We start from the raw sequence: 69,211 nt of genomic DNA, 5'->3' as shown, positions 1-69,211 counted from the left end.
CAGTTTGCTGTGGGGGACAGTGTCAAAGGCCTTGCTGAAGTCCAGATAGACCACATCCACAGGCCTCCCCACATCCACCAAGCGGGTCACCTGATCATAGAAGGAGATCAGGTTAGAAAGGCAGGATCTGCCCTTCCTAAACCCATGCTGGCTGGACCTGAGATCTTTGCCATCCCTCAGGTGCGCAGTTATTGGCCCCAAGAGAACCTGCTCCATCAGTTTCCCTGGCACTGAGGTCAGGCTGACGGGTCTGTAGTTCCCAGGTTCCTCCATCCAACCCTTCTTGTGGATGGGGACCACGTTGGCCATTTTCCAGTCTCCTGGAACCTCTCCGGTGAGCCAGGACTGCTGGAAAATGATGGAGAGTGGCTTGGCCAGCTCAGCTGCCAGCTCTCTCAGCACCCTGGGATGGATCCCATCTGGTCCCATGGACTTGTGGGTGTCCAGATGGCTCAGCAGGTCCTGAACTAATTCCTCATGAATTTCCAGGGGAACACACCGCTCCCCGACCCCATCCCCCAGTTTAAGAGGCCATTTGCCTCCTCCTCCTCTCTCCTTACTGTTGAAAACTGAGGCAAAGAAGGCATTCAGGACCTCTGCCTTTGCTTCATCATCAGTTATAGTGTTCCCCTCCTGGTCCAGTAAGGAGTGGAGGGTCTTCTTGCCCTTCCTTTTAGCATTGATAAATTTATAAAAGTGTTTTTTGTTAAATTTCACGGAAGTGGCCAGCCTAAGTTCTAGCTGAGCCTTAGCCTCTCTAATTTTTCTCCTACATAGTCTGGCTACCTCCTTAAACACATCAGGAGAAGCCTTCCCCTCCTTCCAGAGGCGATACACCCTCTTTTTCTCCCCCACTTCCTTCAGGAGCTCTTTGCTCATCCAGGCTGGTCGCCTCCCCCTGCGGCTCATCTTTCGGCATGTGGGAACTGCCAGTTCCTGTGCCTTCAAGAGCTCCTGTTTAAAGTAAGTCCAACCATCCTGGACCCCTTTGTTCTCAAGAACTGCTGCCCAGGGGACATTGGAAATAAGTTCCTTGAGCAAATTGAAGTTTGCCCTCCTAAAGTCCAAGGTGTAGGTTTTGTTGAGGTGCCTCCCTACCTCCCTGTATATTGAAAACTCCACTAACTCGTGGTCACTACACCCTAGGCAGCCTCCCACTATCACATCTCCTACCAGCCCTTCTCTGTTGGAGAGCAGCAGGTCAAGCTGAGCTTGACCCCTAGTAGGCTCGTTTAACAGTTGGGTCATGAAGCTGTCCTCCATGCACTCCAGAAATCTCCTGGACTGCCTCCTCTCTGCTGAATTAAGTTCCCAGCAGATATCTGGCAGGTTAAAGTCACCCACAAGGACAAGATCTGAAGATCTTGAGACAGCCTCCAACTGTTTGTAAAATATCTCATCTGTTCCCTCATCCTGGTTGGGTGGTCTGTAACAGACTCCAACCAGGATGTCAGATTTATTAGTCCTACCTCTGATTTTAATCCACAGGGTCTCTACCCCTTCATCCCTCACTTCTAGCTCAATGGCATGGAGTGACTCTCTAATATACAGGGCCACCCCTCCTCCTCTTCTCCCTTGCCTATCCCTCCTGAAAAGGTTATATCCCTCCAGTATAACAGCCCAGTCATGTCTGTCGTCCCACCAAGTTTCTGAAATGGCAACTACATCGTAGTCCCCCTGGTGGACCAGGACTTCCAATTCCTCCTGTTTGTTACCCAAGCTGCGTGCATTGGTGTAGATACACTTCAGCTGGGCTCTCGATTCAATTGTCCTTAGTTTCCTTCCATCTCTCTCCTTCTCAGAGAGAGTAATTTCCTCACCCACCCCCTTCAGACCTAGTTTAAAGCCCGCCTAATGAGCCCTGCCAACTCCAGTGCCAGGACTCTCCTGCCCTTCCTAGATAACTGCACCCCATCACAAGCCAGCAGGTCCGGCGCAGTAAAAGTTCCCCCATGATCAAAAAACCCAAAACGCCGCCGCTCACACCATCCCTTCAGCCATTTGTTGATATCGTAGGTTCTGCTATTCCTCTCTGTGAACTCCCTTGCCACAGAGGGAACTGAGCAGAACACCACCTGCGCTCCCGCCCCATCTATCAATTTCCCCAGGGCTTTAAATTCCTTTTTAATTGCCCTGGTCCCCTTCTTTTCAATTTCATCGCTGCCAGCCTGTATTACCAACAAGGGGTAATAATCAGAGGGCTGGATTAGGTTTGGGAGTCTCCTGGTGATGTCCCTAACCCGGGCACCAGGAAGGGAGCAGACCTCCCTGTGAGACGGGTCGGGACGACAAATGGGTCCCTCTGTCCCCCTCAAGATGGAGTCCCCGACAACTACAACTCTTCTCTTTTTCTTGTTTTTTGTGGAGCTAGTCACCACAGTTGGTGGTGACTGCTCCACCCTAGGCAATGTCTCAGTGGGGTGATCCTCATCGCTCTCACCCTCTGTACCCTCTGCATGCAGCGCCTCATACTTGTTGCGCAAGGGCAGAGGAGGAGAAGGAGAGGGCCGGGGATGATTTCCCTTACTTCCCCTGACAGGGATCTGCACCCACAGTCCTCTCCCATTTCCTCCCAGTCCTCTATCAGTCCCACCCAGCCCCCTCCCAATCCTTCCCAGACCATCCCACTGGCTCCCAGTATATCCCAGGCCCCTCCCACGCCACTCCAACCACCTTTCACACACTCCCCCTACCTGCCCAGTCCCCTCCCAGTCACTCACAATCCTTTCCAAATCCCCTCCCTGTCCCATCCCAGCACCTCCCAGTCCAATTCCCCTCCCTGACACCTCTCAGGCCCCCTCCCATTCCTCTCCCAGTTCAGCTCAGTCCTTCCCAGATCCCTTCCCAGCCCATCCTACTCCCTCCCACTCCATCCCACTCCCTTCCCGTTCCTCTGAATCCCACCCACTCACTCCCAACCCCTTCCCAGTCCCTCACTATCCCATTACACTCCTTTCCCACTACATCCCACTGCCCTCCCAGTCCTTTTCAGTCTTCTCCCAGTCCCAATCCAGTCCTTTCCAGCTCCATCCCAGTCCCCTCCCGCTCTGTCAGTCCCTCCTAGTCCCTTTCTATTGCCATTCCACTCACTCACAATCCATTCCAGATCCATTCCCAATCTCTCCCACTCCATCCCCCTATCTCCCACTATATCCCAGTCCCCTCCACTAACTCCCGAGCCCCTATCACTCTCTCCCAGGCCCTCCACATCCCCTCCCAGTCCCTCCACTCCATCCCTCATCCTTTCCCACTTCCCTCCCACTACCTCTCAGTCCCTCCAAGTCTTCTCCCACGCCTCACCAGTCCCTCCCAATCCCATCCCACTTCCATCAGTCCCTCCCATTCCCCTCCCTGTCCCATCCCAAGACCTCCCAGGCCCATTCCTCTCCCTCACACCTCTCAGGCCCCTTCCCAGTCTCACCCAATCCCTCCCAGACCCACTCACTCCTTCCCAGATCCCTTACCATTCCATCCCACCCCCTCCCAATCCCCTCCCAGTCTCTCACAATCCCATTCCAGTCCTACCCAATCCCTCCTGGTCTCCTTCCAGTTCTCCTCAGTCCTTTCCAGGCCTCTCCCAATCCAAATCCAGTCCTTACCAGCCCCTTCCCACTCCCCTTCCCATCCCTCCCAATCCCCTCTCAGTCTCACCCAGCCCCCTTCCAATCCTTCCCAGTCCATCCCACTAGCTCCCAGTACATCCCAGTCCCCTCCCAGGCCACCCCAAAGACCTTTCACACCCTCCCACTACCTTCCCAGTCCCCTCCCAGTCACTCACAATTCATTCCAGATCCCTTCCCATTCCCTCTCAATGCCCTCCCAGGCCACTCTCCTCCCTGACACCGCTCAGGCCCCTTCCCACTCCATCCCAATGCCCTCCCAGTCTCCTCCAAGTCCTTCCCAGTTCCTCTCAATCCCTCCCAGTCCCTTCCTGGCCTCTCCCAGTTCCCTCACAGTCCTCTCCCAGTCCAGTACTTACTAGGTCCATCTCAGTCCCCTCCCAGTCTCTCTCAGTCCCGCCCAGTCCCTTCCCAGTCCAACTCCAGTCCTGTCCCAGTCCTCTATCATTCCCACCCAGCCCCATCCCAATCCTTCCCAGTCCATCCCACTAGCTCCCACAATATCCCAGTCCCCTTCCAGTCACCTCCCACTCCCTCCTAATCCCCTCCCTGTCCCCAGTCCCCTCCCAGTCACTCACAATTCATTCCAGATCCCTTTCCCTTCCCTCCCAATCCCCTTCCACTCCCTCCCATTCCATTTCATTCCTCTCCCACTTCCCAGCAGTCCCTCCCATTCCCCTCCCTGTCCCATCCCAGCAACTCCCAGTCCCATTCCCCTCCCTGACACCTCTCAGGCTCCCTCCCATTCCTCTCCCAGTTCAGCTCAGTCCTTCCCAGATCCCTTCCCAGTCCATCTCACTCCCTCCCACTGATCCCACTCCTTCCCCGTGCCTCTGAATCCCACCCACTCCCTCCCAGTCCCATCCCACTCTCTCACAATCCCATTCCACTCCTTCCCCAGTACATCCCACTCCGCACCCAGTTCTTTTCAGTCCCTTCCAATCCTCTCCCATTTCCCTCCCAGTCCTCTCCCAGTCCCAATCCAATCTTTCCAGGTCCATCCCAGTCCCCTACCAGTCACCTCCCACTCCCTCCTAATCCCCTCCCTGTCCCCAGTCCTCTCCCAGTCACACACAATCCATTCCAGATCCCTCTCCATTCCCTCACAATCCACTCCCAATCTATTCCACTATCTCCCAGTATATCCCAGTCCCCTCCACTAACTCCCATGCCCCTCTCCCTCTCTCCCAGGCCCTCCACATCCCCTCCCAGGCCATCCCAGTCCCTCACAATCCCTCCACTCCATCCCTCATCCTTTCCCTCTTCCCTCTCAGTCTCCTCCCACTCCTCCCCAGTCCCTCCCAATCCCATCCCACTTCCCAGCTCTCCCTCCCATTCCCCTCCCTGCCTCTCCCACTCACTCACAATCACCCTAGTCTGGAAGGGGACTGGGGCATACTGGGAGACTCTGGGAAGGACTGGGAAGGACTGGATTGGGACTGGGACGGTCTGGGAGAGGACTGGGAAGGAATGGGACAGGACTGCGAGGGACTGAGGACTGGGAGGGGACTGGGATGAGTCCTTTCCCAGTCCAACTCCAGTCCCTCACAGTCCTCTCCCATTTCCTCCCAGTCCTCTATCAGTCCCACCCAGCCCCCTCCCAATCCTTCCCAGACCATCCCACTGGCTCCCAGTATATCCCAGGCCCCTCCCACGCCACTCCAACTACCTTTCACACACTCCCCCTACCTGCCCAGTCCCCTCCCAGTCACTCACAATCCTTTCCAAATCCCCTCCCTGTCCCATCCCAGCACCTCCCAGTCCAACTCCCCTCCCTCACACCTCTCAGGCCCCTTCCCAGTCCTCGCCCAGTTCAGCTCAGTCCTTCCCAGATCCCTTCCCACTCCCTCCCCGTTCCTCTGAATCCCACCCACTCACTCCCAATCCCTTCCCAGTCTCTCACAATCCCATTCCAGTCCTACCCAATCCCTCCTGGTCTCCTTCCAGTCTTCCTCAGTCCTTTCCAGGCCTCTCCCAATCCAAATCCAGTCCTTACCAGCCCCTTCCCACTCCCCTTCCCATCCCTTCCCCTTCCCTCCCAATCCCCTCCCAGTCTCTCTCTGTCCCTCCCAGTCTGATCCCATTTCCTCCCAATCCCCTCCCAGTCTCACCCAGCCCCCTTCCAATCCTTCCCAGTCCATCCCACTCGCTCCCAGTACATCCCAGTCCCCTCCCAATGCCTTCCAGGCCACCCCAAAGACCTTTCACACCCTCCCACTACCTTCCCAGTCCCCTCCCAGTCACTCACAATCCATTCCAGATCCCTTCCCATTCCCTCCCAATGCCCTCCCAGGTCACTCCTCCCTGACACCTCTCAGGCCCCTTCCCACTCCATCCCAATGCCCTCCCAGTCTCCTCCAAGTCCTTCCCAGTTCCTCTCAATCCCTCCCACTCCCCCTCCCAGTTCCTTCCTGTCCTCTCCCAGTTCCCTCATAGTCCTCTCCCAGTCCCAATCCAGTCCTTATCAGATCCATCTCAGTCCCCTCCCAGTCTCTCTCAGTCCCTCCGGGTCCCGTCCCAGTCCAACTCCAGTCCCGTCCCAGTCCTCTATCACTCCCACCCAGCCCCATCCCAATCCTTCCCAGTCCATCCCACTAGCTCCCACAATATCCCAGTCCCCTTCCAGTCACCTCCCACTCCCTCCTAATCCCCTCCCTGTCCCCAGTCCCCTCCCAGTCACTCACAATTCATTCCAGATCCCTTTCCCTTCCCTCCCAATCCCCTTCCACTCCCTCCCATTCCATTTCATTCCCCTCCCACTTCCCAGTAGTCCCTCCCATTCCCCTCCCTGTCCCATCCCAGCAACTCCCAGTCCAATTCCCCTCCCTGACACCTCTCAGGCCCCCTCCCATTCCTCTCCCAGTTCAGCTCAGTCCTTCCCAGATCCCTTCCCAGTCCATCTCACTCACTCCCACTCATCACCCTCCTTCCCCGTGCCTCTGAATCCCACCCACTCCCTCCCAAACCCCTCCCAGTCCCATCCCACGCTCTCACAATCCCATTCCACTTCTTTCCCAGTACATCCCACTCCGCACCCAGTTCTTTTCAGTCCCTTCCAATCCTCTCCCATTTCCCTCCCAGTCCTCTCCCAGTCCCAATCCAATCTTTCCAGGTCCATCCCAGTCCCCTACCAGTCACCTCCCACTCCCTCCTAATCCCCTCCCTGTCCCCAGTCCTCTCCCAGTCACAATCCATTCCAGATCCCTCTCCATTCCCTCACAATCCACTCCCAATCTATTCCACTATCTCCCAGTATATCCCAGTCCCCTCCACTAACTCCCATGCCCCTCTCCCTCTCTCCCAGGCCCTCCACATCCCCTCCCAGGCCATCCCAGTCCCTCACAATCCCTCCACTCCATCCCTCATCCTTTCCCACTTCCCTCTCAGTCTCCTCCCACTCCTCCCCAGTCCCTCCCAATCCCATCCCACTTCCCAGCTCTCCCTCCCATTCCCCTCCCTGCCTCTCCCACTCACTCACAATCACCCTAGTCTGGAAGGGGACTGGGGCATACTGGGAGACTCTGGGAAGGACTGGGAAGGACTGGATTGGGACTGGGACGGTCTGGGAGAGGACTGGGAAGGAATGGGACAGGACTGCGAGGGACTGAGGACTGGGAGGGGACTGGGATGAGTCCTTTCCCAGTCCAACTCCAGTCCCTCACAGTCCTCTCCCATTTCCTCCCAGTCCTCTATCAGTCCCACCCAGCCCCCTCCCAATCCTTCCCAGACCATCCCACTGGCTCCCAGTATATCCCAGGCCCCTCCCACGCCACTCCAACTACCTTTCACACACTCCCCCTACCTGCCCAGTCCCCTCCCAGTCACTCACAATCCTTTCCAAATCCCCTCCCTGTCCCATCCCAGCACCTCCCAGTCCAATTCCCCTCCCTCACACCTCTCAGGCCCCTTCCCAGTCCTCGCCCAGTTCAGCTCAGTCCTTCCCAGATCCCTTCCCACTCCCTCCCCGTTCCTCTGAATCCCACCCACTCACTCCCAATCCCTTCCCAGTCTCTCACAATCCCATTCCAGTCCTACCCAATCCCTCCTGGTCTCCTTCCAGTCTTCCTCAGTCCTTTCCAGGCCTCTCCCAATCCAAATCCAGTCCTTACCAGCCCCTTCCCACTCCCCTTCCCATCCCTTCCAATCCCCTCCCAGTCTCTCTCTGTCCCTCCCAGTCTGATCCCATTTCCTCCCAATCCCCTCCCAGTCTCACCCAGCCCCCTTCCAATCCTTCCCAATCCATCCCACTCGCTCCCAGTACATCCCAGTCCCCTCCCAATGCCTTCCAGGCCACCCCAAAGACCTTTCACACCCTCCCACTACCTTCCCAGTCCCCTCCCAGTCACTCACAATCCATTCCAGATCCCTTCCCATTCCCTCCCAATGCCCTCCCAGGTCACTCCTCCCTGACACCTCTCAGGCCCCTTCCCACTCCATCCCACTCCCACTCCATCCCAATGCCCTCCCAGTCTCCTCCAAGTCCTTCCCATTTCCTCTCAATCCCTCCCACTCCCCCTCCCAGTCCCTTCCTGTCCTCTCCCAGTTCCCTCACAGTCCTCTCCCAGTCCCAATCCAGTCCTTATCAGATCCATCTCAGTCCCTCCGGGTCCCGTCCCAGTCCAACTCCAGTCCCGTCCCAGTCCTCTATCACTCCCACCCAGCCCCATCCCAATCCTTCCCAGTCCATCCCACTAGCTCCCACAATATCCCAGTCCCCTTCAAGTCACCTCCCACTCCCTCCTAATCCCCTTCCAGTCCCCTCCCAGTCACTCACAATTCATTCCAGATCCCTTTCCCTTCCCTCCCAATCCCCTTCCACTCCCTCCCATTCCATCTCATTCCTCTCCCACTTCCCAGCAGTCCCTCCCATTCCCCTCCCTGTCCCATCCCAGCAACTCCCAGTCCCATTCCCCTCCCTGACACCTCTCAGGCCCCTTCCCATTCCTCTCCCAGTTCAGCTCAGTCCTTCCCAGATCCCTTCCCAGTCCATCTCACTCATCCCACTCCTTCCCCGTGCCTCTGAATCCCACCCACTCCCTCCCAGTCCCATCCCACTCTCTCACAATCCCATTCCACTCCTTTCCCAGTACATCCCACTGCAAACCCAGTCCTTTTCAGTCCCTTCCAATCCACTCCCATTTCCCTCCCAGTCCCAATCCAGTCCTTTCCAGGTCCATCCAAGTCCCCTCTCAGTCTCTCCCAGTCCCTAGTGCTACCAGTCACCTCCCACTCCCTACTAATCCCCTCCCTGTCCCCAGTCCTCTCCCAGTCACTCACAATCCATTCCAGATCCCTCTCCATTCCCTCCCAATCCTCACCCACTCCATTCCACTATCTCCCAGTATATCCCAGTCCCCTCCACTAACTCCCAAGCCCCTATCCCTCTCTCCCTCCACATCCCCTCCCAGGCCATCCCAGTCCCTCCCAATCCCTCCACTCCCTCCCTGATCCCTTCCCGCTCCATCCCATTCCCTCCCAGTCCATCCCAATGCCCTCCCAGCCTCCTCCCAATCCCTCCCAGTCTCTCCCAATCCCCACACAGTCACAACCAGTTCCCTCCCAGTCCCTGACAATCCCTCACAGTCTGCACCCTGTGCCCCATCCCTGCCCGTCACACCCAGTTCCATCCCAGTCCCTCCCAGTTCCTCCCAGTCAGGCTCCCTGGGAGGGGCTGGGAGGGAAATGAGAAGGATTGGGATAGAATTTGGAGGGCCTGGGAAGTTGTGGGATGGAAATGGGAGGGGACTGGGCGGGGGACTGGGAAGGAAGTGGGAGGCATTGGGAGGGAGTAGGAGAGAACTGTTAGGGACTGGGAGCGAGTTGGGAGGGAACTGGGAGGTACTGGAAAGGGATTTGGAGGGACTGGGAGGGGAGGGCTGGGGACTGGAACAGAAGTGGTAGGGACTGGGACAGACTGGGAGGGGACATGAAGGTGTGTTGGAGGTACTGGATGGAATTGGGAAGCACTGGGATGGGACTGGGCAGGAACTGCGAGGAAACTGGGAGGGTGTGGGAGGGAACCGGCAAAGACTGGGAGGGACTGGAGGGGACTGGGAAGAACTGGATGGGGAGTGGGAGGGACTGGAACAGAAGTGGGAGGGGAATGGAAGGGACTGGGAGGGAACTGGACCCCAACTGGGCCCAAACTGGGACACACTCAACCCAAACTGCAGGGGAGTGGTCGCAAACTGGGGGGGTCTGGTCCCAAACTGGGGCACACTGGAACAAAACTGGGGGGGACTGGTCCCGAACTGGGACGCACTGTTCCTAAACTGGGGGGAACTGGTCCCAAACTGGGACGCACTGTTCCCAAACTGGGGGGGCTGGTCCCGAACTGGGACACACTGTTCCCAAACTGGGAGGGACTGGTCCCGAACAGGGATGCACTGTTCCCAAACTGGGGGGACTGGTCCCAAACTGGGACACACTGGAACAAAACTGGGGGGGGGCTGGTCCCAAACTGGGACACACTGTTCCCAAACTGGGGGGGGCTGGGCCCGAACTGGGACGCACTGTTCCCAAACTGGGGGGACTGGTCCCGAACTGGGACGCACTGTTCCCAAACTGGGGGGGCTGGTCCCGAACTGGGACGCACTGTTCCCAAACTGGGGGGGCTGGTCCCGAACTGGGACGCACTGTTGCCAAACTGGGGGGGCTGGTCCCGAACTGGGACGCACTGTTGCCAAACTGGGAGGGACTGGTCCCAAACTGGGATGCACTGTTCCCAAACTGGGGGACTGGTCCCAATCTGGGACGCACTGTTCCCAAACTGGGGGGACTGGTCCCGAACTGGGACACACTGTTCCCAAACTGGGAGGGACTGGTCCCAAACTGGGACGCAGTGCTCCCAAACTGGGGGGGCTGGTCCCGAACTGGGATGCACTGTTCCCAAACTGGGGGGGCTGGTCCCGAACTGGGACGCACTGTTCCCAAACTGGGGGGCTGGCCCAGCGCAGCCAATGGGAGCGCTGCTGCCCGAGCCCCACTGGCCAATCAGAGCGTGGCCTGGCCCTCCTGCTCTGTCAGCGCCGGGAGGGAGGGAGGGGGGAGGGAGACCAAACGGCGGCAGGGGCACAGAGGAGGCTCCCAGCGCCCCCAGAGCAGCTCCCAGCGCCTCCAGGTAAGATTCCCAGTCCCATCAACCCCCCTCCCAGTCCCTCCCAATTCCTCTGCAGTGCCTTCCAGTTCCCTCCCAGACCTCTCCCAGCCCCTCTCTAATCCCATCCCAGTCCCTGCCCAATCCTGCTCCAGTCTCTTCCAGACCACCTCCCAGTCCCTCCCAGTCTGTCCCAGTTCTTCCTGGGAGCACTTTCAGTTCCCATCCAGGCCCCTTCCAAGTCCTCCCATTCCAGTCCTTTCCCAGTACAACCCAGTCCTCACCCAGTCCCAATCCAGTCCTTACCAGGTCCATCCCAGTCTCCTTTCAGTCTCTCTCTGTCCCTTCCAGTCCCTTCCAACTACCTTTCAGACCCTCCCAGTTCCTTTTCATTCCCTTCCCAGTCCCTTCTAAGTCCCCTCCCAGTCACTCACAATCCATTCCAGATCCCTTCCCATTCCCTCCAAGTCCCCTCCCACTCCATCTCAGTCAATCCCATTCCCCTCCCTGTCCCATCCCAGCACCTCCCAGGCCCATTCCCCTCCCTGACACCTCTCAGGCCCCTGCCCAGTCCCACCCAATCCCTCCCAGTCCCCTCCCCAGTTCCGCTTAATCCTTCCCAGTCCATCCCACTCCCTGCCACTCCATCCCAATGCCCTCCCGGTCCTTCCCAGTCTCCCACAGTTCCTCTGAATCCCACCCACTCCCTCCCAAACCCCTCCCAGTCCCATCTCTGTCTCTCACAACCTCATTCCACTCCTTTCCCACTACATCTCACTCCCACTCCTCTCCGATTGCCTCCCAGTCCCCTCCCACTCACAAACCATTCCAGATCCCTTCCCATTCCCTCCCAATGCCCTCCTACTCCAGCCCAGTGCATCCCATTCCTCTCCCAGTTCCCAAGAGTCCCTCCCATTACCCTCCCTGTCCCATTCCCCTGTCACCTCTCAGTCTCCTTCCCAGTCCCAACCACTCTCTCTCACTCCCCTCCCAGTCCCATCCCAGTCTCTCATAATCCAATTCCACTCCTTTCCCAGTACATCCCACTCCCCTCCCAGTCCTTCTCTGTCCCTTCCAGTCCTCTCCCACTGCACCCCGAGTCCTAATCCAGTACTTACCAGGTCCATCCCAGTCCCATTCCAGTCCCAGTCCTCTCCCATTTCCTCTCAATCCACTCCCAGTCCCACCCGGCCTCACCCAATCCTTCCCAGTCCATCCCACTAGCTCCCAGTACATCCCAGTCCTCTTACAGTCACCTCCCAATCCTCTCCCAGTCCCCTGTCCCCTCCCAGTCTCTCACAATCCCATTCCTCTCCTCTCCCAGTACAGCCCACTCCCCTCCCTGTCCCTTCCAATCCTCTCCCATTTCCCTCCCAGTCCCAATCCAGTCCTTTCCACGTCCATCCCAGTCCCCTCTCAGTCTCTCCCAGTCCCTAGTGCCATTCCAGTCCTCTCCCAGTCACTCACAATCCATTCCAGATCCCTCTCCATTCCCTCCCAATCCTCTCCCACTCAATTCCACCATCTTCCAGTATATCCCAGTCCCCTCCACTAACTCCCAAGCCCCTATCCCTCTCTCCCTCCACATCCCCTCCCAGTCCCTCCACTCCATCCCTGATCCCTTCCCACTCCATCCCATTCCCTCCCAGTCTGTCCCAATGCCCTCCCAGTCTCCTCCCAATCCCTCCCAGTCTATCCCAGTCTCTCCCAATCCCCACACAGTCACATTCAATTCCCCTCCCTGACACCTCTCAGGCCCCTTCCCAGTCCTCTTCCAATTCAGCTCAATCCTTCCCAGATCCCTTCCCAGCCCATCCTACTCCATCGCACTCCCTCCCCATTCCTCTGAATCCCACCCACTCACTCCCAATCCCTTCTCAGTCCCTCACTATCCCATTACACTCCTTTCCCACTACATCCCACTGCCCTCCCAGTCCTTTTCAGTCCTCTCCCAGTCCCAATCCAGTCCTTTCCAGCTCCATCCCAGTTCCCTCCCACTCCCTCCTAGTCCCTTTCCATTGCCATTCCACTCACTCACAACCCATTCCAGACCCATTCCAAATCTCTCCCACTCCATCCCACTATCTCCCACTATATCCCAGTCCCCTCCACTAACTCCCGAGCCCCTATCACTCTCTCCCAGGCCCTCCACATCCCCTCCCAGGCCATCCCAGTCTCTCCACTCCATCCCTCATCCTTTCCCACTACCTCTCAGTCCCTCCAAGTCTCCTCCCACGCCTCGCCAGTCCCTCCCAATCCCATCCCACTTCCATCAGTCCCTCCCATTCCCCTCCTGTCCCATCCCAGGGCCTCCCAGGCCCATTCCTCTCCCTCACACCTCTCAGGCCCCTTCCCAGTCTCACCCAATCCCTCCCAGACCCACTCACTCCTTCCCAGATCCCTTCCCAGTCCATCCCACTCCCTCCCAGTCTCTCACAATCCCATTCCAGTCCTACCCAATCCCTCCTGATCTCCTTCCAGTCCTCCTCAGTCCTTTCCAGGCCTCTCCCAATCCAAATCCAGTCCTTACCAGCCCCTTCCCACTCCCCTTCCCATCCCTTCCCCTTCCCTCCCAATCCCCTCCCAGTCTCTCTCTGTCCCTCCCAGTCTGATCCCATTTCCTCCCAATCCCCTCCCAGTCTCACCCAGCCCCCTTCCAATCCTTCCCAGTCCATCCCACTCGCTCCCAGTATATCCCAGTCCCCTTCCAGTCACCTCCCACTCCCTCCTAATCCCCTTCCAGTCCCCAGTCCCCTCCCAGTCACTCACAATTCATTCCAGATCCCTTTCCCTTCCCTCCCAATCCCCTTCCACTCCCTCCGACTCCATCTCATTCCTCTCCCACTTCCCATCAGTCTCTCCCATTCCCCTCCCTGTCCCATCCCAGCACCTCCCAGTCCCACCCAATCCCCCCCAGTCCCCCCACAGTTCCACTCACTTTTTCCCAGATCCTTTCCCAGTCCATCCCAATGCCCTCCTGGTCTCCTCTCAGTCTTTCCTAGTCTCTCCCAGTTCCTCTGAATCCTACCCACTCCCTCCCAATGCCTTCCCAGTCCCTTCCAGGCCACCCCAACTACCTTTCACCTCCTCACACTACCTTTCCACTCCCCTGCCAGTCTCTTCCCAGTCCCCTCCCAGTCACTCACAATCCATTCCAGATCTCTTCCCACTCTACCTCCTTCTTCTTCTTCCCATCAGTCCCTCCCATTCCCTTCCCTGCCACCTCTCAGGCCCCTTCCCAGTCCCACCCAATCCCCCACAGTCCCCTCCCACTTCTGCTCCTTCCCAGGTCCCTTCAGATCCCTTCCCACACCATCCCACTCCCTCCCAGTCCATTCCAATGCCCTCTCAGGCTCCTCCCGGTCCTTCCCCGTTCCTCTGAATTCCACCCACTCTCTCCAATCCTCTCCCAGTCCCATCCCAGTCTCTCACAATCCCACTCCAGTCCTACACAATCCCTCCTGGTCCCCTCCCAGTCTCTCACAATCCCATTCCAGTCCTTTCCCAACACATCCCACTCCCCTCCCAGTCCGTTCCAATCTCCTCCCAATCCCCTATCAGTCCCACACAGCCCCACCCAATCCTTCCCACTCCATCCAACTAGCTCCCAGTATATCCCAGTCTCCTTCCAGTCCCCTCACACTCCCTCTCAATACTCTCCCAGGGCCTTCCAGGCCACCCCAACTACCTTTCACACCCTCACACTGCCTTCCCATTCCCCTCCCAGTATCTTCCCTGTCCACTCCCACTCTGGCTCAGTCCCCCCCAGTCACTCACAATCTATTCCAGATCCCTTCCCATTCCCTCCCAATGCCCTCCTACTCCAGCCCAGTGCATCCCATTCCTCCCCCAGTTCCCAACAGTTCCTCCCATTACCATCCCTGTCCCTCCCAGACCCATTCTCCTCACTGCCACCTCACAGTCTCCTTCCCAGTCCCATCCCAGTCTCTCATAATCCCACTCCAGTCATTTCCCAGTACATCCCACTCCCCTCCCAAACCTTCTCTGTCCCTCCCAGTCCTAATCCAGTCCTTAGCAGGTCCACCTCAGTCCCCTCCCAGTCTCAGTCCAACTCCAGTCCCTCCCAACCTCTCCCAGTTCCTCTCAATCCACTCCCAGTCCCACCCAGCCTCACCCAATCCTTCCCAGTCCATCCCACTAGCTCCCAGTACATCCCAATCCCTTCCAATCCCCTCCCACTCTGGCTCAGTCCCCTCCCAGTCACTCATAATCCATTCCAGACCCCATCACATTCCCTCCCAATCCCCTCCCACTCCCTGCAAGTCCAGCCCATTCCTTTCTAACTTCCCATCAGTCTCTCCCATTCCCCTCCCTGCCCCATCCCACTACCTCCCAGTCCCATTCCCCTCCCTGGCACCTCTCAGGCCCCTTCCCAGTCCCCTCCCAGTTCAGCTCAGTTGTTCCCAGTCCCACCCACTCTCTCTCAGTCCCCTCCCAGTCCCAGCCCAGTCTCTCACAATCCAATTCCACTCCTTTCCCAGAACATCCCACTCCCCTCCCTGTCCTTTTCAGTCCCTTCCAGATCTTTCCCAGTTCCCTCACAGTCATCTCCTAGTCCCTCCCAGTCTCAGTCCAGTCGTCATCAGGTCCATCCCAGTCTCTCCCAGTCCCTCCCAAGCCCCTATCAGTCCCACCCAGCCCTCCCCCAATCCTTCCCAGTCCATCCCACAGTCTCCCAGTATATCCCAGTCCCTTTCCAGTCCTTTCCCATTCCCTCCCATTTCTCCACAAGTTCCCATGAGTCCCTCACAATCTCCTCCCTATCCCATCCCAGTACCTCCCAGTCCCACTTCCCTCCCTGCCACCTCTCAGGCCCCTTCCCAGTCCCATCCAATCCCTCACAGTCCCCTCCCAGTTCCACTCTCTTCTTCCCAGGTCTATTCCCAGTCCACCCCACTCCCAGTCTCCTCCCAGTCCTTCCCAGTTCCTTTGAATCCCACCCACTCCCTACAACCCCCTCCCAGTCCCACCCCAGTCTCTTTCAATCCCATCCCACTCCTTTCCCAGTACATCCCAGTCCCCTCCCACTTCTTCTCAGTACCTTCCAGGCTTCTCCCAGTCCCAATCCAATCCTCACCAGTCCCTTCCCAGTCCATCCCAATCCCCTCCTAGTCTCTTCCAGTGCCCTCCAACTACCTTTCACACCCTCCCACTACCTTTCCACTCCCCTCCCACTCTGGCCCAGTCCCAATCCATTCCAAACCCTTTCCCATTCCCCCCAATCCTCTCCCTGGCCCAGTCCCCTCCCTGCCACCTCTCAGTCCTCCTCAGTCCCTTCCAGGCCTATCCCAGTTCCCTCACAGTCCTCTCCCAGTACCTCCCAGTCCAAATCCAGTCCTTACCAGGTCCATCCCGGTCCCTTCCCAATCCCATTCCAGTCCTCTCCCATTTCCTTCCAATCCTCTATCACTCCCACCCAGCCCCCTCCCAATCCTTCCCAGTCCATCCCCCTAGCTCCCAGTCTATCCCAATCCCTTCCCAGTCCCCTCCCACTCTCTCACAATCCATTCCAGATCCCCTCCCAGGCCATCTCATTCCTCTCCCACTTCCCATCAGTCCCTCCCATTCCCCTCCCTGTCCCATCCCAGTACCTCCCAGTCCCATTCCCCTCCCTGACAGCTCTCTGTCCTCTTCCCAATCCCTCCCAGTCCCCTCACTCCTTCCCAGATCCCTTCCCAGCCCAGCCCACTCTCAGTCCATCCCAGACTCTCCCAGTTCCTCTGAATCCCACTCACTCCCTCCCAATCCCCTCCCAGTTCCATCCCAGTCTCACAATCCCATTCCAGGCCTTTCCCAGTACATCCCAGTCCTTCTCAGCCCCTTCCAGGCCTCTCCTAATACCCTCCCAGTCCCAATCCAGTCTTTAACCAGGTCCAACCCATTCCCCTCCCATTCTCTCTCTGGCCTTCCCCCCCTTCCCAGTTCCACACCAGTTCCTCCCAGTCCATCCCATTGCCCTCTCAGTCCCTTCTCAGTACCTCCCAGTCCCATACCCCTCCATGCCACCTCAGTCCCCTTCCCAGTCCATCCCAGTCCCCTCGAGTCTCTCCCAGATCCCTTCCCAGTCCATCCAACTCTCTCCCAGTTCCTCTGAATCCCACCCACTCCCTCCCAGTCTCTCACAATCCCATTCCACTCCTTTCCCAGTACTTTCACATTCCCAGTCCTTCCCAGTCCCTTCCAGGCCCATCCCAGTTCTCTCCCAGTCCTAATCCAGTTCTTGCCAGGTCCATCCCAGTCCCCTCCCAGTCTCTCCCAGTCCTGTCCCAGGTCTCTATCACTCCCACCCAGTCCTCTCCCAATCCTTCCCAGTCTATCCTACTGGCTCCCAGTATACCCCAGTCCCCTTCCAGTCCCCTCCATCAGCTCCCAATCCCCATCACTCTCTCCCAGTCCCTCCAAATCCCCTCCCAATCTCCTCCCACTGCCTCCCAGTCCCTCATCCTTTCCCACTTCCCTCCCACTACCTCGCAGTCTCCTCCCACTCCTCGCCAGTCCCTCCCAATCCCATCCCACTCCCCATCTGCCCCTCCTGTTCCCCTCCATGGCTCTCCCAGTCACTCACAATCACTCCCAGTCCCTCATCAATCCCTTCCCACTCCATCCCACTCCCTCCCAGTCTCCTCCCAATCCCTCCCAGTTCCTCTGAATCCCCCCCCAGTCTAGCCTGGTCCCCTCCTAGTCCTTCTCAGTGTCTCCCAAACCCCTCCCAGTCTGGCTTAGTCTCTCCAAGTCCCTCCCAGACCATCCCATTCCTCTTCCAGTTCCAAGTAGTCCCTCGCAATCCCCTCCCAGTCTCTCCCAATCCCTCCCAGTCACTCATTTATTCCTTCCCACTCCACCCCAGTCCCTCCCAGTCTCTCTGAATTCCTCCCACTCTCTCCCAATCCCTTCCAGTCCCTCTGAATTCCTCCCAATCCCTCCCACTCTCTCCCAATCCCTTCCAGTCCCTCCCAGTCTCTCCAAACTCATTCCACATCCCCTCCCACTCTCTCCCAATCCCTTCCAGTCCCTCCCAGTCTCTCCAAACTCATTCCACATCCCCTCTCACTCTCTCCCAATCCCTTCCAGTCCCTCCCAGTCTCTCCAAACTCATTCCACATCCCCTCTCACTCTCTCCCAAACCCTTCCAGTCCATCCCAGTCCCCTCCCATTTCCTCCCAGTCCCCATCAGTCCCACCCAGCTCCCTCCCAGTCCATTCCTCTACCTCCCAGCATATCCCATTCCCCTTCCAGTCCCCTCCAGGAACTCCCAATCCCCTATCACTCTCTCCCAGTCCCTCTGCAGGCTTCCCACTCCCTCCCAGTTCTTCTCAGTGCCTCCCAAACCCCTCCCAGTCTGGCTCAGTCTCAGCCTCTCCAAGTCCTTTCCCAGTCCCTCCAAGTCCATCCCATTCCTCTCCCTGTTCCCATCAGTCCCTCCCATTCCCCTTCCTGTCCCATCCCAGGACCTCCCAGTCCCATTTCCCTCCCTCACACCTCTCACTCCCATTCCAGTCCATCCCACTCCGTCCCAGTCCATCCCAGTCTCTTGCAATCCCCCCAGAGCCTTTCCCAATACCCTCCCATGCCAAATTCCCTCTCAGTCTCTTCCAATTCCTTCTGATCCCTTCCAGATGCCTTCCCACTCCCTCCCATTGCCAGTCCAGTCCCCTCTCAGTCCAGCCCAGTCTCTCTCAGTCCTTCCCAGTCCCCTTCCAGTCCCACCCAGCCCCTCACAATCCCTCCCTGTCCATTCCACTATCTCCCAGTATATCCCAGTCTCCTTCCAGTCCCCTCAGTAACTCCCAATCCCCTATCGCTCTCTCCCAGTCCCTCCAATTCCCCTCCCAGCCCCTTCCCAGTCCCCTCCCACTACCTCCCAGGCCTTCCCCATCCCAATCCCTCCAGGCCAACCCTGATGCCTTCCCAGACCCCTCCCTCTCCTCCCAATCCCTCCCAGTTCCACTGAATCCCTCTCACTGCCTCCCAAACACCTCCCAGTCTGGCTCAGTCTCTCTCAGCCTCTCCAAGTCCCTTCCCAGTCCCTCCCATTCCACTCCCAGTTCCCATCAGTCCCTCCAAATCCCCTCACAGGCCCTTCCCAGTCCATCCCACTCCTCCCACTCAATCCCAATGCCCTCCCAGTCTCCTCCCAATCCCAGTCTCTCCCACTTCCACTGAATCCATCCCAATCCCTCCCAGTCTGGCCCTGTCCTCTCCCAGTTCCCTCCCAATTGCCTTCATTCCCATTCCTGTCCTTTCCTCCTCCATCCCATTCCTCTCCCAGCCCCTCCCCAATCCATCCCAGTCTCTCTCAGTCCCAGTCCCTTCCAGTCCTCTCCCATTTCCTCCCAACCCCCTTCAGCCCTACCCATTCCCCTCCCAGTCACTCACATTCACTCCCAGTCCCTCATGCATCCCTTCCCACTCCCTCCCAATGCCCTCCCAGTCTCCTCCCAATCCCTCCTGGTGTCTCCCAGTCCCTCTGGACCCCTCCCAGCCGGGCAGCAGAAAGGCAGCAGCAGGAGCACATCCCAGCAGTAAAAGGATGTTAAATCCACCCCGACACAGGCACACAAAAGCCTCTGCAGGCAGCACAGCCTCGGCCCCTAGCCCAGCCCCTGCTCAGCTGCCCTGGCACCGCTGCCTCTGGGGCTCCACTGCCATCAGCCCAGAGCCAAGCAGCAAAGGCTCCACTGCACCAGCACCAACTGCACTGCGGCACAGGCTGCTGGCACAGCTGCCTCTCTGCCCAAGCACAGCCCTGAGCAGCAAGTGGCACAGCTGCACAAGTGACCTGCTTTGGCCAGCACAGCAACGAGGCCCAGGCAGCTCTGCCTTCTGGCTGCCACCTCCTGCACAGTGCCACCAGAGTGCCCCTGAGGGGAACAGCTCCCCGAGGGAGACCTTAGCTGCAGCAGCACTGCCCAGCAGCCTCTCCAGGGCAGAGGCCTCTCCCCACACCTGAACACCCCCTTCAGTTTTCACTCCCTCACACCCTGAGCTTCTCCTCTGCAACCATCAGCACACTGAAAGGCCTAAGAGAAGGCTTTAAGCAAGGCTGGCACTTGGCAGCAACTCACCACAGAGACATTTCTGCCCCCACAGCCACAGGAAATCCATTTCTGAACCAGCTGCAAGCAGCAATTGCATTTCAAACAGCTCCACGGCCTGGTACCAAAGCATCCCACCCTGCCAGGGCTTGGGGCTGAGGCTGAGTGCAAATCTGCAGCTGGGCTGGGGCAAAGCAGTTCAGCTCCCTGCAAAAAGAGAGAACAAACACAGCAGAGAACTCTCACCCAGGCACAAACAACAGAGACAGAAAGAGGGAGGCAACCTCCAGAGGACCCCAGGCCAACTTAGATGCCCACAATGCCCCTTCTGATGCCCCTGAACCCTGCTGCATGACCCCAGGCCCATTTTACCTGTCCCCAGACCCTTTTGAGGGCCCCCAGGCTCACTGCAGATGAGCCCAGAAGCCTCTAGCCCAGCCCCAGACCTTTTTAGAGACCCCAGAACCCCTCTAGACACTCACAGATCTCCCTGCACCACAAAACCCATCCCCTTTGGGGAATTGAACCTGGGTCTCCCACATGGCAGACGAGAATTCTACCACTGCACCACAAAAGGGCTTGGAACTGGCTGCTCCTTGTGGTTCCTTCCAACCCTGACTGATTCTATGATGCTAGTTTTAGTGCTCCACACTCCTCTCTATTCTCCAGTTTCATTGGTAAGAATGTTCCAGTTCCTTGCTATTTGTGCTTGAAGTGCTTTATTGGTTTCGCCTTGAGCAGTAATGCAATTTAATTTCTGATATCAGCTAAGGAAATTTCAGGAAATAGATTAAATATTCTTCACTTCTCTATTTTGACAAAGTTTCCATCTTCACTTTCCCCCGGGTCAAATTAAATAATCTGTTGGAGAAATTCTTGATTAGCACAGCACACAAGAATTGATAAACATGAGCAACCCATGCTGGGAACATCTTTGGTTCCCAGTCAGCTCAGCAAATGGAGCTGTAAACAGCCAAGCACCCCACACACAGCTGCAGTGGGCAGAGACTAGATAACCAAAGGGGCTGGAAAAGATTAGCAACTGGCTGTGATTAGAGTAATTAATTTCAGCTTATACGTAATGCTGAATTCAAGCTCCTAGACAATATTGAAGTCAAGCTTAGACATAATCACAGACTCACAGGATGTCAGGGGTTGGAAGGGACCCAAAGAGATCATCGAGTCCAACTCCCCTGCCAGAGCAGGACCATACAGATTGGCTCAGCTCACAGAGGAACAGATCCAGACAGGCCTTGAAAGGCTCCAGAGAATGAGACTCCACAACCTCTCTGGGCAGCCCCTGCCATCCTGCCGCTGCCCTCCACCTTCCCCCGGGCAGTCTCTGCTGCTTTCCTCCTCTCCACTCTACGTTACCAGCTTTGGCTGTTACCAGTTCCATTACCAGCTGCGGCTCCTGGTCCGTTACCAGCTCCAGTTCATGCTCCTGGTCCATGTTCACATCCATCGCAGAACCTAGAGTAAAACTTTTGAAGATCCTCGTCTGTTACCAGCTCCAGTTTGTGCTCCTGCTCCATCTTTGCATCCATCGCAGAACCCAGAGCAAAACCCTTGAGGATCCAAACTCCTAAAGCAAACTCAGCCTCAGTAACAACACAGACTTAGCACCCGTGAGCTAAGGTGGATGTTGCGGTGGGTCAGTAGCACAGCCCTAAGGTAGCCCTAGCTAGCCGGGGGGCCAGCCAGGCCCCCCGGCCTTTGAAACCCTCCACCACGCACCCGGTGCTCACCCGTGCACACTCACCTGGGATGCCAGGCAGAGGATCCCTTGGCCCGCAATGGGCCCAGCTTGGGGCTGGGCTCCTCCTGCACTGCTTATAAAGGGCACTGAGCAGGGAGGGCAAAGTAGCCACAGCTGGGGTGGGAGGAGACTTCAATTGACCTCCCCTTTTTAAGCTGCCCCAGGAGAGGCAGAAGCCTTTGGCTGATCCCCTTTGTGGTGGTAGGTTGGCTGTGTCCTTTGTGGGGTGGTGTTTTGGCTGCGTTCTTTGTGGGGTGCTTTTGCTTTTCTCTAAGCCACTCTTCCCCTTTCCTCTGCTTGGGATTTCTCTTCCTCCTTGGAATGTTGTGCTTAAAGCTGTGCTTGAAGTTGTGCTGTTTCCTTCATGAGATAGGCTTGCTTTTGTTCTTCCTGCCTTGCTCCTCTCTTGTTTTCACCTGTTTGGGGCCAGAATCTCCCTTCCTCTTGTTGCAGCCTGGCAGCAAGAGTCAGAGTCCCTACAGCATCTCGTTGCCTCCTTTGCCCTTTGCTTGCTGTGACAGCACAGCTCCGGCCTCTGGTGTGGCTCTCGTTATTGTGGGGGAGAGAGAAGAGAGGAGGTGGGAAGGGAGAGAAAAATGGGGGGGGGTGAGAAGAGGGGTGGGAAAAGAGAGGAGGTGGGGGGGTGAAGAGAGGAGGTGGGGGGGTGAAGAGAGGAGGGGTGGGAAAAGAGAGGAGGGGTGGGAAAAGAGAGGAGGGGTGGGAAAAGAGAGGAGGAGGAGGGGTGGGAACAGAGAGGAGGAGGAGGGGTGGGAAAAGAGAGGAGGAGGAGGGGTGGGAAAAGAGAGGAGGTGGAGGGGTGGGAAAAGAGAGGAGGTGGAGGAGTGGGAAAAGAGAGGAGGAGTGGGAAAAGAGAGGAGGGGTGGGAAAAGAGAGGAGGGGTGGGAAAAGAGAGGAGGTGGGGGGGTGAAGAGAGGAGGGGTGGGAAAAGAGAGGAGGTGGGGGGGTGAAGAGAGGAGGGGTGGGAAAAGAGAGGAGGTGGGGGGGTGAAGAGAGGAGGGGTGGAAAAGAGAGGAGGTGGGGGGGTGAAGAGAGGAGGGGTGGAAAAGAGAGGAGGTGGGGGGGTGAAGAGAGGAGGGGTGGGAAAAGAGAGGAGGTGGGGGGGTGAAGAGAGGAGGGGTGGGAAAAGAGAGGAGGTGGGGGGGTGAAGAGGTGGGGGGGCAAGAGACGAGGGGGCTGGAAAGAAGAGAGAGAGGCCTCGGGCTGTTTAGTCTGGAGAAGAGAAGGGATCTCCTTAACGTCTATACATTGCCGAGGGGCAGGGGTCAGCACCAAGGTGCCAGCTGCTGCTTGGTGGTGCTCAGCACTAGGACAAGTAACAACAGACAGAAGCTGCTCCGCCTCAACAGGAGCAGAGATTACTTGGCTGGGAGGCTGACAGAGGACTGGCACAGACTGAAACCAAAACATTGCTCAGAACACAAAAGAACCTCTGAAGCGATGGCAAAAAGCTCAAGGAAAAGAGGTTGGATTTCCATGATTCTGTCCCTTAAAATATGTCAGACTAACAGCAGAGTGAAAAACGTGAAATTCATGCAGGTGGAACAGGTAGAACTGTGGCAGCCATGATTGGCTGTTTTATTCAAGAAGTTCATTTGGTTTAAGCCTAGTTCTAAATAGTGACAATAGATACACTAGGCACAGCATGGCAACAAGCTTACATCAAAGCATTTCTAAAGCCTCTGCAACTAAGTCCTTCTTGACTGACAAGAACATCACCTCACTGAATAGGCAATGAACTCTACCATTACAGCAGCCTTGGCCTCACAGATGACTCTCTTGCTTCGTTGCAGAAGTCCATCACCAGCCTGTGCCTGCAATGTCAAATGGAACCATGTCAAAACTGCTGACACTTTGCAGTTAGGGTCCCAACAGTTCATTCTTCAGACCTCCCAACCCTTAAGTCCCTTAAGAAGGCAGTGAAAAGCAATTGCTCTTGCATTTCATGCTGCCCAGACGCTCCCAGCTCCTCCAGTAAGGCTAAGCATTCCAACAGGCTCATGCCAAACTCTCCCACAGTTGTTTGAGACCATCACAGCAAACTAACAGCAAGTTGCTGCTCTACTCTCAGACCACAGAGGCTGCCTAGGGAGTCGCAGTCCCTGCAGCTGCTCAAGAAAAGCCTGGATGAGGCACTTAGTGCCATGGCCTAGCTGACTGGAGAGGGCTGGGGCTAGGTTGGGCTGGATGAGCTTGGATGTCTCTTCCAACCTGGCTGATTCCATGATTCTAAGTGTACAAATACCCCAGCTGTGTGCTTTGAACCTTGTAAATAAGCTTTCTGCAGAGACTGAATGATAAGAAACAGGTTGGTTGTAGTTATTAACAACCTTTGCCTGGATACCAACATTAATATTGGTTATTAATTGTGCATCACTCATAACGCACCCATTCCATGGCTCTTGGAGTTCCCACAGTGAGAACAGCAAAGGATGGCACACCCCAAGCACTCCTCACCACGTATTCACTGCCAGCACCCAGCACGGGAAGACAGCCAGGACAGGAAGATAAATCACACGGCGTAACAATCGGAGCCACCGCAGCTAAGGGGGGAAAAACCAAACACCAACCAATATATCTCAAGCCACAACAAAGACTTACTTCAGCAGCACCATCCAAGATATCCTTCATGAACTTAACCATGTCCTCTGTCTTCTCCAGGTGTCTGTCTGGCAGCAAACACTGCTGGTTGGAGGCATTCAAGACGACGGTAGTACGGATGGTCAGCTCGCTGGCAATGGAAAGCAGATGGGTTACAGGTTTGAAGAGCCACAGTGTAAAACACTGCAAAGCAAAGAATTCCTACAGCATGTCAGAGGGCGCTCAGTGAGCTTCTCCCTGTGTGTGTTCCCTTAAAGGCAAGAGGGGAAGGGGGAAGAGAATGGTACAAAAAAGCTTCTCAGCAGTACTTTGTCCCCTCACATCCGTGCAGGCAACGCGATGGAAGCTTACTGCATTTCACACCCCCACAGGTAGCTCATGACTTCCCCAGCAGCAAGAGATCACAGACAGGAACCCTGCACATGAAACGTACTACTAAGGTAACACAGGAAGTCTTTCAGCATGCAAAGGCAAAAGCACAACCCAAAACATTCCACATGGCCACAGTCCAGCTGAAGAACGAAAAACTGCTGGAACCAGTTCAGAGCAGGACCACGAGGATGAGCCAAGGGCTGGAGCACTTCTAAGAGGATAGGCTGAGGGAGCTGGGGCTGCTCAGCCTGAAGGGGACAAGACTCCAGGGAGACTTTAAAGCTACCTCCCAGTACCTGAAGGGAACCTGCAGCAGGAAGGCTGCAGAGGGACTTTTTCCATAAGGGTGTCTAAAGACAGGGCAAGGGGAATGGTTTGAAGCTGAGGGAGAGCAGGGCTGCTCAGAGTGGATCTGAGGAAGAAGTTCTTCAGCATGAGAGTACTTTGGCTTGCAGAGACAGAAACACTGTAATGCCTGTTCATGAATTTACAGCCAAGGTCACAAGCGTGCTTCTGTCAGCAATTACTGCTTCTATGCCCACCAATCACACAGTAGTGTGTCCTTTGTGAACAAAAAGCATCTGAGGCCAGCTGCACCATGTATTCAGCGACAAAACAAAGCAAATCAACAAAACAAATCTCCTACTTACCCAGCCCAAAAAGCAAACACTTCTCTGCCAGAGAAACAGGCAGAAACATCTCAGCAGACAGACAGAAGAGCTTGCACAGGAGAAGCAGGTGAAGAAGGTCTCCTTTTTGGCACCTATAATGCACCAGATCAGTCACATCACTTTAACTTCAAATGAGAGACAGCTGCTTTTAGATTCACTGCACTCAGGTGTTCATCTAGAGACAGCCCACAGAAATCCAGAACTTGTGCTCCCTGAGTCCCCCTGAAGCTCCTAGAATCTTCCAGAGCACAAGCACAGGATTTTGTGCATGCTCTGATCACCCAGAGAAAACTTACAGAGCTGACATCTTCAACTCTGGTTTTTCCCTTCCTTCACTCCAAAGGCCAGAGAAGAAGTAGTCAACTGCAAATGCCAAGCAACTTCACTCCCGAATGATGCATTTGAAGACAATGACCATTAAGGGCAAATGTCAAGCATCTTGTTAACCTACTCCAATGTGCCTTGTCTGTACTGAGTGCAGCCAGCATCCTTCATGCACTTCATGCTGCTTCTCTGAGGGAGCTCAGTTGTATGCCTCTCTTAAAGAAAGCATCAAGAGTGAAATGGGACTCTCCTGAAATCAGAAGCACAGGCAATGCATAACCATTCTTTACAGCCCCAGTTACAAACTGGGCAGGCTGCAGAGGTGCGCCCAGGCCAACCTCATGGCATTCATCAAGGCCAAGTGCAAGGTCCTGCACCTGGGTGGGTACAATCCCAAGCACAACTCCAGGCTGGATGGGGAACGGCTGAGAGCAGCCCTGAGGAACAGGCCCTGGGGGTCTGGGCTGATGCAAAGCTCAAGAGGAGCCTGCAGTGTGAGTGCAGCCCAGACAGCAACCCTGTGCTGGGCTCCAGCAAGAGCAGTGTGGGCAGCAGGGCAAGGGAGGGGATTCTGCCCCTTGCCTCTGCTCTCCTCACACCCCATCTGCAGTCCTGGGGGCAGTTCTGGAGCCCCCAGCACAAGAAGGACATGGAAGTGTTGGAGCCAGTGCAGAGGAGGCCACCAAGATGCTGAGAGGGCTGCAGCAGCTCTGCTCTGAGCACAGAGTCTGATCAGTGACCTCACTGCTGGCTGCAGCTACCTGGAGGGAGGAAAAGTCCTACAGCTGTGCTGCTCAGGGACATGCTTTAGGGGTGACCTGGCAGTGCTGCCTTAAGGGCTGCCCTGGATGATTTGGAAGCTCTTCTCCAACAGCAACCACTCCATGCTTCTACTCCTCAGAACCGGTGCACCTGACTGCCAGAAGGAGCACAAACTCCACACAAAGCTTTACCTGACCCAGCCTCTTTGGCCACCTGCGTCTCGTGGGGGATGTCCCTCAGCATCTGCTCCTCCCGCATGAGCTGGTGCTGGGCTGAACCCTCCTGCTGCCTGGGGAACGGCCATGCTGCTCCTGCTGCTCCTTCAGCTCATGCCATGCTTGCTGGAGAGAGCTGCAGAACCCAACGGCAGCACAGATTGACACGGAGGGGCTCTGGCAGCAGCAGCTTGAGTGCAGGCAAATCCATCCCTGCAGCTGAGCACAGACATTGCTTTGGCCCAGAGCCGCTCGCAGTGGCGCCTGGAGGACCTCGGAGGCCTAGAGCGGCTTTGACCAGCGAGAGGAGCGGCCCAGAGCGTCGCCTGCCAGCCGGAAGTGACGGCACGGAGGCAAGATGGCGGCGCGGAGCGAGCTGCTGCGGCTGTACCCAGCCCCGGGGGGGTCTTAGGCGGAGTTGGGGGGTCCCGGGAGGGGTCCGAGAGGGCTCGGGGGGGGGCGGGGGAAGGGGCTGGGGGGTTTTGGAGAGTCCCAGAGGGGCTTCGGGGGGGCCCCAGGGGGGTTTGAGGAGTCCCGGGGGGAGGGATGAGGTGGCTGGGGGGGGGCGAGCAGTGGGGGGAGGGTCTGGGGATGAGTCAGTGGTTGCCAGGGGCGTTTGGGGGGGTCGCAGGGGGATTTGGGGGGGGGCCGAAGTGGCTGAAGGGGGTAGGGGGAGGGTCTGGGGGTGTTGTAGGCGGCCCCGGGGTTGGGGGGGTTTGGGGCCGCCTTGGGAAGGGTCCGAGGTGGCTGGGGGGAGGGGGCAGTGGAGCAGAGGGAGGGTCTGGGGGTGTCATGGGGGTCCCCGGGTGAGGTTTTGACGGGGGTCAGAGGTGGCTGGGGGTAGGGGAAGGGTCTGTGGGTGCCATAGAGAGTCCCAGGGGTGCCTGGGGGGGACTGGGAGCAGTGGGAGGGGACTGGGGGGACGCTGGGGGGTGCTGGGGTCCCTCCCCCGAGGCTCCTTGACCTGCCCTGCCAGGGAGGTGCTGCTGCCGCTGCCTGCTGGCCTGGCACAGGTGGCACTGAGGGCGCTGGGCCCAGGCCTGCAGCCCCCAGCCCGGCCCGGGGGGAGGCCTCAGCAGCGCCCCCAGGCCAGGCTGCAGTGCTGCGGGGACAAGCTGAGGGCCTGAGTGGGCACTGGGGGTCGCTGGGCGGGGACGGGGAGGGGCTGGGGGATTAGTGGGGGCATACAAGGAGGTGAGTGGGGGTCTCTGGGAGGCCAGTGGGTGGGTCTGCGGGTCCCTGGGTGGTCCCTAGGAGGGTCTGAGGGTCCCTGAGAGGTCCCTAGGAAGGTCTGGGGGTCCCTGGGAGGGTCTGGGGGTCCCCGAGAGGTCATCAGAGGTCCCTGGGCGGTTATTGGAGGTCCCTGGGAGGGTCTGGGGGTCCCTGAGCCCTCCCCCCATAGGCTCTGGGTCTCCCGGGGGGCTGGAGGCCTGCGGGGGGAGGTCTCCTCCTTCCTGGAGCTGCTGGGGCTGTGCTGGAGACCATCGAGCGCTTCGGAGGGGCGGGGCAGGGGCAGGCCCCGCCCACGGCAGAGGACGCACCAATCAGCTGCTGACCCTCCCCGTCCTAACCAGTCTCCCCCCCGCCCCCCCCAATAAAGCACCAAACTCCGCCAGGTGGACCCTGCCTTCATTTATGCAAATGAGGGGGCGGGGCACAGGGGTGACCATGCCCACAGCCCCCACAGGATCCACCAATCAGCTGCTGACCCTCCCTGTAAGCCCTCCCCAACCCCCAACACATCTCCAAGGTACTCAAAGGCAGAGCCTGATATTGAAATGTATGCAAATGAGGGAGGCAGAACAAGCGGCAAAACACGCCCATCACAATCCACCAATCAGCAGCCACCTCCTGAACTCCTCCTCCAAAGGAAGCTCCAAATCTGTCACCATATAATTAGTTACTGAGGGGTGGGGCCAGGCGCAGCATGGGGAGGGGGCGTGGCTACGGAAAGGGGGTGTGGTTATGCAAATAAAGAGGCAGCAACCAGAGCCAGGCAAGAAAGGCCAGGGAGGGGGCGTGGCTCCGCAGCCCACTCCTCCCGCAGCAGCAGACCCCTGCAGAGCCCTAGAGACATCTCCAGACTCCTACAGACAACTTCAGACCTTTCCAAGGGCTCTGCAGACCCTTACAGACCCCTGCAAACTCTTCACACCCCTAAGACCTCTACACACAGCCACAGCCTCCTCTGCAGAGCCCTGCAGCCCCCTCCACACCTTGAATGCATTCCTGCAGACACTTAACAGATGCCTGACAGAGCTCCACAGACCCCTGCAGACCTTTACAAGATGCCTGCAGACACCTGCGGGCCCAGAACAGAAACCTCCACACCCCTGCTGAATGCTACAGACACTTGCACACCCCTCCAGCCTCCTAGAGACCTCTAGGGACCCCTCCCGACCTTTCCATAGAGCCCTGCAGACCCCTACATGTCTTTAAGAGGCCCCTAGAGACCCCCACAGACCTCTACAGACTGCCAGAGAACCCGGCAGACCTCTACAGACACCTCGAGACCTTTGCAAGGCACCTCAAGACCTTCACAGCCTTTTGAGACACCTACAGCACCACAGACACCTCTACAGACCCCGAACCACCTCCACAGACACCCAGAGAGCTCCACAGACTTCCAGAGAGCCCTCCAGGCCCCTAAGGGTACCTACAGATGCCTCCAGACCCCCGCACACCTCTGCACACTCAGAAAAGCCTCCAGGCCTTTTAGAAGACCCCTGCAGACACCTACAGACCTGGGCAGACTTCTACAGCTGCTTGCACAGCCCTGCAGACACCGACAGGCTCCTCCTGGCCTGCAAGCTCACACCATGTGCTCGCACTCAGCTTCTCCCCAGCACCCCCAGGGCTGCTCTTTATCGCCTCCGCCCCCAGCCCGCAGGCACAGGCAGGCTTCCTGCCGCCCACACGCAGCACCCTGCCCTTGCTCTCCTGGAACCTCACAAGCTTCGCCTGGGCCCAGCTCCCCTGCCTGCCCAGGTGTTTCCTGGATGCCATCCTGCCCCTCTGCTTGCTCTCCAGCACCACTCAGCTTGGGGCCATCTGCAAACACGCTGCCAGTGCACCTCTATCTCATTTGGGACAGTCACACTTTAGAGACACTGGACACAAGTGTCCTGGAGCCAAAGAACTCCTTCACTGAATGCAGACACCTACAGACCCCTCCACACCTTTAACAGACCACTGCAGCCCACTGCAGAACTCTGTAGAGCCCTCCAGACCTCCACAGACCCATTAAAAGGCACCTCCAGACCCAGGCAGACCTCTGCAGAGAACTAACAGAGCCCTGCAAATCCCTACAGGCATCTACGGACCCCTGCAGCTGCCTGCAAACACATACAGACCCCTACAGAGCTCCCCACACCCATCCAGACCCCTCCAGATATTTAACAGACCCCTGCACACATCTACAGACCCCTCCAGAGCCTTCACTGATGCCTGCAGGCACCTACAGACCCACACAGAAACCTCCAAACACCTACTCAACTCTACAGACCTCTGCAGACTCTCTCAGACCCTGACAAATAGCTACAGACCCCTTCACACCTCTGCAGACACCCACACTCACCTACACACCACCACAGACATGGACAAAGCTCAACAGGCACCTGCAGACCCCTCCACACCTTTAAAAGTTGCCCAGAGACTCCTACAGAACCCTGCCAAAATCTACAGACCCTGACAGAGCTCTGCAGACCCCTCCAGACATTTGAAAGGTGCCTGCAGACCTCCACACCCCCCTAGAGACAGCTGCAGGCACCCACATTCCTCTACAAAGCTCTAGAGACCTCTACAGACAGCTACAGACCCCTCCAGACATTTAAGAGGTGCCTGCAGACCCCTGCAGCACCCTAGAGACATCTACAGACAACTTCAGACCTTTCAAAGGTGTCTGCAGACCCTTAGAGATCCCTGCAAATTCTTCACACCCCTCCACTAACCCTTGTTGCAGAATGGCTAAAGGAAAATGGACATGACTTAGAAGTGGGCAAGCAGGATGAGTATATGGAACTAAATTAAGGCTGTGCTAGGCCACACAGAAACAAAGACATATTGAATAAACAAAGGCAGCATTTAATATAACTAGCCAGGGAGGCACTGTCCTTGATGAGTCAGCAGACAACTCAAGCAGAGCAAATGGGGTATTTAGGGATTCAGCCATTTAGCTTCTTACATGTATGCATAAATTATCTGTAACACATATAAGCGTGTGGCTACTAAATAAAGTTGTCACTCGCTTTTGATCCACACTGGATTGTGCAGTGTCCTTGCACAGTGAGTTCAGCCCTGCTCCGCGAGATCTGCCTCCCTGCAAACCCTAACCTGTCAGCACCTCCCAGCAGCAGGGAACAGAGAGAAGCACTCCACAGCCGTTTGCACGAGAGGCTTTCTGCTCCTCCAGCTGCTCTGTTAGCATCTGCATTGGACAGAATCTTCAGCTACTAGGTCAGAGCTCTGACTGAGCAATCTCCTTTTCAACCCTTCCCTCCTGGCAGACACAGACAAACCCTACCTGGAGCCCACAGGAGCCGAGCCCAAGGAGATCACCCTGCCAGGCTGCAGGGCCAGGCTGCAGCGGCACCAGCGTCCGTGCTGACGGATTCACCGCAGCAGCTGGGGCCCTCGTGCCCATCCTGCTGCTGCTGCACATCTGGCTGGCTTGGCCAGTGGAGTGGAAAGCAAAGTGCAAACCTGCAAAGAGTGAAACAACCAAGGACAAAGCTCAGTTACTCACACTGTGAAGGTGAGGGCACGCTCCTATGCCCCCAGTAAAAACACTGCCAAAGCATTTCATTTTCCACTGCCATGCACTGACCTTGCAGAGCTCTGAGCTGATCCCACTCCAACACTCCACCTCCAGTGCACACAGTCAGCTCTGACTGCAGGGTGCTGCCATGTGGGCCATGCACACACAGGAGGGACGCCTGGCCCCCAGCACTGCCCAGCAGACATGCTCCTGAGCTGCCAGGGACACGTACCAGCGACAGCCAGACAGAAATAAAGCACGTCAGAGCACCCCACCAGAAGATGGGAAAGACAACCCCTGACACTTGGTTGCCTTTTTCACACACACAACAAATGAGCTGCTCCGAGAGCCCTGACAAAGGCTTTGCTCTTTGGCAGTGGCTGCTCAAGCCATGCAGATCAGGCTGGAAGTGACACGACTGTAACTTTTTTGGTAAAGCTTCATTTATGACAGAAAAGGGATCAGTGAGATCAGAGACGGCCCAAATGCTTTGGCACCTGGGAAAAAAACAACCAAAGCCAAACCAACCAACCCAACACAAACCCACCCTCAAATTAGTCCTCAGTGCTGCAGTCCCCAGAGGAGTGGTGGATCTGAAACGTTTGGCCCCACTGGAGCACGCAGAGGAGCAGGTGCTGGTGACAGCTGCACTCTCACAGCCATGCCCTCACCTCTGAGCCGAGGCTGTGCTTAGCTCCGATGGGCAGCTGCTGAAATGCAGGCACTGCTGCGGGGCCAGTGCCTCTCCGTGGCAGGGTTTCAGACCTGCTCGGGCCTGTGGGAAGAGTGAGATTTGTCTCAGGGCCACTGCTTTGCATTTCTTCCCCTCTCTCGGCATGGCTCAGTTACTCCACTGGCATGACAAGTGCCAGGACAGCTGCCACATGGACGAAGCAGACAGGAGGAGGCTCCACGCTGCTCTCCCTGTGTCTGGGAGGCAGACACCAGTTGATCCTCCTGCAGCAGCTCCAGCACGCTGCGGAGCTCTGAAAGCTGCTCTCTAGCACTGTGACGAGCAGAGACAGCTGAGCTCTCCCTGTGCAGGCAGACAGACCCCCAGCTCCCTTCACACCTCCCACAGATGCGCTCTACCAACCAACACCTTCCCAGGGGCTGCAGAACGCAGCTGGATGGAAGATGCAGCACAAACCTTCCAGAGCTGCTTCCTCTACTTTAACTGCACCAACGCTGCAGGAAGACTCCAGATACTCACAGCAGCTGCTCTGAAAGGTGTCTCAGATCCATCTCACCTGCTCAGCTGACCTCCCGAATCCTTGCAGGCACCCAGGGCTGCTCCCAACCCTTCCACACGCTGAGTCTTGGGCTCCCCGGGCCGCGGCTGCCTGCAGCCACCACAGGCCATTGGAGCAGCACTGCAATCCAGGGACCTGTCCTCTGAGCGTGTGCTGCAAGGAGAAGCAGCAGCTCTGCAGTGCTTCGGCTGGACAGCAGCACACACTGACTGCACCCCAGAGCAAACCACACCTAAAGCACACACACACAAGCAGCCTTGCACAGCAAGCACAGCCTCCACCTTTGCATCTCGCCAGACCCACTCTAGGTGCCCACGGACCCCTTTACGAGGGTCCCTGACCCCTCTACATGGCCACAGGCCTCCTTTAGATACCCGCAGACCCCCTCCAGCTCACCCCTGACGCCTTTAGATGCCCCCAAAGGCCCTTTCGATACCCCCAGACCCCTGGAGCCGTGGCTGGGGGGGGCGAGCCAAAGGGGACACCGAAACCCAGAGTAAGACCCCCCAGAGCCTGCCAGAGCGCAGAGGCTGAGCGCTTCCCGCCCAAACGCCGCTGGCCAATCAGAGCACGGCCTGGCTTTCCCGCTCTTTCCCCTCACGGCGCCGGGAGGGAGGGGGGAGGGAGACAAAACGGCCGCAGGGGGCTCCGTGGCGGCTCCCAGCGCTCCCAGCTCAGCTCCCAGCGCCTCCAGGTATGGATCCCAGTACCTCCCAGTGCTCCAGGACAACGCACAGTGCTCACAGGATGGCTCCCATGCTCTCCTCTGCTCCCAGGCCCACACAGATACCGCCCGGACCGGCCCAGTCCCTCCCAAACCCCTCCCAGTCGATCCCAGCTCCGTCCCTATCCCTCCCAGTCCCGCCCAGATCCCCGCCCCGTCCCTTTCGTTCCTCCCCGTCCCTTCCAGCCCCTCACAGTCGCTCCCAGATCCGATCCCTGTCCCTTTCGTTCCTCCCCATCCCTTCCAGCCCCTCACAGTTGCTCCCAGATCCAATCCCAGTCCCTTTCGTTCCTCCCCGTCCCTTCCAGTCCCTCACAGTCGCTTCCAGATCCAATCCCAGACCCCTCCATTCCTCCCCGTCCCTTCCAGTCCCTTCCAGATCCAATCCCAGACCCCTCCATTCCTCCCCGTCCCTTCCAGCCCCTCACAGTCGCTCCCAGACCCGATCCCAAACCCCTCCATTCCTCCACCGTCCCTTCCAGCCCCTCTCAGTCTCTCCCAGATCCGATCCCAGTACCTCCCAGATCCACTCACAGTCAATTCCAGTCTCTTGCAGATCCCCTCCCAGTCCCCGACACTTCCATCCCTGGAAGGACTGGGAACGACTGGGAGGTGACTGGGAGGTAGTGGGATGGAAATGGGAGGGGACTGGTAGAGACTGGGAGGTAGTGGGATGGAAATGGGAGGGGACTGGGAGAGACTGGGAGGCAGTGGGATGGAAATGGGAGGGGACTGGGAGAGACTGGGAGGCAGTGGGATGGAAATGGGAGGGGACTGGTAGAGACTGGGAGGCAGTGGGATGGAAATGGGAGGGGACTGGGTGGGCTTGGGATGGAAGTGGTCCCAAACTGGGCCCAAACTGGTAGGAACTGGGCCCAAAGTGCACACCAAGTGGGGGAATTGGGCCCAGTGCAGCCAATGGGAGCGCTTCCCGCCTAAGCCCCGCTGGCCAATCAGAGCGCAGCCTGGCTTTCCCGCTCTTTCCCCTCACAGCGTCAGGGAGGGAGGGAGGGAAACAAAATGGTGGCAGGGGACACAATGGCGGCTCCCAGTTCAGCTCCCAGTGCTTCCCAGATGGCTCCCAGTGCCTCCAGGATGGCTCCCCGTCCTCCCAGGATGGCTCCCAGTGCTTCCCAGATGGCTCCCCGTCCTCCCAGGATGGCTCCCAGTGCTTCCCAGATGGCTCCCAGTGCCTCCAGGTACGGATCCCAGTCTCAACACGTCCTCTCCCAGGCCCATTCCAGACCTCTCCGAATCCCTCCAGTCCCTCCCAATTCCCTTGCAGTCCCTTCCACTTCCCTCCCTCTGCATCCCAATTCCCTCCACTAACTCCCAAGCCCCTATCCCTCTCTCACAGGCCCTCCACATCCCCTCCCAGGCCATCCCAGTCCCTCACAATCCCTCCACTCCATCCCTAATCCTCTCCCATTTCCCTCCCAATCCTCTCCCAGTCCCAATCCAGTCCTTTCCAGCTCCATCCCAGTCTCTCTCAGTCCCTAGTGCCATTCCAGTCCTCTCCCAGTCACAATCCATTCCAGATCCCTCTCCATTCCCTCCCAATCCACTCCCACTCCATTCCACTATCTCCCAGTATATCCCAGTCCCCTCCACTAACTCCCATGCCCCTATCCCTCTCTCCCAGGCCCTCCACATCCCCTCCCAGGCCATCCCAGTCCCTCACAATCCCTCCAATCCATCCCTCATCCTTTCCCACTTCCCTCTCAGTCTCCTCCCACTCCACACCAGTCCCTCCCAAGCCCATCCCACTTCCCAGCTCTCCCTCCCATTCCCCTCCCTGCCTCTCCCACTCACTCACAATCACCCTAGTCTGGAAGGGGACTGGGGCATACTGGGAGACACTGGGATGGACTGGGAAGGACTGGATTGGGACTGGGACGGTCTGGGAGAGGACTGGGAAGGAATGGGACAGGACTGGCAGGGACTGAGGACTGGGATGAGTCCTTTCCCAGTCCAACTCCAGTCCCTCACAGTCCTCTCCCATTTCCTCCCAGTCCTCTATCAGTCCCACCCAGCCCCCTCCCAATCCTTCCCAGCCCATCCCACTGGCTCCCAGTATAGTCCAGTCCCCTCCCATGCCACTCCAACCACCTTTCACACCCTCCCACCACCTGCCCAGTCCCCTCCCAGTCACTCACAATCCTTTCCAAATCTCCTCCCTGTCCCATCCCAGCACCTCCCAGTCCAATTCCCCTCCCTTGCCACCTCTCAGGCTCCTTCCCAGTCCTCTCCCAGTTCAGCTCAGTCCTTCCCAGATCCCTTCCCAGCCCATCCTACTCCCTCCCACTCCCTCCCCGTTCCTCTGAATCCCACCCACTCACTCCCAATCCCTTCCCAGTCCCTCACTATCCCATTACACTCCTTTCCCACTACATCTCACTGCCCTCCCAGTCCTTTTCAGTCCTTTCCAGTCCTCTCCCAGTCCCAATCCAGTCCTTTCCAGCTCCATCCCAGACCCCTCCCACTCTGTCAGTCCCTCCTCGTCCCTTTCCATTGCCATTCCACTCACTCACAATCCATTCCAGATCCATTCCCAATCTCTCCCACTCCATCCCACTATCTCCCAGTATATCCCAGTCCCCTCCACTAACTCCCGAGCCCCTATCCCTCTCTCCCAGGCCCTCCACATCCCCTCCCAGGCCATCCCAGTCCCTCACAATCCCTCCACTCCATCCCTCATCTTTTCCCACTTCCCTCCCACTACCTCTCAGTCCCTCCAAGTCTCCTCCCACGCCTCACCAGTCCTCCCAATCCCATCCCACTTCCATCAGTCCCTCCCATTCCCCTCCCTGTCCCATCCCAAGACCTCTCAGGCCCCTTCCCAGTCTCACCCAATCCCTCCCAGTCCCACTCACTCCTTCCCAGATCCCTTCGCAGTCCATCCCACTCCCTCCCAATCCCCTCCCAATCTCTCGCAATCCCATTCCAGTCCTACCCAATCCCTCCTGGTCTCCTTCCAGTCCTCCTCAGTCCTTTCCAGGCCTCTCCCAATCCAAATCCAGTTCTTACCAGCCCCTTCCCACTCCCGTTCCCAGCCCTTTCCCTTCCCTCCCAATCCCCTCCCAGTCTCACCCAGCCCCCTTCCAATCCTTCCCAGTCTATTCCACTGGCACCCAGTACATCCCAGTCCCCTCCTAGTCCCTCACAATGCCTTCCAGGCCACCCCAACTACCTTTCACACCCTCCCAGTCACTCACAATCCATTCCAGATCCCTTCCCATTCCCTCCCAATGCCCTCCCAGGCCACTCTCCTCCTTGACACCTCTCAGGCCCCTTCCCACTCCGTCCCACTCCATCCCAATGCCCTCCCAGTCTCCTCCAAGGCCTTCCCAGTTCCTCTCAATCCCTCCCACTCCCCTCCCTGGCCCTTCCTGGCCTCTCCCAGTTCCCTCACAGTCCTCTCCCAGTCCCAATCCAGTCCTTATCAGATCCATCTCAGTCCCCTCCCAGTCTCTCTCAGTCCCGCCTAGTCCCTTCCCAGTCCCATCCCAGGCCCCGCCCAGTCCTCTATCACCCCCACTGTGCCCCATCCCAATCCTTCCCAGTCCATCCCACTGGCTCCCAGAATATCCCAGTCCCATTCCAGTCACCTCCCACTCCCTCCTAATCCCCTCCCTATGCCCAGTCCCCTCCCAGTCACTCACAATTCATTCCAGATCCCTTTCCCTTCCCTCCCAATCCCCTTCCACTCCCTCCCATTTCATCTCATTCCTCTCCCACTTCCCAGCAGTCCCTCCCAGTCCCCTCCCTGTCCCATCCCAGCACCTCCCAGGCCCATTCCCCTCCCTGACACCTCTCAGGCTCCTTCCCAGTCCTCTCCCAGTTTAGCTCAGTCCTTCCCAGATCCCTTCCCAGTCCATCTCACTCCCACTCCTTCCCCGTGTCTCTGAATCCCACCCACTCCCTCCCAAACCCCTCCCAGTCCCATCCCACTCTCTCACAATCCCATTCTACTCCTTTCCCAGTCCATCCCACTCCGTACCCAGTTCTTTTCAGTCCCTTCCAATCCTCTCCCATTTCCCTCCCAATCCTCTCCCAGTCCCAATCCAGTCCTTTCCAGCTCCATCCCAGTCCCCTCCCAGTCCCTATTGCCATTCCAGTCCTCTCCCAGTCACAATCCGTTCCAGATCCCTCTCCATTCCCTCCCAATCCACTCCCACTCCATTCCACTATCTCCCAGTATATCCCAGTCCCTTCCACTAACTCCCATGCCCCTATCCCTCTCTCCCAGGCCCTCCACATCCCCTCCCAGGCCATCCCAGTCCCTCACAATCCCTTCACTCCATCCCTCATCCTTTCCCACTTCCCTCTCAGTCTCCTCCCACTCCACACCAGTCCCTCCCAAGCCCATCCCACTTCCCAGCTCTCCCTCCCATTCCCCTCCCTGCCTCTCCCACTCGCTCACAATCACCCTAGTCTGGAAGGGGACTGGGGCATACTGGGAGACACTGGGACGGACAGGGAAGGACTGGATTGCGACTGGGACGGTCTGGGAGAGGATTGGGAAGGAATGGGACAGGACTTGCAGGGACTGAGGACTGGGAGAGGACTGGGATGAGTCCTTTCCCAGTCCAACTCCAGTCCCTCACAGTTCTCTCCCATTTCCTCTCAGACCTCTATCAGTCCCACCCAGCCCCCTCCCAATCCTTCCCAGCCCATCCCACTGGCTCCCAGTATATGCCAGTCCCCTCCCATGCCACACCAACCACCTTTCACACCCTCCCACCACCTGCCCAGTCCCCTCCCAGTCACTCACAATCCTTTCCAAATCCCCTCCCTGTCCCATCCCAGCACCTCCCAGTCCAATTCCTCTCCCTGACACCTCTCAGGCCCCTTCCCAGTCCTCTCCCAGTTCAGCTCAATCCTTCCCAGCCCATCCTACTCCCTCCCACTCCCTCCCCGTTCCTCTGAATCCCACCCACTCACTCCCAATCCCTTCCCAGTCTCTCACAATCCCATTCCAGTCCTACCCAATCTCTCCTGGTCTCCTTCCAGTCCTCCTCAGTCCTTTCCAGGCCTCTCCCAATCCAAATCCAGTCCTTACCAGCCCCTTCCCACTCGCCTTCCCATCCCTTCCCCTTCCCTCCCAATCCCCTCCCCGTCTCTCTCTGTCCCTCCCAGTCTGATCCCATTTCCTCCCAATCCCCTCCCAGTCTCACCCAGCCCCCTTCCAATCCTTCCCAGTCCATCCCACTCGCTCCCAGTACATCCCAGTCCCCTCCTAGTCCCTCACAATGCCTTCCAGGCCACCCCAAATACCTTTCACACCCTCCCACTCTGGCCCAGTCCCCTCCCAGTCACTCACAATCCATTCCAGATCCCTTCCCATTCCCTCCCAATGCCCTCCCAGGCCACTCTCCTCCCTGACACCTCTCAGGCCCCTTCCCACTCCATCCCACTCCCACTCCATCCCAATGCCCTCCCAGTCTCCTCCAAGTCCTTCCCAGTTCCTCTCAATCCCTCCCACTCCCCTCCCTGGCCTCTCCCAGTTCCCTCACAGTCCTCTCCCAGTCCCAGTCCAGTCCTTACCAGGTCCATCTCAGTCCCCTCCCAGTCTCTCTCAGTCCCTTCCCAGTCCCATCCCAGTCCTCTATCACTCCCATCCAGCCTCATCCCAATCCTTCCCAGTCCATCCCACTAGCTCCCAGAATATCCCAGTCCCATTCCAGTCCCCTCCCAGTCCTCTATCACTCCCATCCAGCCTCATCCCAATCCTTCCCAGTCCGTCCCACTGGCTCCCAGAATATCCCAGTCCCCTTCCAGTCACCTCCCACTCCCTCCTAATCCCCTCCCTATCCCCTCCCAGTCACTCACAATTCATTCCAGATCCCTTTCCCTTCCCTCCCAATCCCCTGCCACTCCCTCCCATTCCATCTCATTCCTCTCCCACTTCCCAGCAGTCCCTCCCAGTCCCCTCCCTGTCCCATCCCAGCACCTCTCAGGCCCATTCCCCTCCCTGACACCTCTCAGGCTCCTTCCCAGTCCTCTCCCAGTTTAGCTCAGTCCTTCCCAGATCCCTTCCCAGTCCATCTCACTCCCACTCCTTCCCCGTGTCTCTGAATCCCACCCACTCCCTCCCAAACCCCTCCTAGTCAAATCCCACTCTCTCACAATCCCATTCCACTCCTTTCCCAGTACATCCCACTCCGCACCCAGTTCTTTTCAGTCCCTTCCAATCCTCTCCCATTTCCCTCCCAGTCCTCTCCCAGTCCCAATCCAGTCCTTTCCACATCCATCCCAGTCCCTTCCCAGTCTCTCTTAGTCTCTCCCAGTCCCTAGTGCCATTCCAGTCCTCTCCCAGTCACTCACAATCCATTCCAGATCCCTCTCCCTTCCCTCCCAATCCTCTCCCACTCCATTCCACTATCTCCCAGTATATCCCAGTCCCCTCCACTAACTCCCAAGCCCCTATCCCTCTCTCCCTCCACATCCCCTCCCAGGCCATCCCAGTCCCTCCCAATCCCTCCACTCCATCCCTGATCCGTGGGGGCCTGGTCCTGAACTGGGACGCACTGTTCCTAAACTGGGGGGGCTGGTCCTGAAGTGGGACGCACTGTTCCCAAACTGGGGGGGGCTGGTCCCGAACTGGGATGCACTGTTCCCAAACTGGGGGGGACTGGTCCCCAACTTGGACACACTGTTCCCAAACTGGGGGGGCCTGGTCCTGAACTGGGACGCACTGCTCCCAAACTGGGGGGGCCTGGTCCCGAACTGGGATGCACTGTTCCTAAACTGGGAGGGACTGGTCCCGAACTGGGACGCACTGTTCCCAAACTGGGGGGCTGGCCCAGCGCAGCCAATGGGAGCGCTGCTGCCCGAGCCCCGCTGGCCAATCAGAGCGTGGCCTGGCCCTCCTGCACTGTCAGCGCCGGGAGGGAAGGAGGGAGGGGGGAGGGAGACCAAACGGCGGCAGGGGCACAGTGGAGGCTCCCAGCGCCCCCAGAGCAGCTCCCAGCGCCTCCAGGTAAGATTCCCAGTCCCATCAAGCCCCCTCCCAGTCCCTCCCAGTTCCCTTCCAGACCTCTCCAAATCCTTCCCAGTCCCTCCCAATTCCTCTGCAGTGCCTTCCAGTTCCCTCCCAGACCTCTCCCAGCCCCTCTCTAATCCCATCCCAGTCCCTGCCCAATCCTGCTCCAGTCTCTCCCAGACCCCCTCTCAATCCCTCCCAATCCGTCCCAGTTCCTACTAGGATCACTTTCAGTTCCCATCCAGGCCCTTCCCATGCCCTCCCCTTCCAGTCCTTTCCCAGTACAACTCACAGTCCTCACCCAGTCCCAATCCAGTCCTTACCAGGTCCATCCCAGTCCCCTCTCAGTCTCTTACTGTCCCTCCCAGTGCTCTCCCATTTCCACCCAATCCCCTATCAGTCCCATCCAGCCCCCTCCAAATCCTTCCCAGTCCATCCCACTAGCTCCCAGTACATCCCAGTCCCCTCCCAGTTCATTCCAGGCCCTTCCAACTACCTTTCAGACCCTCCCAGTCCCTTTTCATTCCCTTCCCAGTCCCTACTAAGTCCCCTCCCTCTCCCGCCCAGTCCCCTCCCACTCACTCACAATCCATTCCAGATCCCTTTCCATTCCCCTCCCTGTCCCCTCCCACTCCCTGTCAGTCAATCCCATTCCCCTCCCTGTCCCCTCCCACTCCCTGTCAGTCAATCCCATTCCCCTCCCTGTCCCCACCCACTCCCTGTCAGTCAATCCCATTCCCCTCCCTGTCCCCTCCCACTCCCTGTCAGTCAATCCCATTCCCCTCCCTGTCCCCTCCCACTCCCTGTCAGTCAATCCCATTCCCCTCCCTGTCCCCACCCACTCCCTGTCAGTCAATCCCATTCCCCTCCCTGTCCCCACCCACTCCCTGTCAGTCAATCCCATTCCCCTCCCTGTCCCCACCCACTCCCTGTCAGTCAATCCCATTCCCCTCCCTGTCCCCACCCACTCCCTGTCAGTCAATCCCATTCCCGCCCTGTCCCGTCCCAGTTCCTTCCATTCTTCGCACCATATCCCAGTCCCCTTCCAGTCCCTCCCCTTCCCTTCACTGTCCTTCCAAATCCCCTCACAGACTCTTCCAGGCCCCTCCGAGTACCTTTCAGACACTTCCACTCCCCTCCCCCTACCTCCCAGTCCATCCCAGTCACTTCCAATCCCTCCACTCCATCCCTGATCCCTTCCCACTCCATCCAATTCCACTCCTTTCCCAGTACATCCCACCCCCTCTCCTAGTCCTTCTCTGTCCCTTCCAGTCCTCTCCCATTGCCCTCCCAGTCCTAATCCAGTACTTTCCAGGTCCATCCCAGTCCCAGTCCTCTCTCATTTCCTCTCAATCCACTCCCAGTCCCACCCAGCCTCACCCAATCCTTCCTAGTCCATCCCACTAGCTCCCAGTATGTCCCGCTCCCCTTCCACTCACCTCCCAAGTCCCTCCCAGTCCCCTCCCACTCCCTCCTAATCCCCTCCCAGTCCCCAGGCCCCTCCCAGTCACTCACAATCCATTCCAGATCCCTTCCCATTCCCTCCCAATCCCCTCCCACACACTCCCATTCCTCTCCCACTTCCCACCAGTCCTTCCCATTCCCCTCCCTGTCCCATCCCAGCACCTCTCAGTCCCATTCCCCCTCCCTGCCACCTCTCAGACCCTTTCCCAATCCTCTCCCACTTTTGCTCAGTCCTTACCAGATCCCTTCCCAGTCCATCCTACTCCCTCCCACTCCATCCCTCCTCATTCCTCTGAATTCCACCCACTCCCTCCAAATCCCCTCCCAGTCTCTCACAATCTCATTCCTCTCCTTTCCCAGTACATCCCACTCCCCACCCAGTCCTCTCTCAGTCCCTTCCAATCCTCTCCCATTTCCCTCCCAGTCCCAATCCAGTCCTTTCCAGGCCCATCCCACTCCTCTCCCAGTCTCTCCCAGTCCCCAGTGCCATTCCAGTCCTCTCCCAGTCACTCACAATCCATTCCAGATCCCTCTCCATTCCCTCCCAATCTACTCCCACTTCATTCCACTATCTCCCAGTATATCCCAATCCCTCCACTAACTCCCAAGCCCAGTGCATCCCATTCCTCTCCCAGTTCCCAACAGTCCTTCCCATTACTCTCCCTGTCCCTCCCAGTCCCATTCCCTCTGTCACCTATCAGTCTCCTTCCCAGACGCAACCACTCTCTCTCACTCCCCTCCCAGTACCATCCCAGTTTCACATAATCCAATTCCACTCCTTTCCCAGTACATCACACTCCCCTCACAGTCCTCTCCCACTGCCCTCCTAGTCCTTTTCAGTCCTCTCCAGTCGCAATCCAGTCCTTTCCAGCTCCATCCCAGTCCCCTCCCGCTCTGTCAGTCCCTCCTAGTCCCTTTCCATTGCCATTCCACTCACTCACAATCCATTCCAGATCCATTCCAAATCTCTCCCACTCCATCCCCCTATCTCCCACTATATCCCAGTCCCCTCCACTAACTCCTGAGCCCCTATCCCTCTCTCCCAGGCCCTCCACATCCCCTCCCAGGCCATCCCAGTCCCTCACAATCCCTCCACTCCATCCCTCATCCTTTCCCACTTCCCTCCCACTACCTCTCAGTCCCTCCAAGTCTCCTCCCACGCCTCGCCAGTCCCTCCCAATCCCATCCCACTTCCATCAGTCCCTCCCATTCCCCTCCCTGTCCCATCCCAGGGCCACCCAGGCCCATTCCTCTCCCTCACACCTCTCAGGCCCCTTCCCAGTCTCACCCAATCTCTCCCAGACCCACTCACTCCTTCCCAGATCCCTTCCCAGTCCATCCTACTCCCTCCCAATCCCCTCCGAGTCTCTTGCAATCCCATTCCAGTCCTACCCGATCCCTCCTGGTCTCCTTCCAGTCCTCCTCAGGCCTTTCCAGGCCTCTCCCAATCCAAATCCAGTCCTTACCAGCCCCTTCCCACTCCCCTTCCCATCCCTTCCCCTTCCCTCCCAATCCCCTCCCAGTCTCTCTCTGTCCCTCCCAGTCTGATCCCATTTCCTCCCAATCCCCTCCCAGTCTCACCCAGCCCCCTTCCAATCCTTCCCAGTCCATCCCACTAGCTCCCAGTACATCCCAGTCCCCTCCCAATGCCTTCCAGGCCACCCCAACTACCTTTCACACCCTCCCACTACCTTCCCAGTCCCCTCCCAGTCACTCACAATCCATTCCAGATCCCTTCCCATTCCCTCCCAATGCCCTCCCAGGTCACTCCTCCCTGACACCTCTCAGGCCCCTTCCCACTCCATCCCACTCCCACTCCATCCCAATGCCCTCCCAGTCTCCTCCAAGTCCTTCCCAGTTCCTCTCAATCCCTCCCACTCCCCCTCCCAGTCCCTTCCTGTCCTCTCCCAGTTCCCTCACAGTCCTCTCCCAGTCCCAATCCAGTCCTTATCAGATCCATCTCAGTCCCCTCCCAGTCTCTCTCAGTCCCTCCCGGTCCCGTCCCAGTCCTCTATCACTCCCACCCAGCCCCGTCCCAATCCTTCCCAGTCCATCCCACTGGCTCCCACAATATCCCAGTCCCCTTCCAGTCACCTCCCACTCCCACCTAATCCCCTCCCAGTCCCCAGTCCCCTCCCAGACACTCACAATTCATTCCAGATCCCTTTCCCTTCCCTCCCAATCCCCTTCCACTCCCTCTCATTCCATCTCATTCCTCTCCCACTTCCCAGCAGTCCCTCCCATTCTCTTCCCTGTCCCATCCCAGCAACTCCCAGTCCCATTCCCCTCCCTGACACCTCTCAGGCCCCTTCCCATTCCTCTCCCAGTTCAGCTCAGTCCTTCCCAGATCCCTTCCCAGTCCATCTCACTCATCCCACTCCTTCCCAGTGTCTCTGAATCCCACCCACTCCCTCCCAGTCCCATCCCACTCTCTCACAATCCCATTCCACTCCTTTCCCAGTACATCCCACTCCACACCCAGTCCTTTTCAGTCCCTTCCAATCCACTCCCATTTCCCTCCCAGTCCCAATCCAGTCCTTTCCAGGTCCATCCAAGTCCCCTCTCAGTCTCTCCCAGTCCCTAGTGCTACCAGTCACCTCCCACTCCCTACTAATCCCCTCCCTGTCCCCAGTCCTCTCCCAGTCACTCACAATCCATTCCAGATCCCTCTCCATTCCCTCCCAATCCTCTCCCACTCCATTCCACTATCTCCCAGTATATCCCAGTCCCCTCCACTAACTCCCAAGCCCCTATCCCTCTCTCCCTCCACATCCCCTCCCAGGCCATCCCAGTCCCTCCCTATCCCTCCACTCCATCCCTGATCCCTTCCCGCTCCATCCCATTCCCTCCCAGTCCATCCCAATGCCCTCCCAGCCTCCTCCCAATCCCTCCCAGTCTCTCCCAATCCCCACACAGTCACAACCAGTTCCCTCCCAGTCCCTGACAATCCCTCACAGTCTGCACCCTGTGCCCCATCCCTGCCCGTCACACCCAGTTCCATCCCAGTCCCTCCCAGTTAGGCTCCCTGGGAGGGGCTGGGAGGGAAATGAGAAGGATTGGGATAGAATTTGGAGGGCCTGGGAAGCTGTGGGATGGAAATGGGAGGGGACTGGGCAGGGGACTGGGAAGGAAGTGGGAGGCATTGGGAGGGAGTAGGAGAGAACTGTTAGGGACTGGGAGCGAGTTGGGAGGGAACTGGGAGGTACTGGAAAGGGATTTGGAGGGACTGGGAGGGGAGGGCTGGGGACTGGAACAGAAGTGGTAGGGACTGGGACAGACTGGGAGGGGACATGAAGGTGTGTTGGAGGTACTGGATGGAATTGGGAAGCACTGGGATGGGACTGGGCAGGAACTGCGAGGAAACTGGGAGGGTGTGGGAGGGAACCGGCAAAGACTGGGAGGGACTGGAGGGGACTGGGAAGAACTGGATGGGGAGTGGGAGGGACTGGAACAGAAGTGGGAGGGGAATGGAAGGGACTGGGAGGGAACTGGACCCCAACTGGGGCAAACTGGGCCCAAACGGGGACACACTCAACCCAAACTGCAGGGGAGTGGTCGCAAACTGGGGGGGTCTGGTCCCAAACTGGGGCACACTGGAACAAAACTGGGAGGGACTGGTCCCGAACTGGGACGCACTGTTCCCAAACTGGGGGGGACTGGTCCCAAACTGGGACGCACTGTTCCTAAACTGGGGGGGCTGGTCCCGAACCGGGGCACACTGGAACAAAACTGGGAGGGACTGGTCCCGAACTGGGACGCACTGCTCCTAAACTGGGGGGGACTGGTCCCAAACTGGGATGCACTGTTCCCAAACTGGGGGGGCTGGTCCCGAACTGGGACGCACTGTTCCTAAACTGGGGGGGACTGGTCCCGAACTGGGATGCACTGTTCCCAAACTGGGGGGGCTGGTCCCGAACTGGGATGCACTGTTCCTAAACTGGGAGGGACTGGTCCCGAACTGGGATGCACTGTTCCCAAACTGGGGGGGACTGGTCCCGAACAGGGACACACTGTTCCCAAACTGGGGGGACTGGTCCCAGACTGGGACACACTGGAACAAAACTGGGGGGGCTGGTCCCGAACTGGGATGCACTGTTCCCAAACTGGGGGGGACTGGTCCCGAACAGGGACACACTGTTGCCAAACTGGGGGGGCTGGTCCTGAACTGGGACACACTGTTCCCAAACTGGGGGGCTGTTCCCAAACTGGGACGCGCTGTTCCCAAACTGGGACGCGCTGTTCCCAAACTGGGACGCGCTGTTCCCAAACTGGGGGGGCTGGTCCCAAACTGGGGGGTGGGTCCCAAACTGGGACGCACTGTTCCCAAACTGGGGGGGGCTGGTCCCGAACTGGGACGCACTGTTCCCAAACTGGGGAGGCTGGTCCCGAACTGGGACGCACTGTTCCCAAACTGGGGGGGCTGGTCCCGAACTGGGACGTACTGTTCCCAAACTGGGGGGGCTGGTCCCGAACTGGGACACACTGTTCCCAAACTGGGGGGGTTGGTCCCGAACTGGGACGCACTGTTCCCAAACTGGGGGGGCTGGTCCCGAACTGGGACGCACTGTTCCCAAACTGGGGGGCTGGCCCAGCGCAGCCAATGGGAGCGCTGCTGCCCGAGCCCCGCTGGCCAATCAGAGCGTGGCCTGGCCCTCCTGCTCTGTCAGCGCCGGGAGGGAGGGAGGGAGAGGGGAGGGAGACCAAACGGCAGCAGGGGCACATTGGAGGCTCCCAGCGCCCCCAGAGCAGCTCCCAGCGCCTCCAGGTAAGATTCCCAGTCCCATCAAGCCCCCTCCCAGTCCCTCCCAGTTCCCTTCCAGACCTCTCCGAATCCTTCCCAGTCCCTCCCAATTCCTCTGCAGTGCCTTCCAGTTCCCTCCCAGACCTCTCCCAGCCCCTCTCTAATCCCATCCCAGTCCCTGCCCAATCCTGCTCCAGTCTCTCCCAGACCACCTCCCAGTCCCTCCCAGTTCTTCCTAGGATCACTTTCAGTTCCCATGCAGGCCCCTTCCAAGCCCTCTCATTCCAGTCCTTTCCCAGTACAACCCAGTCCTCACCCAGTCCCAATCCAGTCCTTACCAGGTCCATCCCAGTCTCCTTTCAGTCTCTCTCTGTCCCTCCCAGTCCCTTCCAACTACCTTTCAGACCCTCCCAGTTCCTTCTCATTCCCTTCCCAGTCCCTTCTAAGTCCCCTCCCAGTCACCCACAATCCATTCCAGATCCCTTCCCATTCCCTCCAAGTCCCCTCCCACTCCATCTCAGTCAATCCCATTCCCCTCCCTGTCCCATCCCAGCACCTCCCAGGCCCATTCCCCTCCCTGACACCTCTCAGGCCCCTGCCCAGTCCCACCCAATCCCTCCCAGTCCCCCGCCCAGTTCCGCTTAATCCTTCCCAGTCCATCCCACTCCCTGCCACTCCATCCCAATGCCCTCCCAGTCCTTCCCAGTCTCCCACAGTTCCTCTGAATCCCACCCACTCCCAAACCCCTCCCAGTCCCATCCCTGTCTCTCACAACCTCATTCCACTCCCTTCCCAGTACATCTCACTCCCACTCCTCTCCGATTGCCTCCCAGTCCCCTCCCAGTCACTCACAAACCATTCCAGATCCCTTCCCATTCTCTCCCAATCCCATCCCACTTCCATCAATCCCTCCCATTCTCTTCCCAGTCCCATTCTAGGACCTCCCAGTCCCAGTCCCCTCTCAGGCACCTTCCCAGCCTCACCCAATCCTTCCCAGTCACTTCAGTCATTCATAGATCCCTTCCCAGTCCATCCCACTCCTTCCCACTCCCAGTCCTCCCCAGCCCCTTCCAGGCCTCTCCCAGTTCCCTCGCACTCCTCTCCCAGTCCCAATCCAGTCCTTACAGGTCCATCCCAGTCACCTCCCAGTCTCTCTCAGTCCAACCCGGTCCCTTCCCAGCCCAACTCCAGTCCCCTCCCATTTCCTCCCAGTCCCTCACTATCCCATTACACTCCTTTCCCAGTACATCCCACTGCCCTCCCAGTCCTTTTCAGTCCTTTCCAGCTCCATCCCAGTCCCCTCCCACTCCCTCCTCGTCCCTTTCTATTGCCATTCCACTCACTCACAACCATTCCAGATCCATTCCCAATCTCTCCCACTCCATCCCACTATATCCCAGTCCCCTCCACTAACTCCCGAGCCCCTATCCCTCTCTCCCATGCCCTCCACATCCCCTCCCAGGCCATCCCAGTCCCTCCCAATCCCTCCACTCCATCCCTCATCCTCTCCCACTTCCCTCCCACTACCTCTCAGTCCCTCCAAGTCTCCTCCCACGCCTCGCCAGTCCCTCCCAATCCCATCCCACTTCCATCACTCCCTCCCATTCCCCTCCCTGTCCCATCCCAAGACCTCCCAGGCCCATTCCCCTCCCTCACACCTCCCAGGCCCCTGCCCAGTCTCACCCAATCCCTCCCAGTCCCACTCACTCCTTCCCAGTCCCCTTCCCACTCCATCCCACTCCCACTCCATCCCAATGCCCTCCCAGTCTCCTCCAAGTCCTTCCCAGTTCCTCTCAATCCCTCCCACTCCCCTCCAAGTCCTTCCCAATCCCTTCCTGGCCTCTCCCAGTTCTCTCTCAGTCTTCTCCCAGTCCCAATCCAGTCCTTACCAGGTCCATCCCAGTCCCCTCCCAGTCTCTCTCAGTCCCGCCCAGTTCCTTCCCAGTCCAACTCCAGTCCCCTCCCATTTCCTCCCAGTCCTCTATCACTCCCACCCAGCTCCCTCCCAGTCCATCCCACTAGCTCCCAGAATATCCCAGTCTCCTTCCAGTCACCTCCCTCTCAGTCCCCTCCAAGGCCCTTCCAGGCCCCTCCAACTACCTTCCCATTACCCTCCCAGTCTGCTCCCACTCTGGCCCAGTCCCCTCCAGTCACTCACAATCCATTCCAGATCCCTTCCCATTTCCTCCCAATGCCCTCCTACTCCAGCCCAGTGCATCCCATTCCTCTCCCAGTTCCCAACAATCCCTCCCATTACCCTCCCTGTCCCATTCCCCTCTCTGTCACCTCTCAGTCTCCTTCCCAGTCCCAACCACTCTCTCTCACTCCCCTCCCAGTCCCATCCCAGTTTCTCATAATCCAATTCCACTCCTTTTCCAGTACATCCCACTCCCCTCCCAGTCCTTCTCTGTCCCTTCCAGTTCTCTCCCACTGCCCTCCGAGTCCTAATCCAGTACTTACTGGGTCCATCCCAGTCCCAGTCCTCTCCCATTTCCTCTCAATCCACTCCCAGTCCCACCCGGCCTCACCCAATCCTTCCCAGTCCATCCCACTAGCTCCCAGTACATCCCAGTCCCCTTACAGTCACCTCCCAAGTCCCTCCCAGTCCCCAGTCCTCTCCCACTCCGACCCAATCCCCTCCCAGTCACTCACAATCCATTCCAGATCCCTTCCCATTCCCTCCCAATCCTCTCCCAGTCTCTCACAATCCCATTCCACTCCTTTCCCAGTACATCCCACTCCCCTCCCAGTCCCTTCCAGTCCTCTCCCATTTCCCTCCCAGCCCCAATCCAGTCCCCTCGCAGTCTCTCCCAGTCACTCACAATCCATTCCAGATCCCTCTCCATTCCCTCCCAATCCTCTCCCAGTCTCACACAATCCCATTCCACTCCTTTCCCAGTACATCCCACTCCCCTCCCAGTCCCTTCCAATCCTCTCCCATTTCCCTCCCAGCCCCAATCCAGTCCCCTCGCCGTCTCTCCCAGTCACTCACAATCCATTCCAGATCCCTCTCCATTCCCTCCCAATCCTCTCCCACTCCATTCCATTATCTCCCAGTATATCCAAGTCCTCTCCACTAACTCCCAAGCCCCTATCCCTCTCTCCCTCCACATCCCCTCCCAGGTCATCCCAGTCCCTCCCAATCCCTCCAGTCCATCCCTGATCCCTTCCCGCTCCATCCCATTCCCTCCCAGTCCGTCCCAATGCCCTCCCAATCCCTCCCAGTCTATCCCAGTCTCTCCCAATCCCCACACAGTCACATTCAATTCCCCTCCCTGACACCTCTCAGGCCCCTTCCCAGTCCTCTCCCAGTTCAGCTCAGTCCTTCCCAGATCCCTTCCCAGCCCATCCTACTCCATCCCACTCCCTCCCCGTTCCTCTGAATCCCACCCACTCACTCCCAATCCCTTCCCAGTCCCTCACTATCCCATTACACTCCTTTCCCAGTACATCCCACTGCCCTCCCAGTCCTTTTCAGTCCTCTCCCAGTCCCCTCCCACTCCCTCCTAGTCCCTTTCTATTGCCATTCCACTCACAACCCATTCCAGATCCATTCCAAATCTCTCCCACTCCATCCCACTATATTCCAGTCCCCTCCACTAACTCCCGAGCCCCTATCCCTCTCTCCCAGGCCCTCCACATCCCCTCCCAGGCCATCCCAGTCCCTCCCAATCCCTCCACTCCATCCCTCATCCTTTCCCACTTCCCTCCCACTACCTCTCAGTCCCTCCAAGTCACCTCCCACGCCTCACCAGTCCCTCACAATCCCATCCCAGTCCTACCCAATCCCTCCTGGTCTCCTTCCAGTCCTCCTCAGTCCTTTCCAGGCCTCTCCCAATCCAAATCCAGTCCTTACCAGCCCCTTCCCACTCCCCTTCCCAGCCCTTTCCCTTCCCTCCCAATCCCCTCCCAGTCTCACCCAGCCCCCTTCCAATCCTTCCCAGTCCATCCCACTAGCTCCCAGTACATCCCAGTCCCCTCCCAGTCCCTCACAATGCCTTCCAGGCCACCCCAACTACCTTTCACACCCTCCCACTACCTTCCCAGTCCCCTCCCACTCTGGCCCAGTCCCATCCCAGACACTCACAATCCCTTCCAGATCCCTTCCCATTCCCTCCCAAGGCCCTCCAAGGCCACTCTCCTCCCTGACACCTCTCAGGCCCCTTCCCACTCCATCCCAATGCCCTCCCAGTCTCCTCTAAGTCCTTCCCAGTTCCTCTCAATCCCTCCCACTCCCCTCCCAGGCCCTTCCTGGCCTCTCCCAGTTCCCTCACAGACCTCTCCCAGTCCCAATCCAGTCCTATCTCAGTTCCCTCCCAGTCCTCTCCCACTTCCTCTCAGTCCTCTATCACTCCCACCCAGCCTCATCCCAATCCTTCCCAGTCCATCCCACTAGCTCCCAGTATATCCCAGTCCCCTTCCAGTCACTCACAATTCATTCCAGATCCCTTTCCCTTCCCTCCCAGTCCCCTTCCACTCCCTCCCACTCCATCTCATTCCTCTCCCACTTCCCATCAGTCTCTCCCATTCCCCTCCCTGTCCTACCCCAGCACCTCCCAGTCCCACCCAAACCCCCCCCAGTCCCCTCACAGTTCCACTCACTTTTTCCCAGATCCCTTCCCAGTCCATCCCAATGCCCTCCTGGTCTCCTCTCAGTCTTTCCTAGTCTCTCCCAGTTCCTCTGAATCCTACCCACTCCCTCCCAATGCCTTCCCAGTCCCTTCCAGGCCACCCCAACTACCTTTCACCTCCTCACACTACCTTTCCACTCCCCTGCCAGTCTCTTCCCAGTCCCCTCCCAGACACTCACAATCCATTCCAGATCCCTTCCCATTCCTTTCCAATCCCCTCCCACTCTACCTCCTTCTTCTTCTTCTTCCCATCAGTCCCTCCCATTCCCTTCCCTGCCACCTCTCAGGCCCCTTCCCAGTCCCACCCAATCCCCCACAGTCCCCTCCCACTTCTGCTCCTTCCCAGATCCCTTCAGATCCCTTCCCACACCATCCCACTCCCTCCCAGTCCATTCCAATGCCCTCTCAGTCTCCTCCCGGTCCTTCCCCGTTCCTCTGAATTCCACCCACTCTCTCCAATCCTCTCCCAGTCCCATCCCAGTCTCTCAAAATCCCACTCCAGTCCTACCCAATCCCTCCCAGTCCTTCTCAGCCCCTTCCTGGCCTCTCCCAGTCCCCTCACAGTCCTCTCCCAGTCCCAATCCAGTCCTTACCAGGTCCATCCCAGTCCCCTCCCAGTCTCTCTCAGTCCCCCCACGTCCCTTCCCAGTCCCATTCCAGTCCCTCCCAGTCCTCTATCACTCCCACCCAGCCCCCTCCCAATCATTCCCAGTTCCTCCCACCAGCTCCCACTATATCCCAGTCCCCTACCAGTCACCTCCCACTCCCTCTCGATCCCCTCCAAGTCCCTTCCAGCCCCCTCCAACTACCTTCCCAATCCCCTCACAGTTCCACTCACTCCCAGATCCCTTCCCAGTCCATCCCACTCCCTCCCAGTCCATTCCAATGCCCTCCCAGTCCTGCCCAGCTGCTCTGAATCCCATCCACTCCCTCCCAATCCCCTACCAGTCTCTCACAATCCCATTCCAGTCCTTTCCCAACACATCCCACTCCCCTCCCAGTCCTTTCCAATCTTCTCCCAATCCCCTATCAGTCCCACACAGCCCCACCCAATCCTTCCCACTCCATCCAACTAGCTCCCAGTATATCCCAGTCTCCTTCCAGTCCCCTCACACTCCCTCTCAGTACTCTCCCAGGGCCTTCCAGGCCACCCCAACTACCTTTCACACCCTCACACTGCCTGCCCATTCCCCTCCCAGTATCTTCCCTGTCCACTCCCACTCTGGCCCAGTCCCCTCCAGTCACTCACAATCCATTCCAGATCCCTTCCCATTCCCTCCCAATGCCCTCCTACTCCAGCCCAGTGAATCCCATTCCTCCCCCAGTTCCCACCACTTCCTCCCATTACCATCCCTGTCCCTCCCAGACCCATTCTCCTCACTGCCACCTCTCAGTCTCCTTCCCAGTCTCTCATAATCCCACTCCAGACATTTCCCAGTACATCCCACTCCCCTCCCAGTCCTTCTCTGTCCCTTCCACTCCTCTCCCATTTTCCTCCCAGTCCTAATCCAGTCCTTAGCAGGTCCACCTCAGTCCCCTCCCAGTCTCAGTCCAACTCCAGTCCCTCCCAACCTCTCCCAGTCCCTCTCAATCCACTCCCAGTCCCACCCAGCCTCACCCAATCCTTCCCAGTCCATCCCACTAGCTCCCAGTACATCCCAATCCCTTCCAATCCCCTCCCACTCTGGCTCAGTCCCCTCCCAGTCTCTCATAATCCATTCCAGACCCCATCACATTCCCTCCCAATCCCCTCCCACTCCCTGCAAGTCCAGCCCATTCCTTTCTAACTTCCCATCAGTCTCTCCCATTCCCCTCCCTGCCCCATCCCACTACCTCCCAGTCCCATTCCCCTCCCTGGCACCTCTCAGGCCCCTTCCCAGTCCCCTCCCAGTTCAGCTCAGTTGTTCCCAGTCCCACCCACTCTCTCTCAGCCCCCTCCCAGTCCCAGCCCAGTCTCTCACAATCCAATTCCACTCCTTTCCCAGGACATCCCACTCCCCTCCCTGTCCTTTTCAGTCCCTTCCAGATCTTTCCCAGTTCCCTCACAGTCATCTCCTAGTCCCTCCCAGTCTCAGTCCAGTCATCATCAGGTCCATCCCAGTCTCTCCCAGTCCCTCCCAAGCCCCTATCAGTCCCACCCAGCCCTCCCCCAATCCTTCCCAGTCCATCCCACAGTCTCCCAGTATATCCCAGTCCCCTTCCAGTCCTTTCCCATTCCCTCCCATTTCTCCACAAGTTCTCATGAGTCCCTTACAATCTCCTCCCTATCCCATCCCAGTACCTCCCAGTCCCACTTCCCTCCCTGCCACCTCTCAGGCCCCTTCCCAGTCCCATCCAATCCCTCACAGTCCCCTCCCAGTTCCACCCTCTCCTTCCCAGGTCTATTCCCAGTCCACCCCACTCCCAGTCTCCTCCCGGTCCTTCCCAGTTCCTTTGAATCCCACCCACTCCCTACAACCCCCTCCCAGTCCCACCCCAGTCTCTTTCAATCCCATCCCACTCCTTTCCCAGTACATCCCAGTCCCCTCCCACTTCTTCTCAGTACCTTCCAGGCTTCTCCCAGTCCCAATCCAATCCTCACCAGTCCCTTCCCAGTCCATCCCAATCCCCTCCTAGTCCCTTCCAGTGCCCTCCAACTACCTTTCACACCCTCCCACTCCCTTTCCACTCCCCTCCCACTCTGGCCCAGTCCCCTCCCAGTCCCAATCCATTCCAAACCCCTTCCCATTCCCCCCAATCCTCTCCCTGGCCCAGTCCCCTCCCTGCCACCTCTCAGTCCCCTCCCAGTCCTTCTCAGTCCCTTCCAGGCCTATCCCAGTTCCCTCACAGTCCTCTCCCAATACCTCCCAGTCCAAATCCAGTCCTTACCAGGTCCATCCCGGTCCCTTCCCAGTCCCATTCCAGTCCTCTCCCATTTCCTTCCAATCCTCTATCACTCCCACCCAGCCCCTTCCCAATCCTTCCCAGTCCATCCCCCTAGCTCCCAGTCTATCCCAGTCCCTTCCCAGTCCCCTCCCACTCTCTCACAATCCATTCCAGATCCCCTCCCAGGCCATCTCATTCCTCTCCCACTTCCCATCAGTCCCTCCCATTCCCCTCCCTGTCCCATCCCAGTACCTCCCAGTCCCATTCCCCTCCCTGACAGCTCTCTGTCCTCTTCCCAATCCCTCCCAGTCCCCTCACTCCTTCCCAGATCCCTTCCCAGCCCAGCCCACTCTAAGTCCATCCCAGACTCTCCCAGTTCCTCTGAATCCCACCCACTCCCTCCCAGTCCCTCACAATCCCATTCCGCTCCTTTCCCAGTACTTTCACACTCCCAGTCCTTCCCAGTCCCTTCCAGGCCCATCCCAGTTCTCTCACAGTCCTCTCCCAGTCCCAATCCAGTTCTTGCCAGGTCCATCCCAGTCCCCTCCCAGTCCCTTCCCAGTCCCTCCCAGGTCTCTATCACTCCCACCCAGTCCTCTCCCAATCCTTCCCAGTCTATCCTACTGGCTCCCAGTATATCCCAGTCCCCTTCCAGTCCCCTCCATCAGCTCCCAATCCCCTATGACTCTCTCCCAGTCCCTCCAAATCCCCTCCCAGTCCCCTCCCACTGCCTCCCAGTCCCTCCCAATCCCTCATCCTTTCCCACTTCCCTCCCACTACCTCGCAGTCTCCTCCCACTCCTCGCCAGTCCCTCCCAATCCCATCCCACTCCCCATCTGCCCCTCCTGTTCCCCTCCATGGCTCTCCCAGTCACTCACAATCACTCCCAGTCCCTCATCAATCCCTTCCCACTCCATCCCACTCCCTCCCAGTCTCCTCCCAATCTCTCCCAGTTCCTCTGAATTCCCCTCCTAGTCTAGCCTGGTCCCCTCCTAGTCCTTCTCAGTGTCTCCCAAACCCCTCCCAGTCTGGCTCAGTCTCTCCAAGTCCCTCCCAAACCATCCCAATCCTCTTCCAGTTCCAAGTAGTCCCTCGCAATCCCCTCCCAGTCTCTCCCAATTCCTCCCAGTCACTCATTTATTCCTTCCCACTCCACCCCAGTCCCTCCCAGTCTCTCTGAATTCCTCTCACTCTCTCCCAATCCCTTCCAGTCCCTCCCAATCTCTCCACATTCATTCCACATCCCCTCCCACTCTCTCCCAATCCCTTCCAGTCCCTCCCAGTCTCTCCACATTCATTCCACATCCCCTCCCACTCTCTCCCAATCCCTTCCAGTCCCTCCCAGTCTCTCCAAATTCATTCCACATCCCCTCCCACTCTCTCCCAATCCCTTCCAGTCCATCCCAGTCCCCTCCCATTTCCTCCCAGTCCCCATCAGTCCCACCCAGCTCCCTCCCAGTCCATTCCTCTACCTCCCAGTATATCCCATTCCCCTTCCAGTCCCCCTCCAGGAACTCCCAATCCCCTATCACTCTCTCCCAGTCCCTCTGCAGGCTTCCCACTCCCTCCCAGTTCTTCTCAGTGCCTCCCAAACCCCTCCCAGTCTGGCTCAGTCTCAGCCTCTCCAAGTCCTTTCCCAGTCCCTCCAAGTCCATCCCATTCCTCTCCCTGTTCCCATCAGTCCCTCCCATTCCCCTTCCTGTCCCATCCCAGGACCTCCCAGTCCCATTCCCCTCCCTCACACCGCTCACTCCCATTCCAGCCCATCCCACTCCTTCCCAGTCCATCCCAGTCTCTTGCAATCCCCCCAGAGCCTTTCCCAATACCCTCCCATGCCAAATTCCCTCTCAGTCTCTTCCAATTCCTTCTGATCCCTTCCAGATGCCTTCCCACTCCCTCCCATTGCCAGTCCAGTCCCCTCTCAGTCCAGCCCAGTCTCTCTCAGTCCTTCCCAGTCCCCTTCCAGTCCCACCCAGCCCCTCACAATCCCTCCCTGTCCATTCCACTATCTCCCAGTATATCCCAGTCTCCTTCCAGTCCCCTCAGTAACTCCCAATCCCCTATCACTCTCTCCCAGTCCCTCCAAATCCCCTCCCAGCCCCTTCCCAGTGCCCTCCCACTACCTCCCAGGCCTTCCCCATCCCGATCCCTTCAGGCCATCCCTGATGCCTTCCCAGACCCCTCCCTCTCCTCCCAATCCCTCCCAGTCACTCTCAGTTCCACTGAATCCCTCTCACTGCCTCCCAAACACCTCCCAGTCTGGCTCAGTCTCTCTCAGCCTCTCCAAGTCCCTTCCCAGTCCCTCCCATTCCACTCCCAGTTCCCATCAGTCCCTCCAAATCCCCTCACAGGCCCTTCCCAGTCCATCCCACTCCTCCCACTCAATCCCAATGCCCTCCCAGTCTCCTCCCAATTCCAGTCTCTCCCACTTCCACTGAATCCATCCCAATCCCTCCCAGTCTGGCCCTGTCCTCTCCCAGTTCCCTCCCAATTGCCTTCATTCCCATTCCTGTCCTTTCCTCCTCCATCCCATTCCCCTCCCAGCCCCTCCCCAGTCCATCCCAGTCTCTCTCGGTCCCAGTCCCTTCCAGTCCTCTCCCATTTCCTCCCAACCCCCTTCAGCCCTACCCATTCCCCTCCCAGTCACTCACATTCCCTCCCAGTCCCTCATGCATCCCTTCCCACTCCCTCCCAATGCCCTCCCAGTCTCCTCCCAATCCCTCCTGGTGTCTCCCAGTCCCTCTGGACCCCTCCCAGCCGGGCAGCAGAAAGGCAGCAGCAGGAGCACATCCCAGCAGTAAAAGGATGTTAAATCCACCCCGACACAGGCACACAAAAGCCTCTGCAGGCAGCACAGCCTCGGCCCCTAGCCCAGCCCCTGCTCAGCTGCCCTGGCACCGCTGCCTCTGGGGCTCCACTGCCATCAGCCCAGAGCCAAGCAGCAAAGGCTCCACTGCACCAGCACCAACTGCACTGCGGCACAGGCTGCTGGCACAGCTGCCTCTCTGCCCAAGCACAGCCCTGAGCAGCAAGTGGCACAGCTGCACAAGTGACCTGCTTTGGCCAGCACAGCAACGAGGCCCAGGCAGCTCTGCCTTCTGGCTGCCACCTCCTGCACAGTGCCCCCAGAGTGCCCCTGAGGGGAACAGCTCCCCGAGGGAGACCTTAGCTGCAGCAGCACTGCCCAGCAGCCTCTCTAGGGCAGAGGCCTCTCCCCACACCTGAACACCCCCTTCAGTTTTCACTCCCTCACACTCTGAGCTTCTCCTCTGCAACCATCAGCACACTGAAAGGCCTAAGAGAAGGCTTTAAGCAAGGCTGGCACTTGGCAGCAACTCACCACAGAGACATTTCTGCCCCCACAGCCACAGGAAATCCATTTCTGAACCAGCTGCAAGCAGCAATTGCATTTCAAACAGCTCCACGGCCTGGTACCAAAGCATCCCACCCTGCCAGGGCTTGGGGCTGAGGCTGAGTGCAGATCTGCAGCTGGGCTGGGGCAAAGCAGTTCAGCTCCCTGCAAAAAGAGAGAACAAACACAGCAGAGAACTCTCACCCAGGCACAAACAACAGAGACAGAAAGAGGGAGGCAACCTCCAGAGAACCCCAGGCCAACTTAGATGCCCACAATGCCCCTTCTGATGCCCCTGAACCCTGCTGCATCACCCCAGGCCCATTTTACCTGTCCCCAGACCCTTTCGAGGGCCCCCAGGCTCACTGCAGATGAGCCCAGAAGCCTCTAGCACAGCCCCAGACCCTTCTAGAAACCCCCAGAACCCCTCCCAAATCTCTCCCAGGGGCCCCCCCATAAGGCCCCCCAAATCCTTCCCCAGGTTGTCCCCCCCAGGGACCCCCAAACTCCTCCCCAAGACCCCTCCAAAGCCACCCAAGGACCCCCAAATCCAACCCAAGGACACCCCCAAAGACCCCCCCCAGGGACCCCCAAATCCCTCCCCAAGACCCTCCCCCAAGGACCCCCCCCCCCCCAAGACCCCCAAAGACCCCCCCAGGTCCCCCCCAAAGAGCCCCCCAGGGACCCCCATACTCCTCCCAAGGACCCCCCACAGAAACCCCCAAATCGCTCCCCAGGTCCCCCTCGAAGACCCCCCCCAGAGACCCCCAAACCCCTCCTCAGGTCCCCCCCAAAGAACCCCCCCCAGAGACCCCCAAATCCCTCCTCAGGTCCCCCCCAAAGACCCCCCCCAGGGACTCCCAAATCCCTCCCTAGGTCCCCCTCGAAGACCCCCCCCAGAAACCCCCAAACCCCTCCCCAGGCTCCCCTCCAAAACCCCCCCCCCAGAGACCGCCAAATCCCTCCCCAGGTCCCCCTCGAAGACCCCCCCCAGAGACCCCCAAACCCCTCCCCTGGTCCCCCTCGAAGAACCCCCCCACAGACCCCCAAACCCCTCCCCAGGTCCCCCCCAAAGACCTCCCCCAGAGACCCCCAAATCCCTCCTCAGGTCCCCCCCAAAGACCCCCAAACCCCTCCCCAGGGCCCCCCCAAACCCCCCCCCCAGAGACCCCCAAATCCCTTCCCAGGTCCCCCTCGAAGAACCCCCCCACAGACCCCCAAACCCCTCCCCAGGTCCCCCCCAAAGACCTCCCCCAGACACCCCCAAATCCCTCCCCAGGTCCCCCTCGAAGACCCCCCCCAGAGACCCACAAATCTCTCCCCAGGTCCCCCCCAGGGACCCCCAAACCCCTCCCAGGCCTCTCCGCCCCCCCCCTCCCAGCAGGCCTCAGCCTCTCCCACCCCTTCCAGGCCCAGGCCCAGGCCCCGCGGCCTCGCCCCCAACTTCGACCCCCCAAAACTCCCCCACGGCCTCACGGACCCCCCCCCCGGGTATGTGTCCGTGCCCCTCCCCCTCCTCCCCTCCCTGTTCCCTCCAGGCTGCTGGGGACGCTCCAGGCCCTCCCCCCACTGCCCCCCACTGCCCACCGCCCCCCCCCCCAGCGGCGACCCCCACCCCACACAGACCTCTCCCCCCCCCCCCCCCGACCCCCACTCACCACCTCCGGCGCCCAGACGCCCCCCGGGCAGCCTTCAGAGTGGCTCTGTCCCCTGCGCCCCTCCCTGCGGCCTGGCCTGAGCGCTCTGCGCATGCGAGAGGGGAGGGGCGGCGGGAACCGCCCCCGGAGCCACCTTGGTGAGGTCAGCGTCGCAGGCGGGACGTCGGCGCCATCTTGGTGAGGTCACCGCCGAGCCTGCGCTGCCGGCGGCGCCGTCGTGGTGAGGGCACTGCCAGCCTAGGAGCGGGCAGCGCCAGCTCACGGGGGGCGGTGCCAGCTTGCACAGGGTCACTGCCAGCCTGCGGCGAGCGGTGGCGACTCGGTGAGGGCATTGCCAGCTTGCTGCGGGCAGCGCCAGGACCGCGGCGTTGAGCGCCGTATTGGTGAGGTCACCGCCGGCTTGGGCCGTTTCGGCGCTTATTCATGAGGTCAGCGCCAGCACGTCTCGCTCGGCGCCATATTGGTGAGGTCACCTCAAACCCGTCGCGTTCGGCGCCATATTGGTGAGGTTACTGCCGAGCCTGCGCTGCCAGCGGCGCCGTCGTGGTGAGGGCACTGCCAGCCTAGGAGGGGGCAGTGCCAGCTCACGGAGGGCGGCGCCAGGTTGCAGAAGGTCATTGCCAGCCTGCGGCGAGCGGTGGCGACACGGTCAGGGCATTGCCAGCTTGCTGCGGGCAGCGCCAGGACCGCGGCGTTCAGCGCCCTATTGGTGAGGTCACCGCCGGCTTGCGGCGTTTCGGCGCTTATTGATGAGGTCAGCACCAACACGTCGCGCTCGGCGCCATATTGGTGAGGTCACATCAAACACGTCGGGCTCGGCGCCGTCTTGGTGGGGACACGTCCAACCTGTCGCGCTCGGCGCCATATTGGTGAGGTCACGTCCAATCCGTCACGCTCGGCGCCATCTTCGTGAGGTCACTGCCGAGCCTGCGCTGCCGGCGGCGCCGTCGTGATGAGGGCACTGCCAGCCTAGGAGGGGGCAGTGCCAGCTCACGGAGGGCGGCGCCAGCTTGCAGAGGGTCACTGCCAGCTTGCGGCGAGCGGTGGCGACACGGTCAGGGCATTGCCAGCTTCCTGCAGCCAGCGCCAGGACCGCGGCGTTCAGCGCCATATTGGTGAGGTCACCGCCGGCTTGCGGAGTTTCGGCGGCGTATTGATGAGGTCACTGCCAACTCGTCGCGCTTGGCGCCATCTTGGTGAAGTCTTTTCAAACCCGTCGCACTCGGCGCCATCTTGGTAAGGTCTGACCAACTCGACGCGCTCGGAGCTGTATTGATGAGGCCACAGCAAGTCCGTCGCTCTCGGCGCCTTCTTGGTGAGGTCACTACAACTCGGTGAGACTAGTGCCAGCTTGCAGAGGGCCACTGCAAGCCTGCGGCGACAGCTGGCGACTCAGTGAGGGCATTGCCAGCCTGCCGAGGCCAGTGCCAGATTGCTGCCGGCAGCGGCAGCCCGCGGCGCCGCTTTGAAGAGGTCACAGCGAGACCGTCGCGCTCGCCGCCATCTTGGTAAGGTCACATTCAGCCTGTCGCTCCTGTCGCCATGTTAGTGAGGTCACCTCCAGTCCGTCGCGCTCGGCGCCATATTGATAAGGTCCCCTCCAACCCGTCGCACTCAAAGCCATCTTGGTGAGATCAGTGCCCACTCGGTGAGGGCAGTGCCAGCTTGCAGATGGCCACTGACAGGCTGCGGCGAGCGGTGGCGATTCGGTGAGGGCCTCAGCAGCACCCCCAGGCCAGGCTGCAGTGCTGCGGGGACAAGCTGAGGGCCTGAGTGGGCACTGGGGGGTGCTGGGCGGGGACGGGGAGGGGCTGGGGGATTAGTGGGGGCATACAAGGAGGTGAGTGGGGGTCTCTGGGAGGACAGTGGGCGAATATGGGGGTCCCTGGGAGGTCCCGGAGAGGGTCTGGGGGTTCCTGAGCCCTCCCCCCGCTGGCTCTGGGTCTCCCGGGGGGCTGGAGGCCTGCGGGGGGAGGTCTCCTCCTTCCTGGAGCTGCTGGGGCTGTGCTGGAGACCATTGAGCACTTCGGAGGGGCGGGGCAGGGGCAGGCCCCGCCCACGCCAGAGGATGCACCAATCAGCTGCTGACCCTCCCGATCCTAACCAGTTTCCCCCCCTAATAAAGCACCAAACTCCGCCAGGTGGACCCTGCCTTCATTTATGCAAATGAGGGGGCGGGGCACAGGGGTGACCATGCCCACAGCCCCCACAGGATCCACAAATCAGCTGCTGACCCTCCCGGTAACCCCTCCCCAACCCCCAACACATCTCCAAGGTACTCAAAGGCAGAGCCTGATATTGAAATGTATGCAAATGAGGGAGGCAGAACAAGCGGCAAACCACGCCCACCACAATCCACCAATCAGCAGCCACCTCCTGAACTCCTCCTCCAAAGGAAGCTCCAAATCTGTCACCCCGAGCGCCGGCCCGAGCGCCGGCCCGCCCCCCCTGCCTGCCGCCTTTAACTCCTCACTCCAATACTTACAAATCCAAACCAGTTCTCAGCTCTCCCTCCCACCTCTCACCTTCCCCTCCTCTCCTCCCCTCCCCTCAGCTTTCAGCCACTTGAATCGTGCACGGCCTTTAGAGACGAGGCAGGAAAACGGGTACCGCCGCGGCTGAGGAACTGCAGTGTGGACAAGCAAACACACGGTGGCAGCACTGAGCACCGGCGCCACACCGCAGCCGCTACACAACTGCAGTACCCACGAGCAAACACAGGGGGGCAGCACAGACAACCGAGAGCGCCTCTGCGCCCGGCCGGGGGCAGCGCCTTCAGCCCAGCGCCGCTCTGCCTATTGCCTTTGCCAACAGCACACCGCACGCAAGGCACAGCCCACGCTCTGCCACTCCTACACACTCAGTTTATAGGGACAGCTCTCAACTCCAGCTGGGGCTACTCAGCACTTCCTTGATCTACTCTTGAGGGATTTAGAGACAGCAGAGGAGACACAGGGGGAGCTGCTGACACGAGAATTAAGGCCCTTCTGCCAGAGCTAGAGGAAAAACACAGCTCTTCTGCCAGATGAGGGCCACAAAGATGAGCAGAGGACTGCAGCACCTCTCCTGGGAAGCAGGACTGAAAGAACTGGGGCTGTTGAGGCTGCAGAAGAGAAGGCAGAGCTTCGAGCTACGCGGCAGTATCTGAAAGGGACCTGCAGCAAAGCTGGAGGACTGTCTAAAAGGGCCTGTGCTGATATTCTGTGCATTTAAAAGGATTGCAGTGAAGCTGCTCCAAGAAAAACTTTAGAGACTGAAGAAATCAAACTGCCAGATTCCCTCACACAACTTTCTACGTGACCACAGCAAACCCCTTTCACTTCACATCGCTTCTGACACCCACTCTGGGAGCTGGACACTCCTTCTCTCCCTGAAGCCGGGAGAAAGATCTGGTGAATGTGGCAGCACGTGGCAGAGGTTCAAGACTTAAGCAGACACCTGATTGCTATCACAGCTCAGAAACGACTGAGACACATGCCCTCCTCCCAAACCTAGCAGTTAGGAAGTGCTACAGCTGCACCAGATCACACTGGGATCTGCTTCTTGCACAGGATGCAGCAGATTCTGGTCCATAGCTCAGAGAGGATTGCTTAGCTACTGCTGTTTATAAACACGAACCAAAAACAACCACAAAAACAAAGGCTCAGAGCTGGAAACAGTTCTCAGCAGTGCAGCAAAATCCCTTTCTTTTATTCCATAGAGAGGTGCTGCAGTGACCTCAGGGGTTTTTAAGTCAAAAGCTGCTTGCTGGAATCACAGAATCAGTCAGGGTCAGAAGGGACCACAAGGACCTCGTTCCAGAGACACTTCACACTAGCCCGAGCCAAAACTAGAACGGTAGGAAAAAAGACAAATCACAAAACATAGGACTGCCTTAACTGTCCTACATTGTAACTAGCAGCACCAAGTCCAAATCAATTCAGAGCCTTGGCACTGTTTCTCCTTGAAGATTTTAACCCTGGACACAAAGGAGTCCTGCTCTCAGCCATGGGATTACAATAAAAGTGACTCAAATGACTCAAAAGGGTAACACAAATGCCTTTTCCTGACCAATCTCTCTACATGTTCCTATGATGCTCCACTAACTCCCTCCTTCAGAGTGGCTAACAGTCTCCAACAGACACTGCACCAGCAGCTACCTTGAAGATCTGTAACCAGCTGAGTGAAGGGCTGTAAAACAAATTCACCTCCTTCAGAAAGCTTCTCATCAGTTACACAGAGGAGTCAGAGCCTGCTTCCATTCACATCTTTCTTTATGAAGTTCTACTGTGGAGTCAGAAAACTTAAAGTTCACTTAGTCACAGGTTAAGTCGACTCTGCTGTTGGTATCCAACCCCATGCTGCTGGCTGAAGCAAAGTATACCAGGGCTTGAAGGTGAGACTGCAACACGAGAGACCTCCTGTGCCAAGTGCTGCTTTGGGTTTCTGGGGTTGGGGTCAGGAGGGGATGGGTGGCAGGTGGCTGACTCCTGCTTTCTGCAAACAGAAACAGGCTAAGGTAATTGTGCACTGCAGGATCTCATTTTGTATTTACCTCTTGATCTCAACCCAGAGGGTTTTTCCTTGGCTGTGTTACTTTTGCCTCACTTCTGTGTTGGAGGGAAACAGGAGGCTAAGCCATTACAGCACTGCAAGTTGTTCAGGCACTGGGAAAACAATTCAACAGGCCCCTGTGTTCCAGGAGGTTTATCAAGTAGCCTGCCAACATTTTCAGGTGCTAAAGAACTAATGAACATTCCATTTAGGAAACAGCTCCCTCATCTCATAGCAAGCAAACATTCCCCACTGTCACTAATCCTATAAAAGACTGATAAAAGACTTCATTGAATGGTTTAGGTTGGAAGGGACCTCAAGGATCATCCAGTCCCAACCCTCTGCTCTAGGCAGGGATACCTCCCACTGCAACAGGCTGCTCAAAGCCTCATCCAACCTCAATTCATATTCATTTACACCAAAGCTGAGAAAAAAGAAAGGTCTGGGGCAGTTGTTTGGCTTTGGCATCAAACCAATGCACAACAGGTAGAATGGGACTTCTTGGGGAAACTAAACTGTCTTTAGCTATGAGGCTGAGAAAGACTTTTCCTATCTCTTCAGCCTTCATTTCACCTGACTCTGTTCAGCTGGGCTGCGTTAGGAGCAGTTCACCACATGCAGCAAGGCCAAGGGGCACTACCTTGATCTCGCTGGTAATGACCAATTCAAAACTCTCCAAACAGTGTTACAGAGTTGTTACCTGCAAAGTTCTTACAGTTGCACTTGCTCTTTGTTTATCTATTAAAGACAACCAAGAGAACATCCATGGGTTGGGGATTTTCCCCCCCGGTCAATTTCTGAGGGGCCTGGAGTTACAGGCAAGCCCAAACCACCCTAACACAAACCAAAAGGTCCTCTCTCGTGATGACAATGACCAACAAATGACTCCCTTCAATAAATAAGCGACTTGGGAAATTCCAGAGAGTACTTTTGCTAAACAAGTTAGTCTCTTTTCTTTTCCATCAGGTCTTTCTGTTGAAGCTCAGCACCTGAAAGCTCTGTACCTCTTCCCTGCCCTCCTGCCGCTGCCCTCCACCTTTCCCCGGGCAGCCCCTGCCATCCTCCCCCACTCTCTGCCTTCCCCCGAGCAGTCTCTGCTGCTTTCCTCCTCCTCCTCTCCACTCTACGTTACCAGCTTCTGCTCCATTACCAGTTCCATTACCAGCTGCTGCTGCTGGTCCGTTACCAGCTCCAGTTGGTGCTCCTGCTCCATCTTTGCATCCATTGCAGAACCCAGAGCAAAACCCTCGAGGATCCAACCTCCTAGAGAAACCTCAGCCTCAGTAACAACACAGACTTAGCACCCGTGAGCTAAGGTGGATGTTGCAGTGGGTCAGTAGCCCAGCCCTAAGGTGGCCCTAGCTAGCCGGGGGGCCAGCCAGGCCCCCCGGCCTTTGAAACCCTCCACCACGCACCCGGTGCTCACCCGTGCGCACTCACCTGGGATGCCAGGCGGAGGATCCCTTGGCCCGCAATGGGCCCAGCTTGGGGCTGGGCTCCTCCTGCACTGCTTATAAAGGGCACTGAGCAGGGAGGGCAAAGTGGCCACAGCTGGGGTGGGAAGAGACTTCAATTGACCTCCCCTTTTTAAGCTGCCCCAGGAGAGGCAGAAGCCTTGGGCTGATCCCCTTTGCGGGGGTAGGTTGGCTGTGTGCTTTGTGGGGTGGTGTTTTGGCTGTGTGCTTTGTGGGGTGCTTTTGCTTTTCTCTAAGCCACTCCTCCCCTCTGCTCTGCTTGGGATTTCTGTTCCTCCTTGGTATGCTGTGCTTGAAGCTGTGCTTGAAGTTGTGCTGTTTCCTTCATGAGAGAGGTTTGCTTTTGTGCTTCCTGCCTTGCTCCTCTCTTGTTTTCACCTGTTGGGGGCCAGAATGTCCCTTCCTCTTGTTGCAGCCTGGCAGCAAGAGTCAGAGTCCCTACAGCATCTCGTTGCCTCCTTTGCCCTTTGCTTGCTGAGACAGCACAGCTCTGGCCTCTGGTGTGGCTCTCGTTATTGTGGGGGGGGAGAGCGAAGAGGGGGGGAGGCGTGGGGGGGGAGAGCGAAGAGGGGGGCGGGGGGGGGAGAGCGAAGAGGGGGGGCGGGGGGGGGAGAGCGAAGAGGGGGGGCGGGGGGGGGAGAGCGAAGAGGGGGGGCGGGGGGGGGGAGAGCGAAGAGGGGGGGCGGGGGGGGAGAGCGAAGAGGGGGGGCGGAGGGGAGAGAAGAGGTGTGGGGGGGAGCTGTTTAGTCTGGAGAAGAGAAGGGATCTCCTTAACGTCTATACATTGCCGAGGGGCAGGGGTCAGCACCAAGGGCCCAGCTGCTGCTTGGTGGTGCTCAGCAATAGGACAAGTAACAACAGACAGAAGCTGCTCTGCCTCAACAGGAGCAGAGATTTCTTGTCTGGGAGGCTGACAGAGGACTGGGACAGACTGAAACCAAAACATTGCTCAGACCACAAAAGGACCTCTGAAGCGATGGCAAAAAGCTCAAGGAAAAGAGGTTGGATTTTCATTATTCTGTCCCTTAAAATACGTCAGACTAACAGCAGAGTGAAAAATGTGACATTCATGCAGATGGAACAGTTAGAACTGTGGCAGACATGATTGGCTGTTTTATTCAAGAAGTTCATTTGGCTTAAGCCTAGTTCTAAATAGTGACAATAGATACACTAGGCACAGCATGGCAACAAGCTTACATCAAAGCATTTCTAAAGCCTCTGCAACTCAGTCCTTCTTGACTGACAAGAGCATCACCTCACTGAATAAGCAATGAACTCTACCATTACAGCAGCCTTGGCCTCATAGATGACTCTCTTGCTTCGTTGCAGAAGTCCATCACCAGCCTGTGCCTGCAATGTCAAATGGAACCATGTCAAAACTGCTGACACTTTGCAGTTATGATCCCAACAGTTCATTCCTCAGACCTCCCAACCCTTAAGTCCCTTAAGTAGGAAGTGAAAAGCAATTGCTCTTGCATTTCATGCTGCCCAGATGCTCCCAGCTCCTCCAGTAAGGCTAAGCATTCCAACAGGCTCAGGCCAAAGCAACTCCCACAGCTGCTCTACTCTCAGACCACAGAGGCTGCCTAGGGAGTCGCCGTCCCTGCAGCTGCTCAAGAAAAGCCTGGATGAGGCACTTAGTGCCATGGCCTAGCTGACTGGAGAGGGCTGGGGGGCTAGGTTGGGCTGGATGAGCTTGGATGTCTCTTCCAACCTGGCTGATTCCACGATTCCAAGTGTACAAATACCCCAGCTGTGTGCTTTGAACCTTGTAAATAAGCTTTCTGCAGATACTGAATGATAAGAAACAGGTTGGTTGTAGTTATTAACAACCTTTGCCTGGATACCAACATTAATATTGATTATTAATTGTGCATCACTCGTAACGCACCCATTCCATGGCTCTTGGAGTTCCCACAGTGAGAACAGCAAAGGATGGCACACCCCAAGCACTCCTCACCACGTATTCACTGCCAGCACCCAGCACGGGAAGACAGCCAGGACAGGAAGATAAATCACACGGCGTAACAATCGGAGCCACCGCAGCTTAGGGGGGAAAAACCAAACACCAACCAATATATCTCAAGCCACAACAAAGACTTACTTCAGCAGCACCATCCAAGATATCCTTCATGAACTTAACCATGTCCTCTGTCTTCTCCAGGTGTCTGTCTGGCAGCAAACACTGCTGGTTGGAGGCATTCAAGGCGACGGTAGTACGGATGGTCAGCTCGCTGGCAATGGAAAGCAGATGGGTTACAGGTTTGAAGAGCCACAGTGTAAAACACTGCAAAGCAAAGAATTCCTACAGCATGTCAGAGGGCGCTCAGTGAGCTTCTCCCTGTGTGTGTTCCCTTAAAGGCAAGAGGGGAAGGGGGAAGAGAATGGTACAAAAAAGCTTCTCAGCAGTACTTTGTCCCCTCACACCCGTGCAGGCAACGCGATGGAAGCTTACTGCATTTCACACCCCCACAGGTAGCTCATGACTTCCCCAGCAGCAAGAGATCACAGACAGGAACCTTGCACATGAAACGTACTACTAAGGTAACACAGGAAGTCTTTCAGCATGCAAAGGCAAAAGCACAACCCAAAACATTCCACATGGCCACAGTCCAGCTGAAGAACGAAAAACTGCTGGAACCAGTTCAGAGCAGGACCACGAGGATGAGCCAAGGGCTGGAGCACTTCTAAGAGGATAGGCTGAGGGAGCTGGGGCTGCTCAGCCTGAAGGGGACAAGACTCCAGGGAGACTTTAAAGCTACCTCCCAGTACCTGAAGGGAACCTGCAGCAGGAAGGCTGCAGAGGGACTTTTTCCATAAGGGTGTCTAAAGACAGGGCAAGGGGAATGGTTTGAAGCTGAGGGAGAGCAGGGCTGCTCAGAGTGGATCTGAGGAAGAAGTTCTTCAGCATGAGAGTACTTTGGCTTGCAGAGACAGAAACACTGTAATGCCTGTTCATGAATTTACAGCCAAGTTCACAAGCGTGCTTCTATCAGCAATTACTGCTTCTATGCCCACCAATCACACAGTAGTGTGTCCTTTGTGAAGAAACAGCATCTGAGGCCAGCTGCACCAAGTATTCAGCGACAAAACAAATCAAATCAACAAAACAAATCTCCTACTTACCCATCCCAAAAAGCAAACACTTCTCTGCCAGATAAACAGGCAGAAACATCTCAGCAGACGGACAGAAGAGCTTGCACCGGAGAAGCAGGTGAAGAAGCTCTCCTTTTTGGCACCTATAAAGCACCAGATCAATCACATCACTTGAACTTCAAATGAGAGACAGCTGCTTTTAGATTCACTGCATTCAGGTGTTCATCTAGAGACAGCCCACAGAAATCCAGAACTTGTGCTCCCTGAGTCCCCGTGAAGCTCCTAGAATCTTCCAGAGCACAAGCACAGGATTTTGTGCATGCTTTGATCACCCAGAGAAAACTTACAGAGCTGACGTCTTCAACTCTGGTTTTTCCCTTCCTTCACTCCAAAGGCCAGAGAAGAAGTAGTCAACTGCAAATGCCAAGCAACTTAACTCCCGAATGATGCATTTGAAGACAATGACCATTAAGGGCAAATGTCAAGCATCTTGTTAACCTACTCCAGTGTGCCTTGTCTGTACTGAGTGCAGCCAGCATCCTTCATGCACTTCATGCTGCTTCTCTGAGGGAGCTCAGTTGTATGCCTCTCTTAAAAAAAGCATCAAGAGTGAAATGGGACTCTCCTGAAATCAGAAGCACAGGCAATGCATAACCATTCTTTACAGCCCCAGTTACAAACTGGGCAGGGCGGCAGAGGTGCGCCCAGGCCATCCTCATGGGCTTTCATCAAGGCCAAGTGCAAGGTCCTGCACCTGGGTGGGCACAATCCCATGCACAACTCCAGGCTGGATGGGGAACGGCTGAGGAGCAGGCCCTGAGGAACAGGCCCTGGGGGTCTGGCTGATGCAAAGCTCAAGAGGAGCCCTGCAGTGTGAGTGCAGCCCAGACAGCAACCCTGTGCTGGGCTCCAGCAAGAGCAGTGTGGGCAGCAGGGCAAGGGAGGGGATTCTGCCCCTTGGCTCTGCTCTCCTCACACCACATCTGCAGTCCTGGGGGCAGTTCTGGAGCCCCCAGCACAACCAGGACGTGGAAGCGTTGGAGCCAGTGCAGAGGAGGCCACCAAGATGCTGAGAGGGCTGCAGCAGCTCTGCTCTGAGCACAGAGTCTGATCAGTGACCTCACTGCTGGCTGCAGCTACCTGGAGGGAGGCAAAGTCCTACAGCTGTGCTGCTCAGGGACATG

The 69,211-nt window shown here is 57.9% G+C and overlaps 2 protein-coding genes across 4 annotated transcripts; both read right to left on the bottom strand.

Moving 5' to 3' along the window:
- Positions 1-23,113: 23,113 nt before the first annotated feature.
- Positions 23,114-65,437, bottom strand: LOC135173849 (protein disulfide-isomerase TMX3-like). 3 transcript variants are annotated; one of them, XR_010301453.1, is made up of 5 exons: positions 26,471-26,555; positions 25,645-25,732; positions 25,173-25,285; positions 24,151-24,280; positions 23,114-23,363 (listed from the first exon to the last, which is right to left on the bottom strand). XR_010301453.1 is itself a non-coding variant. In XM_064141051.1 (4 exons), the coding sequence occupies exons 2-4, from the start codon at positions 26,581-26,583 to the stop codon at positions 23,265-23,267; spliced, it is 342 nt and encodes a 113-aa protein (XP_063997121.1). In that variant the 5' UTR covers positions 26,584-26,630; positions 64,897-65,437; the 3' UTR covers positions 23,114-23,264. The 3 variants fall into 3 exon arrangements, 2 of the variants coding, with proteins under 2 accessions (XP_063997121.1, XP_063997122.1); XM_064141051.1 differs by lacking the exons at positions 25,173-25,285; positions 25,645-25,732 and adding an exon at positions 64,897-65,437 and having other exon boundaries at positions 26,471-26,630; XM_064141052.1 differs by lacking the exons at positions 25,173-25,285; positions 25,645-25,732; positions 26,471-26,555 and adding an exon at positions 24,502-24,812.
- LOC135173846 (uncharacterized) lies at positions 30,557-68,671 on the bottom strand. Its single transcript, XM_064141049.1, has 11 exons — positions 68,530-68,671; positions 68,058-68,170; positions 67,075-67,165; positions 66,823-66,977; positions 66,213-66,281; positions 57,254-57,430; positions 32,501-32,656; positions 31,922-32,025; positions 31,320-31,465; positions 31,017-31,195; positions 30,557-30,920 (listed from the first exon to the last, which is right to left on the bottom strand). The coding sequence occupies exons 1-11, from the start codon at positions 68,564-68,566 to the stop codon at positions 30,822-30,824; spliced, it is 1,326 nt and encodes a 441-aa protein (XP_063997119.1). The 5' UTR covers positions 68,567-68,671; the 3' UTR covers positions 30,557-30,821.
- Positions 68,672-69,211: the final 540 nt, after the last annotated feature.

This window comes from Pogoniulus pusillus, unplaced genomic scaffold (genome assembly GCF_015220805.1).
Source record: "Pogoniulus pusillus isolate bPogPus1 unplaced genomic scaffold, bPogPus1.pri scaffold_100_arrow_ctg1, whole genome shotgun sequence".
In the NCBI taxonomy this organism is placed as follows: Eukaryota; Metazoa; Chordata; class Aves; order Piciformes; family Lybiidae; genus Pogoniulus; species Pogoniulus pusillus.
The sequence above is the reverse complement of the archived record's forward strand: the minus strand, read 5'-3'. Positions and strand labels throughout refer to the sequence as shown.

Bases quoted from the DNA above. Each gene is read 5' to 3' on its own strand.
- LOC135173849 (XM_064141051.1), bottom strand. From the start codon at position 26,583: ATGGCCGTTCCCCAGGCAGCAGGAGGGTTCAGCCCAGCACCAGCTCAT. The intron at 24,281-26,470 runs GTAAAGCTTTGT...TTCCATTGCCAG, and splicing joins GGCCAAAGAGGCTGGGTCAG to CGAGCTGACCATCCGTACTA. The intron at 23,364-24,150 runs GTAAGTCTTTGT...TTGACATTGCAG, and splicing joins TCTTGGATGGTGCTGCTGAA to GCACAGGCTGGTGATGGACT.
- LOC135173846 (XM_064141049.1), bottom strand. From the start codon at position 68,566: ATGCTGGCTGCACTCAGTACAGACAAGGCACACTGGA. The intron at 66,978-67,074 runs GTTAAGTTCATG...TTCCCCCCTAAG, and splicing joins TGGAGAAGACAGAGGACATG to CTGCGGTGGCTCCGATTGTT. The intron at 57,431-66,212 runs GTAGAGTTCATT...CTCTTTTTGCAG, and splicing joins AGGCCAAGGCTGCTGTAATG to GGAGCTGAACTGCTTTGCCC.